Source organism: Pomacea canaliculata, linkage group LG8, assembly GCF_003073045.1.
Source record: "Pomacea canaliculata isolate SZHN2017 linkage group LG8, ASM307304v1, whole genome shotgun sequence".
NCBI lineage: Eukaryota > Metazoa > Mollusca > Gastropoda > Architaenioglossa > Ampullariidae > Pomacea > Pomacea canaliculata.
The window spans coordinates 29351818-29415935 of NC_037597.1; the positions used below are offsets into that span (position 1 = coordinate 29351818).

The following is a 64118-nucleotide window of genomic DNA, read 5'->3' on the forward strand; positions in this document are numbered from 1 at the left end:
GCACCCACAAAAGTAATGTAATACACTGTACACATTTTTTATAGTGTGATACGACAGCATGTTTTTTTCAATTTCAAATTATTCAGCAATAGCAGACGCAAGGTTTGCGAAATGCACGAGTTACACCAAACACAATTCAAACACAATTCAACACAACAAGGAGGTTCGCAAGTACCCAGAAAGAACGAGACAGAGTGGGTGGTTCAGGGTTCTTGAGCGAACTGAAACTTTTTCAAACAACATTTAAATATTTAAAAATAATAAACTAATGAATATATTTATAGTATTAATACATAGGAATTAGGAATTATTAAACTTACTAAATTTTCTCTTAGTGTTCTTAAAATTTTTCCAGTGAACGTGTGTAGGCAACAAATATTTTCATTTAATTATAGTAAGTAAAACCGCGGGAAGGATGACTAGTGACTGCGGAAGTTTATTCATGGGAGATAACTGAGAACAGCAAACGCTAATAGATTACAACTTAGTTAGTTCCCTTCGAACACAGTTCTTTATTTGCAAACACTATCGAAATAAATATTACACAAAAGAGAGGAAAAGATATTAAAAGAAAAAAAAAATCAAAAAGAGGATGATAAATCAGAAATAACAATAATTTAATGTAGACAAGATTGAAGGAACAGGGAGACAAATATGCAGGAATAATAATAACAGTAATAAAACAATAATAATAATAATAATAATAATAATAATAATAATAATAATAATAATAATAATAATAATAATAATAAAGAATTTAATTTATAGAGTTCTACTTGTGGAGACCAGCGTGCATAAAAGACCACAAACGATCCAGCAGGTACACACAATGAAAAAAATCAGGTAGCAGCAGATGAATGAGAGCAGGACAAACACGTGCATGGAGGAAGGTGAGGAACTGAGGAGTGAGTGGAGGAATCTGCTGGATTCGGAAAGATATGATGGGGTTTTCGAACGCACACGCAGAGTTCGAAGAGAAAGGGAAACAACGGTAACACAGTTTGGCCATCTTGTCATCAATGCAAGCTCGGATTGGCAGCCAGAGAAGCTCACGGAGGAAGGTATTAACATCGCCTGCAAAGACTAGAAGCGACATTATTCTCCACTTCTGAAGCTTGTCTAGCAGACGGTTGGGAACATCAAAGAGTAGACAGTTGCAGTAAAAATGCAGAGATGAGATTTTAGGTAACGGAAACTTAACAGGAGCTGGAAGATTAAAGATTAAAGAAGATTTTCTTGCAGACTGTGTTGATGTGAGATTCATGAAATAAAGATTCGCCGATGACAACACCGAAATTATTAACGGTCTGGGAAAGTACGGTTACCCCAGACAAGCAAAAAAAAAAAAAAAAAGAAGAGATAAACCTTAGTTTTGTAATGATGTAGTAGTTGGCTTTTCACAGACTCGTCTGTTAGATGAATGATGTTCTGTGATAAAAAGACGGAGTTTGCTGTAAAGAGATTACGAATCACTACTCACAACAATGCAATGTCCGAGTAAGACTAACAAAATAAGATATTCTAAAAATAATCACTTTGTTGCTGTTGTTGTGTCTCACTAAGTAATGGTTGGCATAAAGTGCATTCTGGCGATTTCTACAGCAGCGTGCCATCAACACAGAATATATTTTGTATCAGGTTATATCAGGGTCAGAGCACTTTGACTTTCTGTGTCGAGCTCCGCCGTTCTTATTGTTTATTACGTAATCTCGCCACCCGCTTCCCTCCCTTCCCGCTAAGATTGCCTCCCCTTGAGACATTTTATCTTCCATTCGCTCTCATGTCGTCTTTCTTTGTCTGATGGCAGAGTTTTTTCTTTTCAATTTCTTTGAACTTTTTGCCTTGTGTGACATAACTTTTATTATTTCTTTCTCTCTTTTTCCTTTTAATAATTTCGTCTTTGACAATCCGCAAAGCATGGAGCAATTTTTGTATGAGCTATGGTGAATACATGATAAGCCTGGCAGGAAACAGGCTTCACAGAAGATTGTTAAACCCGACGGATCTGTCTGCGAAATTAGATTTCTACCGACGGTTATAAAACGTGTCTGTGGTGCAGAATCGCATTCCAGAATTCGATGTCTTGGAAATGCAGTTATTTCTGTTGCCAAACTAAACCTCCAAAAGATTATTTGCTCATAGTTTGGCATTTTGAAGTCCAGGAGCATTCCAGCCTTATTCCGTGCCGAACTGTATACTTAACATGCGAGAAGCAAAGACCAGTCATGACAGCAGAGACGGACCAGATCTCTCTCAAGCCTCACGATGACGTCACGGGAGAAGCCTCTCATCAGATGAATGTTGCCGAGGGCTTACAGTGGAGGTTGCATCTCAAGAATCGGGGGATTCCACGATGGAAAGGCAGCTGAGCACTGGAGAAGTGGCTTCTGCTGTGGACGCGACGCTGTAGATGAACTGTTTCCCTTGTCTGACAAGTCATAGATGTTAATTAAATATAGAGATGAACCTATGCCGACTAAGTCCACAGGTCTAACAAAGAAAGCTAGTGAAGTTGCAAACTTAAAAAGAAAGACCTGAATTCTTTGCGGCAAAGTCCAGGAATTGTTGATCGACATTTTCTTCGATTTCTTCCCACGCATATATCCATCACTTGATATGAGTACATAAAAACAATGGGAAGTCTGATAGCCACTTGAGGTGTAATATTACTGCAGTTTCAGACAAACTAGAGATTGAAGACTGCGCAGATGGTGTCTGCGTTTTTTTTAACATTTGTTTGAAGCGACAAACGAAGTGGAGGAAACACGCCATTCTGGTCAAGTATATTTACATATTTGTACTATTAATTTATCTACAAACCTTTAAATACTAAAACGTTAGGTTTATATATCAGGAAGCAGAAAAGGTGATTTTCAGCCTCAGTTCGACAACGAAAACATCTGAATTAATTGTTGAATATGTTATGATGCTTGACAGTTTGGAGGGGCGGAGGTGATGATGACCCCCTTATGCTAATGTAACTTCGTCATCCACGGTATTAAATATCTTGAGGGTGTCGCACTATATTGGCAGTTATCATCTGGCTTCAGCCACTGAGTGAAGATGATTACAAGCAAGCAGCAATCAGACAGCAAACTGCCGGTGAAAGACTCATATTTCCTGTTAGGGCGCTTAAAAGGGAGAAAACTGTAGGAAGATTACCAATCGTACTTGTTATCTCCCCTTAGACTAAACAAACGCTTTGCACTCGCTTTGGAGAGTGCACACACACACTCAAACGCACAACCCACACACACATTCATGCATCCCTACATACACACTCGCACATCCCCCCCCCCAAAAAAAAACAAAAAAAACCAACCCACACACACACATACACACGCACGCACACGTACACACGTGCCTGCATACACGGATTACCAGAGACAAGTGTACCTCTAAATAAACATCAATAAACGTCAATTCCCGGGCCACAACCTGACTGCACCTCGGGGAAGAGCGAGGAAGAGCGTGAAAAAGGTTAACAGGGGTCAGTCTAAAAGAAAGACGGATGGCATTCTGAGAGAGAATCTTCAACCGAAATCTGTTGACAGTTGTTGCCTCCGTGACCGCTCTGACAAAGGCCTTCACACATCTTGTTTTCGGTTTCCAGGGCAACGGAATTCATGACCGCCACCTTGGTGGCAGCCAGCGATCGCCCCTGGACCTCCAGGCCATGGCAAGGCAGCCCTCGCCAGGACTGGAACCCTCCACAAGCTCTGGGATGCGTACAAATCGCTGCATTCACCCTTTGCTTTCCATGTCATTTGGCTTGCAAATTGATTCCGACAGCCCGCAGCAGCACCGTCTGGCGAGATGGGGGGAGCGGGCTGGTCGTGCTTGATCCGTCTGCGATGCTTGGGAATGCTATCGACCCGCCTCCAGCCTGATTAAAGTTGAAAGGTTAAAGGTTACACCTGCTTTGCTCACGCAGATTGGGATCGACGGGTGCGCACACGTGACGGACCAATTTGTCTGCCAGTCAGTCGACCAGTCGCGTAGGCAGTCAGTTATGCAGTCAGCCAGTTTTAACCTGTCATCGAGTCAGTCAACCTGGTTACCAACCACCCAGCCAACCGAGTCCTCCAGTCAGTAAGTCATTCAGTCATGATCGTCTTGTTTAATCGTTTGCTTTTGCAGCTGCAGCTTAAAAAATAATTAAGTCTCTGTAAATAACAGACTCGAGGAGAATTTTGTTGTTGCTCTGTGACCGACATTTTGTTATTCCTCTATCACCGACCTTTCATCTATGAGTGACCTCTCGTTTGATTCCTTGAGACTGACCTTTCATTTTGCTGAAGGCAAATCTCCGTTATAACTTTCAATTTATCCACGACTTTTTTTTTGAAAGAGTTTAGTACCCATCATAATTTTAAGCAGGTGTTTAACAACGTATACCCATTATGTCGGTCATCATTATGACAAGTTATTCGTGAAATGTCTGCTGACAAATTAATTTTTTTTCTTCTTCATTTTCGCGTCTCACGGGTATCTTTCCAATTCGTTGCACAGGTATGTTTTCAAATAAACTGATTCGCATGCATGAGGAGATGGAGGAAGGAGGATTCAGTTTGCCTTTAAAGCAGGGATTTATAAGTGACAAATGTTGTCAAAGAGGGAACTATTATGTCAACACTGCGCATGGTGGTTATAAAAAGATTTTCCAGACACGGCCAAGTCGTACATTAGAGGACAAGGAGTCGGGGTAAGAAGCCCCTTAGCTTCCAGCCCTCGGCGTGAGTCTGTTCTTCGACAACTTGCTTCCTGCTTGCGTCTGAAGATGAATCCTTTGATCCCAGAACATCTGGAAAAATCCCGAAAGTTCGTGAAGGAAATTTCATGGGGAGAAAGCAGGAGCTAAAACTGGCTTTGTAATCAAGTTTGTGCTTTGTGCAGGAAGGTCCTCTGTACCCCAGTGTACCTCACTCTTCGAATTTGTCTCGCTTTGGAAAGCCGGGCTTGTGGCTGTCTTGTTCCTTGGGCCTGACTATCCCAAGAACGAACTTTCCTGACATCAAAGATAAGCCAGTGCACTGGGTAATTGGACAGCAAGAAAGAAACAGTAAGAGAGACAAAGGACAGAGAGAGATAAAGAGTGAGTGTGGAGGTAGGGAGAGATACAGGAGAAAGATAGGAGAGAAAGAACTGACGCTGGCTCCTGGCTGGATGACTGACAATACCTTTGTCTGATGTGACTTTAGACCAAATTTTGCTGAACATCATCTGATTAAGTCTTGCAGTCTTCTGATCAGATGTTCAGTCGACCCTGGAAGTTGACACTTCGCCGAATGAACATGGCCGCCATTCATCACACTCGAACTTCACACATTCCCTGTCGCACCTTGTCACACCTTGTCACACAGTCCATTGTCACACCTTGTCATACAGTCCATTGTCACACAAAGTCACACAGTTCCTCATCACACAGTCACTACACACACCCTCCAAACACAACAGACTGGACCAAGGGGCAACGGCCTTGCGATGAACCCTCCCTAATCTACGATCTTACCTCACACCAAGTATTACAAAAATAGAATATTTCTTCCCCAGATATTCCACCAAGCAGACCACCTGCGGCGAATCTACCGAGACACAACAAAAAACTAATATTTATTTGTCTCCTTGTTCTCTGGGGCTACATTACATGTCAGCGAAAAAAACTTTTCTTTCCGACAAAGGTAGAAATAGAACTGAAGAGTCAGGGAGCGGACAGTAGACAAAAGAAGCGAGAATAAAACCTAATGAATGCTTTTGTCGAGATTATCGGGGTCGCGGGTCACAGGGGGCTACAGAGAAGTCTGTAACACTGCCTCAGGGGAAGAAGATGAATGGGCAAGAGAGCAAGAGTTTGAGAGATAAAATAATGAATGACGATGAGGGAACAAAAATAAGGGAACTTGTCTATTTGTCGGTCTTTGCGTGCGTGAGTGTGTGCATTTCTGTGTCGATGTGAGTGTGAATATGCGTATGTTTGTGCGTCTGTTAGTGTGCATGTGTGTATTTGTATTTGTGTGTGTGTGTGAGTGAGAGAGAGACTAAGTGAGTAGTTATGAAGTGAATGACGGTAAATGAATTTGTAAGATGTATTTGATGTCTACTCATCAATGTCTGCTTGAGCGACTTCAGGTATGTAAGCACTTAAACTAGTTTTTGTTGGAGAGCTAAGGTGCTCTATAAAAACATGATTATTATTATTATTATTATCATTATCAGTAGTAGTATTAAGAACAGTTGATCTCTATATAGCGTTTAGAGAGACAAAGAAAGAAAACAAAATCACAATTAAATTGGAGAGGCGCATGAAAGACAAAAAAGGAAGAGAGAATGGCGTGAGGTCAGAGTTTTCCCCCAAGTTTCATTTTAGACAAAATTGAAGATTCGAGAAAAAATCTTTGATCAAAGTTCAGAGAGGGCCACTAAAGTAAACATCAATAAATGAAGCAAACAGATGGCAAGTAAACAAACAAATGCAAAGCACGCAAGCAAACAATACTGTTATTAAACAATAGAAGCGTGCGACAATATTTGAGAAAGGCACGAGGCATTGCGAGCATTTGGTTAGAGAGGAGTGAATGAACAGAAAGTAGGATGAACACAAAATTTAATAAACACAAATTAGGATGAACGTCACTCCTTTTCGTTAAAGTCGACAAAAAGAAAAGGAAAGAAGAAAAAAAAAACCAGCATGGCCATTTCGTGTTGATTAAAACAAGACAGAACGGACATGAGAGATTTTCGATGATGCTGAGAACTTTAACATCGATCTACAAGCTTGGACCAGTGCATTGTGGGTCACAGAGGAATAACAGGTTACGCTCCTTGCATCCAAGTCGTGGAGGAGAGTGGAAACGACCATCGACAGGTGGAATTGTCAACGATCGAACTTGAATAGAGCCATCAAAAAAAAAAAAAGTAGGAATCGCCAGCGATCGAACCAGGAGATGTGGAGGCGCAGCGAAGACCAAACCGGCGACAGAAAAACCTTACAGGGGACTCAGGGGGACACCATCACAGAGCTGGGGGAGGGGTTTTGTTGGATTGGTGGATGGGCTTTGTTGTATTCTCCAGCTCAGAGAAGCCATTTTGTGCTGAAGAAGCCTGTAGAGATCTGAGGGAAGTCTTATGTACGATGTGTGTGTGTGTGGGCGCGCGTTTGTGTAAAAGTTGACTTTCTCCATCCTTCGCGCTGAGGTCCCATTTTATTTTATACCTTATTGATTCCAAACTCGGATTTCCCTGAAATTCAGTTGTTTTTGTCTTTTACCCTGCATCCAGTTCAAACTTCTTGCTGCACCCCATGATAATTCTGAATATTTTTTGCTGTGTAATTTTCATTTTACAGGAAGCTGTTCACAAGCGACATTAATAATCTTGTTATATGGCCAACTTTCAAGACCTGAGTTCTAATTCAGGTTACAGAGTTATATACACAGAAAAGTGCAAGGCATTTTGACCCTCAGAGAACAGTCACATCAACGGTTATGGCAGATTCATGTCATCACAAAATGTAGTTGCGATGGAGTCCCTCACTATTTCTCGCTCGAACTGTGCTTATTAATGTTTCATTGACACCACGTTTACAGTTGTAATGACAAGTCCAACCCGTAAGTGACAAAAATAAACAATTGTTCACAAACAGATATCTTGATCTTTTTTAACTGCTGTATAGAAATGAAATCTGGGCTTTTGAATCGCTTGACCTTTGTGTCAGGATGCAAATGAGATTTATGAAAATAAAGCTGAATGTAAAGAATTGCACCAACATGTGCGTGAGAAGATTTTTTCTGTGTCAATCTTCGCAAAATGTAGGTCACTGTGCTTCTGGTATATTTTATATATAGACCATGAACTCTTGAGCACGAACATTGTTTTTACCGCTATCTGACACACTTCTCACACCAGGAGGACACACAAGACACGATGCTGTCCATGGTTGGAATTCACGTCCAGCCCGTCTACTTGCAGGCGGATCACGTGACTCCTGTCATCATATATTTATTCACAGAAATATTAGCATTACTATGCATTATTTTATGTCATCAACGTTATGTCATTAATTCTTTGAGGATGATTTCTCTTTTTGGCGCCACAGTAGTTACGTCCCTTTAGCGGAACATAGAGCAGAGGTTATCGACCGTGGCTGTTGTGAGTAGGTTACAGGGTCGACATAAATTGTGGCTTTGTTGTTTACAACACAAACACTCAGCGACATGGAGTCCAACACAATATGGTTGGGTGAAATATGGTTTGAGTAGGTGTCACGTGTTCACATGAAGGCAAGATGTTTTCTCCACAACTGTGATTAGTCAGTGAAAGTATGGTTTTCTTTAGACATAATATTATTTTCTCTCGTTGTTTGTGAGAGGAACAGGAACAAATGAAGAAATTGTAGACATAGATTCGTGTAGACAGAAGTTAAACACCTCATTCGCTCAGCTTTTTTTCCCCCGACAGTCATCAGCAGAGGAACATCAAACACTGGCAGTTCCAATTTCCCTTCGTCCCAGGAGAGTGTGTCTCGGACATTCACCCGGAGGTGAGAGAACTTCTCACGCGACCACTCCTACGCACACTCACAGATACACACAGGCACAAACTTTCTCTCTCACACTCACACATACACTCTCTCTCACACAAACTCACACATAATTATACATTCCCTTCTCACACACACACACTCACATATATTCTCTCTCTCTCTTACATATATATTTATATACTCTCACACATATTCTCTCACATACACACACTCTCAAAAACATACACTCTTCTATAATACACACTCTTTCACTCTCACATATACAAACTCTCATTCACACACACACACACTCACATATGCGTACACTCACCCACACACACTCTCACTAACACACTCTCTCACACATAGATTCTCACTCTTTCTCTCTCCCACACACAGATAGAGAGAAGGAGGGACAGCCTATACAGTGTCCCGCTTTTTGTTCCCTCGCAATCGATCTGTGATTAATAACCACGCACGGACTGCTCGCCCAGCCCGCGGGCTGTGACGTCATTCACACTTCCCACTGCTCCCCGCGCGAAGTAAGAGACAAAAAAAAAAAAAAAAGGAAGAAAAAATCGATGTGCGGACAGACTTGGGAGCGGAACTGCCTCCGTCCTGCTCGTGGTGTGTAGCTGACTGGCACGCAAGAATAAATGAGCATCCCAGGTAACGGAGCCTTGGGGCTTCTGCAAGGGACGCTACCGTGCTTCCCAGGCGACAAAAGCTTTAGAAATTTCTTGACAACCAACTGCAAAAGCTTGGCTCACTCGTGCACACGCCTGCGCAGCAGCAGCAGCACCAGCGGTACTTGATAAACAAATAAAATGGCAATAATTATCACCAACACAAAACTGCCCTGCTTTATATCTAAAAAAATATGGTAAAGTTCGTCGCCTTTTTCTCAGACTAACTTTATGTGAGTGCGCTGGTCATCTTGTCTTCCTCGCCGACTTAGCTTTCCCATCCTTCCTTGGAGTCGGGTACTCGTTCGCGACAGATGGATCAACTGGGAAAAGTTGCTGCGCTACAAGGGTATCGAACGAGCGCCTCTAAGTGCCTTAACCACTCAGCTAACCGTTTTCCTACGTCTCTCAAAACCCTTAAGGAACAGTTGACCGAGTGGGTAGAGGTTCAACACACACAGACACACAGACTATCTACAGTTTGATGTTCAAGTGTACGGTATTTGTATAGCAAATAACCCTTACAAGACTTACAAAAGAAGAAATACGGACACAATCTAGCCACTCCTTATTATCACCACCTTCTTGTAACGGCTGGTGTTAACGAACCTCACAAAAAAGTGTCAGCGCTGGGATCGTATTTCACATGCCGCATCTGCTGGTATTTGAAGAGAAAAGAATACTTAACGAAATCGCGACAAAGAGAAAGCTTATCAGTGCATTCTTTACTTTTTGTGTCCTTTGTTTACTTTATACTTTATGTTTCTTAATGATTCTTTTCATTTTATACCACTTTTCATTTTATACCACTTCTAAAATATCGTCGCCCGAATTGACAACCGTCTGATTCGCTTCCTGCAACATCTAAACCCTTTTCTACTTAAAAAAAAAATTGTGAAGCAGCTTTCCTCCGTGTTTTCTTTATTGTGACTCAGCTCAGCGCTAAAGGCCTTCAACATGTCGAGTTAATCACATCTTGTGTCGTCAACGAACAGCATGTAAGTGGCTCTGTGGCAAAGACTGCCTGGTGCCTGACAAACTCCCTGTCTTGACGGTAAGCCTACATTTTATTTATTAATTTATTTTTTGTTATTTTTGGCTTTCACATGCTGAACGATTTGCGACGAAAGTTTGACAAGTTTACCTGTGCATCTTCCTTGTTTTATTTTATGTGAGGAGGTTGTCTGTCACTTATCGATAACTGACATCTATTTATCCAAGAATAGGGGAGGCAGCAAGAGGACCCTACCTGGTGACGAAGAGCAGGTAATCAATATCATGAAGCCAACCTCTGAAGACAACCCTGAACGTTGACAGGTGTCTTATTTCGCAGGATGCATGTATACATCACGTTCACAAATCACAGGTTTTCAAAGCAGGCGGAAGTGAAGAGACATTTTATTTGCGTAAGAAAACCTTCTAAGGCCTCCTCCTCATCATCATCGTCATCATCAGCAGCAACAGCTTATGTAGCGCTGTATTGCCTTAGTGGAAACCTCTGCTTTCCTGTCTAGAAGCCGCCAAGCAAGAAGTAGTACCTAATATCAGGATGGTAAAAGGTAGCAGAAGGAGAAGATCGTGTTTTTCCTTCTAGATACAATACAGTAGACACGATGAACCCCTTACATTCATGTCCCTAGAACCAGTAGCAGCTAGTTTGTGTTTAGGTAGACATGCGGCGACTGTGTGCCAGACGCTGATACGGGCAGCAGCTCGGGCAAAAAGTTGCCCAAAAGTGAACACCGATCACGTGGTAAGTGTTACTGGCATGAAAAGTTAATGATCTGCGACCTCTGGGTTAAAGAAGAGCGGCTGTGTTGCATGTTTGACAATGAATACGAAATAAAAATATTGTCCCTGGGGGACTTTAGGATGGCAAAGCCACATCGGTCACAAGAGCTCTAGCCGGAGTGGAACTCTTTGTCTTCGCAAAGTTTTCTAGAAAAAATAGTGCAAAGCAAGAAAAATTTAAAGTGATTTTTCAAAACAAAAAGAGAAAAGTTGTGTTAGTTCGTGGATCCATATTTTCTACAAGAGCAAAACCCTTTAAAAACCCACAAAGCATTTTTGGACAACCACCTGCTTCTGACAGACTTTCGGGCCTGTAACAGCAAAAAAAAAAAAAAAAAAATTAGGACACATTCAGTCAGCGAACTGGATTATTAAAACACCCGAAACATTCTCAGCGAGAGTGCCAGCAGGTCAAGGGTGCATCTGACACCCATCTTCTGTCGCCGGTTGCCCCACGGATGCCACACTCTTCTCGCTGGCAAGAACCTCTCGGCATCAGGAGGGGCGTCTCGAGGGGACAGAGCAATTGCTTCCCTTTGCAAGTTCCTGTACTTGTAAGATGAGCCAACGAAGTCCTGATCATTGGAAAAAGATAAAATGAAAAGATACGAAAGAAAGAAAAAATATAACGTCTATATTTGCTTTTTTGTGGGGACACTTACAGCCTGGTCACTCCGACACTTTGTCGGCTGGCAGCAGACGACACATGATCATGGGAAACAACAAATAGGGGAGGTAAACTAAGCATTGGCTCTCCTGACAAACTAAGGAGGGGTGGGCAATCTTTATCTAGCTCGTGACAAGTTCTTGGAGAAAAGTAATTAGACGATCGACAGCTTATATGGAGGTAAACACCTCACAGGTAAATTATTTTAATGGAGGTAAACACCTCACAGAGAGGCTGTTGTCACAAACACCTTTCAGGTTTACTGTTTACATCTCACCGACCGCCGCTGTTAAAATAAAGATAAACACATCACAAACCGACTTCAAAGATGTAACTGTATTTCCCAAATAATAGATTATGAGGTACATAAATAAGCTAGGTCTTTCCCTCACATCATCAGGGGCCATGTTGATCCACGATGAAAATGGAGGCTTGACCATGCATGAATAATGTCAACACAAAAGGAAACTAGCAATAAATAATGTGCCAAGCATGAAAGGCTCACACATTCAGTCGCTCAACCCCCCCAAATGTCCAGTCAACCCATACATCAACAACACCTTCACACACACACACAGGAGTCTAATCAACCTACACATCGACAACCCCTCAGCGGAGTTTCAAATTTATTTAATGTTTTAAAGTCCTGAGATTAAAAAGCTGTTCTAAGTATCCAAAAGAAAAGGTTAAAGTAATAATATGTAAATAGAAGGAAATTGCCCACGCCGTTAAAGCAAGGTAATTTCCTCTGAAGATTTTAAGAAAAAATTAAAGTTGCCATCGTGGAGATTGGAAAATACTTCATTGCCGACATCGGTGATAGAGAAAATTTTCCACGGCGAGGACAGAACCAACCCAAGAAAGTTCTTTGTCAACAAGAAATAAAAATACTCTGCCACTTAAGCCCCCAGTAGATATGTTGCTGCTAACAGGACATAAAGTGTCTACTGTTTCTTTGCAACATCTGCGAGTTGAAAGATTTATTTTTAGGCAAGCCGCCATTCAATTTTGTCTAAGTGTCTCTCGAGGGACTTCGACATTTCAAAAGGTATTTCATGAAACAAAGTAGGTTGGCTGAAACAACAATGCCGACTCTTTCAAGATAAAAGATTTTTTGTTTCTTAGCCATCCAGGAAATTGGAACCTAAGCTACATTGATTTTCAACCACTCACCTTGTCGCGAAAGGTGAGCTCCAGACGGTGGTGGTGGTGGTGGTGGTGGTGCATTGGCAGGCTGACGTCATCAGCAGCAGGGTTGACCACAGTCCAGACGGCACGTGCAGCGAGCAGTTAATTATTCCCCCTCCTCCTCATCCTCATCATCATCATCATCGTCATCATCATCGGCAGCAGCAGCAGCATCATGCTGCGTTTGGTGTGTACCTATTAATTTCTTCCTCGTGTGGCCATTATAATAGATGGCTCGTAAATCCCATTTAAGGAATACCTAAGCCTGCCGTATTTTGACAGGTATTCCCAGTTTTCTTTCAGACATTACCAAAGCATTGCAGCCAAGTAATTACAGCCAACCGAGGGTTAATTATAAAATACTGGACAAGTGCTTATTAACGACGAAGGGAGAATTTCTACAGAAGAATAAATAACACACATCTTGCCTGGACAAAGAAAGGCTGGCATTAAAGATAGAGAGAAAACTAGACAGCGATAAAGAGGAAGGGTAGAGAGAGATGGGGGAGGGAGAGAGAAAAAAAAAAACCCCCAAAAAAAACAAAGGAAGCCAAAGGGAGGTAACCATGTCCAAGAGCATTAGCACGAGTGAGCGGGCACATTGCAGCGTTTGCCTTTTCTCGTTCACTGTTTATTTATGACTACAAGAATGATAGGGTCCCTTATATCAAACATGCAAACTGGCTTTTATTCACGGACAACTGTCAGCAACACACGCCTGCCGCTGCAGCGAAATGAAAACAGCGACAGGGGAAGACAATTCTGAGTTCTTTCCCTTCTGCACTGCATCGTGGGCACCAGATTATTTATATCAAAATTAAATTAAACATACGACTAACCGGATTATGCCTCCGACAGCCATTTCTCAGCCCTCTGAACGGTCTTTGTGCTCGTATTTGTCGCTTGGTGGCGACAGTTTTAACAACATTAGGTACCCTGTCAACATCCGGGCTTTTCAACAATTACATTACTTGACTCACCGACAAGCCAGGTAGTTCTTTCTTGCTCGAATATGGCACACAGCAAATGTTTGCTACAAGTATAAAAATATTAAAAAAAGACTAAACTAAATTATAACAGCAACAACAACTTAGAAATAGTCTTGTTTTCAAGTTGCGACTTATAAATACAGACTACAGTAAATAAAAATTATTTACAAAAATTTACTGACTACAATGTTTATCCGTTAGTCGATGCATGCATGAAGAATGATGTCAGTACTGGTGAAGGATGTGGTTTGTAGATGTGAAACGGTGACATCAGCCAGGAGGCCATCTGTGTGCGCCTGCTGCTTGCTGGAGAAAGAGACTTTTGTCCTCGTCACCCGGGGTAGTTGCTGTTAACGGGCATTGATGCCAGCCGAACATACAGTTTGGTGCAGCTCCGATTTCCCATTTCTTTTTTATTTAGAGGCCGTGCATGCACTGGCGTGGGCGTGAGTCATCTTGGCACTGTCAGTCGTCAAAGAAAAATACTGCAGCTGCCGGCAATGTGGTGGTGGTGGTAGTGGTGGTGGTGTGGTGGTGGTGGTGGTGGCGGTGGTGGGAGGGATGAAATGGAGAAGGGTTAGCTATTCCGGTTTTTGTTTCAGCAAATGAAGCAAACACGAGGAGGATAAACAACAGATTGATTCTTAAGTGTCGATTTTCATCTAGCTGGTTCAGTTTAATTAAAAAAATTATTTGAGAACATGGCTGAGTATACTAGGTGGATATGTGTTTCAAGTGGTGAAAATGTCTGACATCAGATACTTTGACTGTTGCCGGAGATGACGACAAGCCAGGTAAGTATCTTAGTATTTGAGACCACAGGAAGTTGAAGCAGGGGGCTTGTCAACACTTCACATCACCAGGCAGTCACAAAACCTCTCGCCACGTTTTTGTGTCGTGACAGATGGAGACAGATGGTGGAAACTTGTTGCTGTCACGCGCTGTCACATGATGCTGTCACGCGAGTCTGGCGCCGGCCTGTGACAGCCTCCAGCACCACTCCAACCTTCTCTCTGCTTCCTTCCTTACATCCACATCACAAAGCACGCAGCTGAAGAAGCAATTTAAAATAAAATAAAATTCAAAGTTACAAAACACGATGAAGACACTTTAGGTTTACAAAAAACTGTTGAACTCGCTTCAGATTCACAAAAAATAATAAATATACGTTTTAGATGGACAAATATTTGATGAGGGAACTTCAGATTCACAAAACACGATGAATACATGTCAAGTTTGTGAGAAAAGAGAGAAAGTATTTAAAAGTTTTAGGAGAAATCATAAAGAAATAACAGTAAAATTGTAACGACAACGATGATGTAGCTCGATAAAGCGACATTCTAGAATAAATCGGATTTTCATTTGTTCATTGTTCTAATCAATCAATCAATATGAAGCGTTAGCATGGAATCGCTCTGTTGTCGTCTGTGACGCAGCGTAGGTCAAGGGTCAAGGGTCAAACCATGCTGTCACGCAAGCCTTGCTGGCTCACCTCACCACGTGTTAAATTCTGCCAACTTGATCCCTCGTTCCTCCTCCCCACCTACCCACCTACCCACCTACCCACCCCGCCTACACTGCTTTATGAAGGAGAGAAGATGTTACAAGGCCGAAGGGGATACGATGCAGGGTGGCAACACTGGAGATGGTGAAGGAAGGAGCCAGACAAGGAAGTCCGTGGCACGGAGACATGTTTATGTCGGGGCTAGAGGGCAAAAAAAAAAAAGGGCGTGCGTGTGGAATTTAGAATGTGTCCGCAGCAGCTTGCTGATGGTCCAAAAGGAGGCTGTCTACCCCGAGCTGAAGGTTACATCATGCTACAGACAAAGGAAGCAGTGGGACTACGTCACCAATAACCGTTGTCGTGGTGACGTCATCAAGACTGTTCTCAGTCCCGTCACGGTGAATGTTCCAAGCTGACGATGATATCCAGTGACAGCGCGAGCCAACTGTACAAGTTGTAAATTAACCCTGATGCAAGCTTGGCACACACCCGTGATAATGATGGCCGGTTAATTGCCGGGACCGTCCGCCTTGCAGGCACGAGCGAGGCAGCGATGTGACGTAGCTGTGACGTAGCGGTGACGTAGTGCGGTATTTTTTCAGTGTTTTCATGCATTGTGGGACACTGTCAAAAATGCAATAAATACTAAACAATTACAAATACACACAATAGTGTAGAGTGACAGTTCACTGCTTCCAGATCGTTCCACAGTGCTTTACTACAGACTGTAAACTGTATTCTTTACCCCAGAACTGTAGTACTGTCCCTTAACTTTTTGTGAGCTGTATACTATTTCTTTATTGTGAATGGTATAGTTTCATCATACTTCTGTTACTTCTTTGACCATTGCTGGTAGTACTAGTACTACTTCTTCATATTTTACTACTGCTTCGTCTATTCTGATTTGATGTTAATGACAGAAACGGTGTGGTTTGTTACCTGAGCGGCGTAATAACTTCCCTGCCCATTGAATGGCTACCTGGCTCTGTAGAGAGCTGGAGAATAATAATAAAAAAATTCAGTGATGGAAATAATTGCACCGCCCCCACAAATAACTGGCACATTCTTCCCCAGAGACCTCTTGTTGACTCGCTTTACCATTTTCATGACAAAATATATCGACTGTTAAATCTGTTGGAAGCAGTATGTGGACCAGTATGTTGTCATCCCATTGAATGTCGGAGTGCTGAAAGGTCTCGTGCTATGGAAGGTCAGAGAGTGATAAAAGATGCCAGACAATACCATGTTAGTAAATGCCATGCTGTGGCATATCAGTGCTGAGAGATTGAGAGATGCACGCCTATACTTCTGAGTCCGTGAGTCTGTTGACCTATACACATCCTTTGTCACTCTCTCACACACATGAATTTCTCTCACACACGCACTCACAAACAGGTATACACGTTTCTATCATCATCAATACCATTGGTTCCACCATTATATATTTCATATTGTTCCTGACCGGAGGACAAAGGGAGTAGAGAAAAGAGAGTGGGTTGGAGGAGAGACAGAGAGAGATTCATATCCACGTACACAAAACACAAACATCAACCGCAGTCTGGGAATCTCCCTCGAACAGTCCACGCGGTCTCTTACAACAACGCCTCCGTGACAACCATCACAGCCAGCACCAACAGCAACAATGGCCAAACGTGGCCTGCCCGACAAGATCACGGGAAAGGCACATAGTCATTTGGGTAGCGCCACCCTCCTCGTCCACCCACCCGGCACCGGTCGCCACGATGCGTTGATACAACAGTTCCTGGAACAGTTGACCGAGTAGAGTAGCATTGATACAGCCATATTGATTCTCCCCTCCCCTCCCCACAAAACAAGCATCTAGATCCCTCGCCGACCATTTCTGAGATGTGACGTCAACGCGTCACGTGACCTCCCAACCACCACCCCATCGATCGCGCGCAAGAACAGCGCGTGCTTCTCAGCCTCCGTCATCAAAGCTGGGCGCCAAATAATATTTCATGAGGTTCTTCGACCCAAGCGCTCGCCAGACCTGCCTGCAGAGAACCCAAACTCTTTCTTTCGTCGCCAGCCTGCTCGGCCGTGCCAACCGCCAGTCCTCTGTTGACAGTGCCAGACAACAGGGGAGAGAACAAGGAGAAAGGCAAGGCTAGGGCGAGGAGCGAGGGAAACAGAAGAGAGGAGCTAGCCTTCCGGCTAGGTTCCAACACAACGTGATAGAGAGAGAGAGAACGAACCGACTAGAACTGACAGAGAACGAAACAGTCCTCCTCCGCCACAAAGTCTTTGAGAGAACAAGACAGCATCAAGCACACGACAGGCGAGGCGATTGGTTCCCAGTCTTCGTTGCGCGGGCTCCATTGTTTCCATCCACGGCGACGACAACGGACACCGGGGGACTGAAATTCTGAGCAAGAAGAAACTAAAGCAGCGACAGCAGCAGCAGCAGCAGCAGCAGCATCAACCGATCGCCTGTGTCCCTCCAACTGCCTGCTAGATAGTCGTCCGCTCGAGTTGACCACAAGGGGCGTGTGTCCCTTGCGATGACCGTCCGGCGAACATGGAGAGCTAGGCAGCTGCTTGTAGTCTTGCTGGCCGTCACGGGACTGCTGCCCGACGCGGCCATATGTCGCGAGTTCGACGTGCTGACCAACACCTGGCTGGTGGAGCTCAACCATGACGGGGGGGAGCGCGTGGCGCGGAGTGTGGCTGCTGACACGGGATTCACGTACGTCTCTCCGGTGAGTCCACTCTCCAACCTCTCCCTCCTCCTCCTCCTCCTCCGCCTTCTCTTTATCCACCTCGGCATGTCTATCCACCTGGCTTACACTCGTTACTACACGTTATAGTCAACGGAAGTGATGTAATTATTAATTAGATACTTGCTACTCGACCCCTCTCCCTTCCCCCTGTCTTTAACTTGCCTGTACCTCTACTTTGTACCTCCGTCTCTGTTTCACTCTCTCTCCCCCATTCCATACTATTTTTTTAGTGTTTGGTTTATCACAACAAGAACCCGTTCACCGTCAATACAGTGTTTATTTTAAGAAATATGAACAGTGTTTATTGTTGATATATAGGAGAGGGTTGCGTAACTCTTTGTTTGTTGTTTCCATCATCCATCAACCCACCCACCCACACAATCGCCTGTAGGGTCTCTTGTCCTTTGCTCCATTATGTAGTTATGTACAGCCATGTATCTGGCTGTGATGTTTGTTACAGTATTAAATAATTGTTTACTGCTCTAACACAAGTGTAATGATTGACACGTTGTTAGTCACACGTAACAACAGCGTGTTACAGTTACATGTGGTAACATTGTTGGTTTGTACATCATCACAAAGTATTGCACTTGAAATCTTTTGTGCTTTTTTGCCTGGTCTGCCTCTCTTCCGTTTTATATTTGAAAACAAGTTCTTAACGCTTGAGTCGGTAACTGATTTGGAAACCGATTCCTGTACAAATATCGACTGATCCAGTCATCGAATACTCCTCGTTAACGTTATCGATATTTCGAGGAAAGAGAAGAAATAGGAGGACAGCAATAGTACGGTAGCACGCAGCAGCACACAGTACACAGCACACGTGAGTCACCGCACGCGTCATGTCCCGTTAGTTCACAGCACTCCTTAATTCACTTCAGTAGACAGCACATGTCAATACACAACACAAAACAGGACACTTTAATTCACGTCAGATCACATCACACGTCAGATCACAGCAAACGTCACTACACCCATCCACCCACACACACACAGTGTACTCTCCGAAACTTTTGCTTCTCGCACACATGCACTTACACACACACACACATACAACCACACGCGCACTAGCTCACGCACTGACTACCCGGTACACCCACTCACCACCCGGTTCAACGTGCAAGGAGAAGACGGTATGCTCTGTTTTAATCACATTAGTGTGGCCTTAACAAATATGGACAGCTCAGCGAAATTGATTTGCAGTTAGGACACGTAGGCATAATGAGAGGGGGGTCGTGATATCAGGAGACACCCACACAGACATGCACACTGACACACACGCCAACACACACACACACAACGGCACACGCGCTAACACACACACACACAGGGGGAGGGAGATCGGAGGGAGAAAGCTAATGACGCTAATAACATGCCAATCAGAAGCGCCAGACCTACCTACACCCGTTAAAGGCGAAAAGCGTGTGGGTTGGAAGGGGAGTCAACTCCAACGACAGCTGCAGAGTGAGTGTTCTTGTCCTGCCCTCCATAGAGACACACGACAGATGATGACTTGTATGTGTCTCAGCTACTTCTGTCACTGACAGTTCTCCTACACAACCACAGCTGTCATCACGTGATGACGTGTCTCTGGCTGACCCCCACACGTGTCATAACTAATAACCATGTCTCCTAGACAACCACAGTGACTGGGGTACAGGCTGGTGTTGGGTTACCCGCTGTGTTTAGGTATGGTGGCAGTATGGTGTACACAAGTAGTGAATCTGCCAAGACTGTTTCTATGGCAACCTTGTGAATAAAATCATACTGGAGTATAATCGAGAGAGCAGGCCTGCCCCGGAGATCCCTGGCGGCTATCTCAGAGATCCCAATCTGCCGGACACTTTCAAAACATGAATAGCACCGGATAGTACCTCGTGTAGCAAGTGTATCACACTTATTGCCTCTATTATGGTGTGGATATAAACGGGCGATGTGGGCTGTGAGTGTCTGAAATGTCATCATATCACACAAACAATTTACAATTTATTGTTATCATCATCATCATCATCATCATCATCATAATTTTTATTAGTTCCTTATGTCTGAAAGGCCGTGTCTTGAATATATTTTACCACCAACTCTTGTAGTCTTCCTTCCCGTCATGTTCTTTATAGGACTGTCTTTTCCAAGCTACGTAATCTTACAACTCGATCACGTCACGTAGGTCATCTTGTGACTCGCGCTGTCACGTAGGTCATATCGCTCACGTACGTAATCATTCGACTCGCTCATGTCACCTTTATAATCTTTTTATTGCAACATTCTTCTCTTGGGATTTCTTTGACCGAACTTTGCGAAAAGCTTGTTATTTTTTGACATCTTAACCGCACACATACAGTCAGACATGTGGCTATGTTCGACAAAGCTTGCGTGTAACCGTCATGCAACAACTTTGACATAGTCACACATTCGTCGACATGTGTCCAGTTAAGAAGAGCCCTCAGGTCAAAGACCCTCCTCCTCACACAGCTTCGCCATATTGTGTGTTTTGTCTTGTCTTTTTCTCCCTCTCTCTTGCGTTTAGAATTGCACAGGCACATTAAACTCCGCCAATCAATGCATTAATCACCCACACGTCACCATGACAACGGTGGAGGGTAAGGAGAGGAGGAAGAGTCAGAGGCTACATGTAACGGTCGCAGAGAGGACAGTAGCGCATGTTCACTCACCTGGCTTCATCGGGACATTAATAAGCCTGCGATCGTGTATTTGTCATAAAGTAACAGAAAGTAGTTTGCACCCTGCACTGTGCAAGCCCTAATAACGGTCCCTGAGAGGCTACAGCAACTTGAAAGCATCGCACCGCCTTTACACAATGTCAGCAAATTTACATCGGCTACAAAGGACGCCGGCAACATCGTAAATTTGGTTTATTTGAACTCTGCGAGCGGAGATAAAAGTCTTCAGCTCAGTATTAATGTATTCTGGGCATTTTGTCTTTTTGCCACAGTTTAATAGATTGCTCGGCTCGATTACCTCATCAGTCTAAACATAGCAATCATTTCTTTTTGATGCATTTCCATGGAAGCTGTAAGCAAGGGAGCTTATTGGCCGAACGGTCTGAAAATGGGATGAAAGAGGATTGAAGAGAAGGAAGGGTGGGATGGAGGAGGATAGAAATTCGAAGGTGAAACTTTATTGAAGGTCAGCGGCCGAGTTTTCGGGACTAAAAAAAAATGGCTTCTCAGGGGGATGGAAAGTATGGAAGACAGGGATGGACGGAGAGAGAGAGGGAGCAGATTAGCAACCCGCCTTTTTCGCGGTTGAGAATCCCAGGGGTTGTCCTGCCCTTTTCAGTCTGACACCGATCGTTCTCCGTTTGCGGAGCTGTTCAGCAGCGTTTACTGATGCAAATGACGAGAAATGGCTTGATTTCGTGAATGGCAGTTTGTTCCGTTTAACCAACAGACTCCCTCACTCCCTCTCCTCTCGTATTTCAGCGGTGACGTCTGGAAATGAATCAGGGACCAGGGTGACTGCCATGACAGGCCTTGCTGGAATGATGATCAGAGAGGTTGTTTTTTTTTAAAGCAAAGGGAGAGAGCTTCACTAAACACCAATGACCTCAGAGTTCAACCGGCGCTGACGTCAGTCGAGATAATTGCTTTGACGATGTTCTGCTTGATGTCGCTCTCTTTCTCTTTCATCTTTAAATCTTTTGAAACATTGTGTTTGTGTATTTACCTTCATCTAAGCTTGAAGAGACATAACAAGACTTCGACCTCCACAAACTATGCACCGTTATATTTTTATTTTAATTGCACGCTGCACTCAACTGTCCCTTTGCTATTTACACTTGTCGCTCCTTTGCTATTTGCATGATTTCGCTATATTCGCACTGCATAGTCAATATTTGTATGTTTCCCTCCGCATATAATGAAATGTAAATAATATCGAAACCACATTTTATCACAGCACAGTCTATGTGATAATTTGTTTAATCAGATGAGTTTGACAGCTTTTGTTCCAGACCTAAATAACCAATCAGAAACTGTTTTATGATAGTAATACGTGTTCATTTTCAACCAGTCTCACACGAGGTACTTCAGATAGTTTTGAGAAACGAACAAAAGACATACAAACAACTAATTATCTTTTTTCTCGTTGATTCCACGTATGTGTATCGTATACAGAACACCGTGAGATGTTAGGCTGTCTCCGAGCATGAGAAGTCATATACCGTTCATGATGGTTGTCGTTTAAGACTATCATGTCAAGAGGCTGCTTGTTGCTCTGGGTACAAACTCTGCTAGATGGGCCTAATCGTGCGAGACTGAACCTAAAGGATAGCCGGGGACTGGAAGCCAGACGCACATCATCGTGCTAAACACTGATGCTAGTCAACACTAGACAGCCATGCACTTAGACTAAACATAGCGACTAGGGACGGGCCGTGCGTCCAGCCCCATGTCAGCGACGACTGCGTGACTGTGAGTAGAACTGTTAGACGACGATAAAGGACATTATCTTGTTTCCCTCTCCTGAGAGCTGGCGGGGTCTCCTCGGTATCTTGTCTTCCAAACTCTCGTGTAGAAAGGAACCGAAAACTGGTAGCTCGGCAGATATGTAGAAAGCTGCAAACATTAGCTTCAGCCATTTTCAAGGTGTATTTATTGTCTCCCTCAACATCCCACTGGTAGACTGTATTTTGGATGGATATAAATTTCGAGATGTATTTCTTTCTGCATTTTGTCTATGACCGAGGGATTTTTTTTTTTGTGTTTTTCTATATCTAAAGCTACACGAGGTTTGCCATTTTGTCTAACAAACGTAGACAAAAAAAAAAAAAAAATCCAAAGTAATTTACTTAGTATTTGAACAAGTAGAGAAAGGGAAAAAAAATCATCAAAATTTTGTCTGTTATGTGTAAACTGTAGCAAGAACCAAAAAAAAAAAAAAAAACAGAAACAAAAACAGCAAAAAACCCCCCAAAAACAAAACAAAAACAAAACAAAACAAAACAAAAAAAAAATAAATAAATAAACCCGTACACACAACGAAGCACATACAACACTACACACACACACAAACCATTCCCACACATTCGCATTCGCTCTTCAAATCCTTTTATACCCAAGCCGCTTTAAGAACAAAATGTCAATTAAAATAATTTCTCATCCCCGCAGTTCATTCCCACGGTCACCACAGCGCTGAAGATTAAGTTTTTTTTTTCAATCGCCATTTGCAGCCAGAAATTCCCGCAGTGTAACAGCCGCTGCTTGTCCGCCCACATAAAACCATTAGACGACACAGCTGAAACATCGAGCATCGATCCTCATCAACTACCACTGGCTTTGAACTCCAACCCGCTGACGTCTACCTCAGTCAAAGCATTCAGAGTTATCCCACCTTGAGGTAATCGGCTTTCCCGCCGGATGGCGAAAAGCTGTCAGAGAGGTTTTTATTTTTCTAGTGGCTACCATTAAAGCATCGGCGATGAGTACGATGTCTCCTCGTCGTCCCCGGACTCAATAAATTCTTGCCTGCTCGCGATCTTCACAGAGAATTACGGCGAAGTCGGCCGCGCCCCAGCTTGAGCGTGGCTGGATGATGGCGCACGGGTTTCCATGGAAACCGACCCTTTAGACCGCCATCTGTGTAGAAGGTACACACAGTGCCGGAGAAGGTGTATGTTCTTAGTGCCCAATCGAAGAATCTAATGTTTTTCTCTACTCCGTGTGAAAGAAATGAGCTGTAAGCATCAAGAGCACGATGAGAAGGAAAGCGGAGGAATAAGGGGAGAGAATTAGAAAGAGAAGGGGAGAGAATGATAAAGGTGAAAAAGATAGATACAGGAAGACAGAAGCAGACAGAACAAAAGGACGACCAAGAGAGACAAATAAAGACAGCGAGGAGCCAACGTAGAGACAAGGAATGGAGGTCGGATGGATAGACAGACATACGGTTAGTTATCCAGACAGACAGACAGACATCCGGGCATCAGACAAACAAAAATATCAGGGTAAGTTCCAAATACGAACCCTTCCAAACCAAAAATTATTTTTCTAACCGATGGGTAAGTCCGTATTTGTTTACTATAATACTGACTGACAGAATGTGAATCTTTGGCAAAGAAGAAGAAGAAAAGAAAGAAAGAAGATACAAGAGGTTGAAATACGAACTAGGAGGAGTGTATAAGTATAAAAATTCCAAGCTATCAGGGGGAAAAAATCCCTGGACTGTGCTGCCGAAAAGTAATCTGTGCCTATCGCCCAGAGCATCGCCCATACCCAACATTGATATTCCCGTCTCAAGCCTCTCTGTCTCCCTTGCTTAATTTCCCATTCATCTTTCAGATTTGTGCATACCCCGACATCGATTTTCTCGCTCCTTCATTTGGCTTCTTTCGGTGACCGACTGCTGATGCACACATTTTCTGGCTCCACTGGGCTTTTTGCTCCTTCTTTTCAGGGGCTGGCTTCAAGGAAACATTTTTAATTTAAATATTAAATAAGTAGAAAACAGAGGACGGTGGAAAAAGGAAGTTTTTAAAGCAAAGTAGTTGCCACAGACGCAAGTAAGATGTAAATAATTTGAAATACATCAATAACATGGATATAATGAGTGTACCTAGACTAGATTGTGTTCCAACAAAAGCAAGGTGCTTAACATATTTTTAGTTTTTAGAGAATAATACTACCGGCATAAATTAAAAATTATAATTATATTAAAATATCGGCGTCACCAAAACCCATCACCCATCAGTGCAATCATCTGTCCTAGTGATCACTACTACCTGATGTAAATTATTCACATTGCTAGGATAAATGATTACACATTTCTATGTCAGTGCACGTGCCACTACGCATCGTATCTCGACCTTGACCCACGAGGATTTGTAAGTGGCTAGACGAGAAACTCACCGTTCACCGCCAGCAGGATCTTTCAAAATGGCCTACAGGCCTGTAGGATCTCTGAGACCACGATCCAACTTGTAATCTCTCTTCTGCAGGATCTGTCACGGGGGTCAGCGGCACGCGAAACTGCTGCCGCCGCCTGCATCAAGCCCTTCCGGGTGAGGTCACGCACTCTGTCCTGTATGTCGCGACACGCCGCGAGCCGGATCCTCTGACCGATCCATCTTTTTTTGTCACATTTCGTAGGCTGTCCTAATTCCGCTCCACTCCCCGCACAGATGAACAGAGCAAAAAGATGCTCGGCCTCTAGACGAAGAGAACTTGCGCACAAACCTCTCGCTTTTTTCCCAATTATGCTTCTCAAATGTTTCTTGCTGATCGATTTCCCATGGTGCCGCGTTGCCTGCTTCCCGCTGCTGTAGTCCATGTCGCCAGACCTTACACAACCTTAGGCGTGGGGCTAAAACATGTTTTTAACTCTTGGCTGGTACGACTTTATCTGTCATCATTTCTGCCTAAGCCGGCGAATGGCATCCCAAATATAAAAGCAATAAATTCGCGATAAATACTTAGATCTCGAAAACGCATTTGACTTAACAAAAAAGTTGTACCTTTCTAAAACATGTAACTAAAGTAAAACTTGAAAAGACTGTCTGATACCTCAGCATGAAAACAACTTTCCTTTTTGTGTGCTTGAAAGTATTCTTTAATGATTACTTTTGCCCAAGGAGGTCTGCTAATTCATATGCTGGCTGTTTTTCTGTCAGTATATATATATAAAACATGTAGAAGGAAAATCTTGGCCCTAGCAGCTATTTAACGGCCAGTGAAACGAAACCGTTTGAATATTCATTTTCCCCTGAATGATATAGACAACAGGGTTTACTCGGCTAAGATACACCTGGACAATAGGGACTCGTGTGTGTCCCACAGAAGCCAGCTATGTGATGCAACGAAGCGAAATACCCATTTTTTCCCACTGTACCTCCTCTCCAGCGAAAGGCAAATTGTTAGACTGCCTTGTGGGTAATCTTGGGAAAGATAAAATGAATAAGCTTCATACAGCATGCTAAGATGGCACCACTGGAAAAAGACTTTCCGCGATGAAAGTATCTAAGATGAAACCCATGTTTGCTACCACGTCGACTTTTGGGATGAGATAATTAATTAGTTGTGGTCTCACTTTAAGAAGGGATGGCTGTCATCAAGTGTATCAGCTCAGAAAAAGAACTATGGATGGTAGACGCAGAAGGAACTTCACGCTGGATTGGTCAAAGCCCTGATGAAGAAGCGAGAACTGACAGCCAGATAAGCAACACCACTCACCCAGTAAGGACTGTAGAAAACCGAAATCGAACTCTGCTCTACACATGTAAACCGTGGGCTCTTCTTGTCGATGCTGTGAGGATGATAGACTGGTCTATAATGATGAGACTTGTCCTCTGCGTCTATCCGGTTGTTCCTTCCGATGACCTCTGTCACCTGGTACAAGTCAAGGGATTCATGAATGACAGGAAAAGATAAGCAGATGTGATTTCTCTCTGTGTGTTTGTGTGTGCGCGTGAGAGAGAAAGAGGGAGAAAGAAAGATAGAAAGAAAGCTCAAGTGCTAGCCGTCAAAGCAAGCCATTTTTTAGCATCTCAGGATCGGCTTCTACTGTTTTAATGTGCTTGGTGGAAGGAGCTTAAACCAAAACGATTGGCCAGGAGACTTGATCACACAAACATTGTCAACATGATCGATTCTGTTTCGCAGCCATGTTTGCGCAGTTTCACAATACATCCAAAGTTAGAGCTCAAGTATTTGAGCACTTGCTGTGTGCCTGACAGATTCTCCCTCCCCCTCCCCCCAAATCTCTCTTCTGATCGCGAGGGAGAAATAACAGAGAGAGCGAGGTTTAGGGGGAGTGTATTGACATTTACAGAGAAACGATCGTGATGCTTACATTTTTGCAGAGACAGTGTCTAAAGCACAGTAGGAGAGAGAGAGAGAGCAGAACAACCAACATGACTGAATGATTTTCTGTAAAATGTCTTCTAAAAATTCAGCCAACGATGTTTTTCGGATGGATGTTGTTTACAAGTGGATGATGAAGAAATTACTGGATGCAGGTCATTAGCAGGAGCTATCCACCCTGTTGTCAAAGGAAGAGTAGTCATCTGAGAGACTGACAGCTTCTTTGTACCTCCAGTCTTTTACTTTCTCTCTTTCTTACTCATACACGCACATACATAACATAACATATACACGCACGCGCAGACCACAACGGCAAATTCTTTTCTCTCGATCTGAGTTAGTGCAAAGGGGACAGAACTTTTTCAAAGGTGTGAGTGAGAGAGAGAGAGGCATCGTGAGCATCTTTGAGAGAGAGAGAGGAGATTGAGAGGCGGGTTGCTACACGGAAGCAGCAGACACCCAGACAATTCCTCTATCCAGCCCCTCAAGCTTCCCTGACAACCGCACTAATTAAACGCCTTTAGAGTTGAGGCTGTGCCGAGCATCCTTAGCTACACAAGGAGAGCCCGTGCGTCGTCTGCTGTCCACAGAGGGGCCAGGGCACGAATCTCTTCGCCGCAGAGTCCTCTGACGCAAAGCGTAATCGCCGAACGTGCCCTTTGACATTTGGCGGCTTTGTTCTGTCTGTAACCCCACAGTAGCCCCGCGGTTTCCTGACGATTACCCAACTGATTGCAAGGCGCACGGGACGGGGGGTAGGGTGATGGCGGTGGGGCTGTCGTCACCAGGTCCTTAACTCAGCTTCGATCGCATCGCCAGGAGAGTGACCCGATGCCCTAGTTATTTTTTCGTCTTTTTTATACTGAAAAAATCAACAACTCACGTCCATCGTCCACGAGTCGTCCCACTGTCAAGAGGAGAGAAAAAATATAATGTCGTGAATATTTTATTTGTGACATTTGCTCTTTTAGACTTGCCTCTGGAAATTCGCGGTTGCTGAAGAGGAGTATAGAGTTTTCAGGCTTCAAACAAGGGGCACTAACCGTATGAGAATATATCCGGCCATGAGGTGTTCATGCTCTGTGTTCGCTCAGTGTCATGTCATGGGGTCAAATTCCCCAAATCGCTTTCTTGTGGAAACTAAGTTTGGACTTCCATGTCTTAATGTTCTTCGAGAACAGCAACCCCGTGTGGAGCACTTCTTTCCAGCAATTTAGCAATACTATACAGCGAGACTTCTTGCAATGAGACTCAGGTCTTTGCAACGAGCCCGTCATGCATTGCGACGCCTTCCATCATGACGTCATGCAGTATGGCGCCCTGTAAACAGACACCCACCTAACGAGACGCCTTGTAAAGAGACGACGTGCGAGAAAAGTCTTTTGATGGAAGGGTTAGGAGAGCCCCAGCCCGGGTCACGGGTGAACCGAGGCTCAGTCGACCTCCACACGCGATCGCTAGGTGGTGTGCGGTGTGTCTCGCGAGAAGACGGCTGCGATGCCGGAAGACGAGACAGCATCTGAGTAGAGAGGCTGACCCATAATGAAGGAAGGAGAGACCATTTTCCTCTACTTTACACTAGAACATTGCCAGACTTCCTCCCCGCCCCCTTCGGAGAACCTTGGTGATCACTCCCTACCCCCCGCTACCCCATTTAAGCTCCTGGGACTCGGAGCATTTGCGTTGGCCATTGCTACTCCAGATCGATCCTGGGTACCCGGTGTTATTGCGAGTCCCTGTGACAACCTCCAAATCTTGCTAAGCCTGAACTTACAGCTCGAACTTTAGCTGGAATTTTTCTTCCACTTCATTTCCGTTTGCTCGAAGGTTAGAGACAAATTGGAGTCCCTCCATGTCTGGACAGAACATGCAACATGCATTTGAGGGACTACAGGGATACGGTATAGAGAAGACCTATTCGGCTCTCAGCATTAATGGTTCGGCCTGTAATCGCCTCGGTTTGAATTATGTCCTTCTCTTGGTTCCTAACAACATAGAATGTATCTTGTGGGGATCTCAGCTGGTGTTACGAGACATGCAGAGGCCCGAGGGCTCTAACACCAGGCTCTCTGTGATCCCTCGAGAAATATGGTAAGAATAATCCCCGAGGCAAATGTGTTCCAACTGGGATGATTATACTAAATGTCACCGTGCTCTTCTCGAGACTCATTTTGTTTGTGGACAAATTACATTACAGCATTACATTATTCTCTGTGAATACGGTAATTGTAGCCAGACTATCAGTCTCTGTTAAATTATTTCATTAAAGTCAAGCTATCAGACTCCATGAACTATTTAGTTGTAGCCAGACTATCATTCCCTGGGTTCACATAACTAGATTTTTAAAATCTTTCTCGTCCGTCTGACAACCAGCTCTTCTGTCTTTTAATCTGCTCAGCCGTTTGTCTGTATCTGTATCGACGTCTGTCAGTCTCTTGCAGTTTAACCTTCTCTTGATGCTCAGATTCCCCACTCGGGAGACTAGCTCTGGATTATGGGTCGTGGCAAGCCCACGTGACAGGAGACGTGAATGACTCCACCTACCGTGGTGACGTCAGAGCCAGACAGTTGTGCTCGTTGTAACATTCCGGCAAAAGGTTGCAGGCTGGAGACGGCCTGCTATTTGAGACAGCCTGGAGGAGGACATGGCCTCGCTACCGCTTGACTTCTACTCACCATCAGGCCAGAATCCAATTATGGCTGCCACGTCCTTCGGGGCTCTTAAGAGGCTTCGGATGCGAGATGCCAAAAGAGACAATGATCTGTGGCTGACTTATTTTATTTGCGAATGAGGGAGTGAAGTTCGGTCAGGTCAGAGGAGAGAAGAAGCACCACCAGCAGAGTCCTATCTGGAATTTTTTTTTACTGACATCACGTGCAATGGAGAAAAGAAAGCGAATGCAACATTAAAGTTGTCGTTTAAGCTGTTCAGAAAAAATTTAATGGTATCGTAATCTGATGGTAATCGTATAATCATGAGAAAGCTGGTGTCTGAAGAAACGCACTGCCGCCCACGTGTTCAGTCGTCCAACCTCTGGGACTAAAGGCCAAACAAGAAGAAGACACCGATGAACCACTCTCTATTGAAGCCAAGTCTCTAGTTCCAACTTCATAAGATTATAATCTGTATTAGAGACGGTTAAAACCTTTTATCTGTAGCATCTGAAGTAAGTAATACATGTGGCGGGGGTTGAGTCTGTTTTAATAACACCGAGTTCTTTGATGGCAGATGAATATCGCAGGTCTGAGAGTCAACACTTCCAGCTCATACCTTGTCCTCCGGGACTTGTTTCTAGGCAAGAGCGGATCACACCGTTGCTAGTTCCCGGGGGCTTAGCACCACACCGCATCACCATGGGAATCTTCTTAGAGGCAGATAACTAGAAACCATAAGCATCCCTGACAACGAGCGCGAATGCTGTTAGTTCTATCAGCTTGTCTCCCGTTTCCGTTAATGTTGATGTTGCTGACATTTTGGATGTGACGTCATAGCATTGCCTTTCATGTAAAGTTTTTTTTTTCTCTTCACGTGCCAGTTTGATGTTTATAACATCATTCGAGGGATGTACAAAATCATAAACTTCAATATTAGCCTACTATTTGGTCAGGTCCGTAGTTTCACCGTGTTAACCCCTCGAGCTACACTCCCAACCTAACCTGGCACTGACTCTTTAACTCCTGTCCATCCCGTAATGGACGTTCCTTGCTTGTCCCTAGTAATTTATTTTATTATTATGATTCGTTTATGTTGCTATGAAAAATATTCCCATATTTACCAAATTTCCAGTTCCCCTCCCCTCTGCGGTTGCTTTGGTCAGGGCAGACAAAATGATTTCGCGGGTCTTTTACAGTCCACCTCTGCTCTGAAGCATTGAGTCATAAATGTCACGAAACAGAAATTGTCCCTGGACGTCCATTACGGTTCCATGAGGAATATGTTATCGACTCTGACCATAAATATTTCATTTAAAAAAAACCTAGCTCTGTGACCGTGCACGAGGCAGTTGTCTTGAGCTCAGCCTGGCCTGTCAGCATTATTGATGACAACAATATCTCGGGCACCTTGCACTGAATGAGAGGTTATTAGTCTTGGTCTCCACAGCGATGGCGATAACTTGGGGTGTTTGCTAGAGACTGAGGAAAGGAAAAGGAGGCGGGAAAAAAGACATAAAGATTGAAACAGGGGAAGGACAAGAGGGAAATGAAAGGCGAGAAGAGAAACATAAAGGAAACAGATTAAAATCAGAATGATGTCAATGATGGAATAAAAGAGAAATAAAAGATAGAGAAGATGGACCGTTGGATGGAGCTGCAGACGGACAAAGAGAGACACTTCTAATTCTCTACTAACAACATATAAAGAAAAGTGGTATTCAAGATGAAAAATAAGGTAGCAAACTTTTAAAAAAAAAATCTTTACCAAAGTTATTCCGCTTCTTCCTGCTCCACTCGCAGACAGAAGATCTGACATTTTTATCCCTGGTGACATTATGTATTATAATATGTATTATAATATGAACTGTAGGGAACGGAGATACCGAACGGGAATCAATATGTCGACCCCTTTCTCTGTCCATGCGGATCCACAGAGGCTCCACCTCCCGTCGCCATCGACTAGCAGCAAGGAACGCGCTCGACTTCTGGGTCATGGCGGCCTTCCGGGTCATGGAAAGGTCATGCCATGACTAAGCTGGAAAGTGCCTGAAGGACTGCATCCATCTCATTGCTGTTAGCATGTTTTAGAGTCCCAGCAATGCGCGTGAGTTTTTAGGTGTCACGACAATGTGATAATGCAAAAGAACCAATTCAGTCCGATGACCTATTCCCTGGCTCTGCCTGGCTCCATTGTCATTGTCCTTGTCTGACTCCAGCGCCATCCTTCTGTCACGTGCATCAGCACAGCAGAGCCCTCTAGCGAAGCACTTTACGGGCAGTTCCTTTATTTATTTAATTTTTTTTTGTTTGTGTGCAAGAACCTGAGTGTGAACTGGGGTTCAACAGGGACAGGGAGGCAGTTCTGTTGATAGCTAACGAGCTGCCAAGCAACCGTTAACAGGTTTATCGTTGTCATCACATCGTGTGCAGGTAAAACAAACACGTTTGTCGTTTACGTAAACATTTACAGCTGCCGGCGTTTGGAGACCAGATGCGCGCGCACACACACAAATAAAAATACAGGCAAAAGAACCGAAAGATTAAAAAAAATTATGTCACACATGACATTTCCTTCTTATTTCGATTACTCAGTATTAGTCCCTTGCTTTCAGCAATATGTAGGATATGTAAACTCTGATCGGAGGGAGTCTGAGGGTAATTAGTGCTCAGACACTGAGTGCAGACAAAGTATGGATGGGGAAGAAAAATCATTTTGAGGAGAGTAAGCTTCTAAAGATTTTAGAAAATGTCCGTTGGTGACCTGTAAAGCTATAGAACTAAACATCCTTCGGGGTCGTAAGGTCACCAAACATTTCTGAATGCTTGCAAGGACTGAACTATGGGTATGCAAAGCAGGGTGGAGGTGAGAAAGAATGGGAAAGTGGGGTTTTCCTGCGCCGTGGGTTATAAGATCATAGTGAAAATCTCACTGACAGATCGAACCTTGAAAAAACAATAACCATAACTCCCTTCACATTTGCATATGTTTTTCTCCCTACTTCTCTCCTTTCTCCTTAACATTATTTTATTTCGTTCTTTCACCCATCGTCGTCAGCATGTCTCGTTCTTGTCCCATTCTGTGAAACATGATCAATCAGCTTCAGATCCGTCAGTAAGGACAACTCAGTTTTTAAATGAACATTTTTTTCTTGGTTTGTGAGAGACCTTCAGCTTGCTAGCAGCATCTTTCAAGACAAAGAACTTTCTCGAGAAAGATGTTTGTTTTGTTTTATTACCCATACTTCTTCTTCTAGAGAACGGTTTGGACGTGTCTGGAGATAAAGCTCGATTGCCGGTAGGTTTTTACGGTCGTTCAGCGCTTACACTGAGCTCAGAATATCACTAACGACATCCATTCACCCAAGCTTCCACTAAGTGGCAGAGCTGATAGGACATTACTTCCAACGAAATTAATGAAAAAAAACTAAGGAGACGAAAAGCTTGGATTTGCTTGACAGTCATTGTTGGATCCTGGCCTTCGTTGCCAAGGAACGGGGATTAAAAAAACAAACAAACTAGAAATAACAGATTGGGAAGGCGTTTAGGACTTTAATTTGCTTCTCTCTTTTGTTATTTATTTATTTTGGAAGTTTATTTATTTGATAACAACCAAAAAAAAAAAGAAATCTGTGTAAAAGGACAATGGGTGCAATGAGCTCATTGTGCGTGTGTATGTGTGTGGTGGGATGTGCACACGCATGTGTGTGTCTGTAATCTCGTAGTTGAACACGCATGCGCGGGATCACCAGCACTTCCGGTTGGGCATCAGCAGCGAAGCATTTATAACTAAAGAACAACAAACAGTGGCAAGCACTTGAGTTCGCTCCGCGGGGTTTGAAGCGATCACGTGACAAGCGACGTCACTTGGGAGAAGGAACGGGTCGATGGGCTGTGAAATCGAGAGGAGTGTATTTTCATCACCCCCCTCTCTCCCCTATCGATACTCTGCCAACGACCTCATAAACCGATGGGAACTATTGCTGGGATTTCTGTTAGCTCTCCGCGGATTAATCAACTCAAACGGTCGCTACTCTCCCGCAGATCGCCAGCGTCCTCTGAACACGTCAGCTTATAGTTTGGCTGAAACCTTCACGTGGAAAGATTCTCACAGCCTCTCTCTCATACATTTACCAAGTCTCTTTCTCATTTTCTCTTCATGACTGATCTTCTTTTGAGACACCGTTTCTTTGCACGCTCGAAAGTAATGAGAGGCGAGTACTTAAAATTATGTCCTTGCTTCTGTAACACAATGGTCGAGTGCCGAAATGGAATTCTTTCAAATATATTTGTCAAAGATCGGAACGCTCGAGCACAGATCAGTTTGATTACCAAGGTACCCATTGTATTTACAAGTACCCCGGATGTTATCAGACCTTCGGCATAACGAATACAAGGGACTTGTCGTGCACGCGAACCTGACACCAGCTCAGCATCCGAGCGAATTATTCCCTCATCCAATCCGGACACCAGTGTATCCTCTTGGTTGCCCTATCTCATTGAAACGGCCGGAAGTGAGTGGAACGATGGCTGCCATCATGGAAAGCCAAGGAACTGGCCACTGGGGTTCCATTGCTGGAGAGTGCAGTCGCACATCAGCGCCCGCCCGTCACAGACGTGCCGTCAGCATAATTCCATCTGTGGCAAGTGCTTTAGCCTGAATGCGGGGTTAATGCAAGGCCACGAAAGCGGAGTGCCCCGGGGAGAGCTCGTGGCTAAAATTCACTTAGTCCACCCGCCACGTGCGCGCGCCGCCCCAGCAGCTTCCCTTCACGCTTCGCGGAGAGCCAGACGGAGTGGCAGTGATAACCCCGGTTCCAGACCAGTCCACTCCTCGCAGATCTCTCGCTCAGCCTTAATTTCCACGGGAATCGCAGTCTAGTATACCTCCCCACTATACTTCTCCCATCCCCCTTTTGTACTTAGTCCACTTGCTGAGAGTGTCCACATATACGGGTGCTTTGATCAACAAGCTAAGAGTCCTTACCTTCTTGTGGAATACGTGGACATATTTGGAAAAAATAGATGTTAATATTTGATTACATCTTAGAATTTACTTCACATGAAAGTTCAAAAGATTATAATAAGCTGAACAAGAACTTTACACAATAGCAGCTTTTCTGTCACAAATCTTGTTTACAACAACAAAGGTCTAAATTGTCTTTTTTATTCTTGTTCTCGTCTTAGCAGATAGACAACAATGCCAATAGACACGAATATGTCAGTCTCCTATTTATAAATCTCTGTGTATCCATGACTACAGAGTCCACAAACAATATTTATTTTTCATGTCCACGACACAAATTCTGTCAATCCTCCAACTCTGCTTGCAAAACATTTTTTTCGTCTCCCTAAAATGTATTAATACAGCGAACTGTCTCTTTGAATCTCTTACCCAGTATTTATCCAGTAGCTTATAAATCGTTTAATCTTGAGTACAAACATTTTTCATCCTTTACTCCTTTCACGGCTCCTACTTTAACTTGTCATCAAATATGGATTATTAGCAGACTTAATGTCCAAGCAGGAAGTCTTCTCCCTTCCATCTCCTACAATGGCCTTTTGATGGTGCAAGTCTGTGCATCCAGACAGCCATTAGTCTCTGGAAATGAAAGTGCACCTCCCCCTCCCCCTCAGACAGGCAGCAACTGTCATCTTTAGTCGATCAAAACGTAGATAAAATATTATTAGGAAATTTTGCCTCTGGCGATTATTTTCTCTCAAGTAATTTCCAGAACGAGGGCAGAAGAAGGACTTGACTCGATGTCAGTGTGTCATTACTGGGTCTGGGGAGAAAAACAAGTGTGAACTGTGGAGTGTTCTCACGAAATCTCACTAAATCTCGCGAAATTTCATTTAATCTCACTGAATGCGGAGAGAACTCCGAGGAGAGGTTTACGTGCAGGGGACAGAGAAATCTCACCTCCTTCTGATTGCAGCAGTTATTCTAGACATTGTCCAACCCCTTGATGAAGCCTTGATTGAGCCAAGATGTCGAAAACTTCTTGGCAATGAAATAAAAACATAAAATGTGATTATTAACAGACTTAAAAAAATCATTGAATAGGAAAGAAGTTAGAAACGATAAAGGTCAACCTCAAGTTTTTTCAGTGATTGCCAACAGAATATTTCCTTACTAGCTTAGCAATCATTTAAAGATTGTTTGGAGTCATGTTCAGAAAAAATACCCAACAAAGAAGTTTAAAAATAATGAGACAAGAAGGATGGAGTAGCTATTACTCTAAAAAATGACAAAATATAAAAAAGAAGAAATGCAGCAACGAAATCTGCGAAACAAGCTAATAAACAACTTTCTTTTTTTCACTGGCAGAAGAAAGTTGCCAGTGAAGGATCGGTCTTTCGTGCCATCAACTGGAGACATAGGCCTTCTGCACGCAACAGTCGAGTCGATTCCTGTAAAATCTCGGCAAAAACAAATGTAGGGGCAGACAGACACAGTGTTGTTGTAAATGGATTTTAATCTGTCTGGACGATAATTCCGAGCTCAAAGAAAATGAGGGGGAAGAGGTGTACAGTTTGTCAAACGTGTGGCAAAAGAGGGAGGATTCACATTTGGTGTTTGTCCTTATCATTGGTCTGTGGTCAACTGTCGAAGTGTTGCTGTAGTATCAGCAGTGAATGAATGGACATGTCAAAGAACCTTAAGGACCACCAAAAGTAAAACATTAGCAGCCGGAAATACTCATCATACACAAAAATAGACACAAATATCTCGGTAAATTGCATTTTATGACCAGCATGCAAGAGGAGAACCACCTTGGGGTTCGAGTTCGCTGCCTGTCGTATGACGGGGCAAACTTTGTGGTCTTCCTTCAACAGTCTTTATTCGTTCTTTTCTTCCTGTGTTGCGTGTCTGTGTACCTATCCGTGTCTTCACTATCTACCGGCTTCTGTACTTCTCCATTCTGTCTGTCCTTTTTCCTTCAGCATGTTTTAGAGCAAGGGGATGAGAAGAGAGATTGGAGAAGCCAACACAGACGACCTGTAACCCTCGCCTTGACCATCCCATCAACCTTGACGCAAGCATAAATAAATAAATAAGCCAGGAATGCTGTAACTGGTATTTTAGAAGCTGCAATTGTCTGGTAATCGCCAAATAATGATGTTGTTGCAGATCCTGGGGTCAGACTCCACCTTCCACTTCCAGCACTATGGGGTCCCGCACGCCCGAGTGCGGCGAAGCATCTCACACACACGTGTCCTGAGGTCTCACCCTCACGTGAGTACGCGCCCTCCTCCCTTCTGTCTCTCAGCTTTCTTGATCTTGTGTTTGTTGGCTTACTTGTTGCCCTCTTTCTTCAGCGGTTTTTTTTTGTGCATTAGTGTTTTTTGTTTACCTTTTTTAATTTGTGGGCTTGTTTATTTGTTCTGTAGTTTTCTCTTTTTGTTTGTTTATTTGGGTGTTTAGCTAATTTTTGATTGGATGTTTGGTTATTTGTTTGCTTGTTTAGTTGATTTGTTGTTTAAATTTTTATTTGGCTATTAGGTTATTTGTGTTTGTTTGGTTGATTGGTTGTTTGATTTTTTTTGTTTGGCTGTTTGGTTATTTGTGTGTGTTTTGTTTGTTGACTGGTTGTTTGAGATTTTTGTTTGGCTGTTTGATTATTTGTTTTTGTTTGGTTGTTTGATTGTTTGTTTGATTTTTTTGTTTAGCTGTTGGATTATTTGTGTTTGTTTGGTTGCTTTTTTATTTTTTTGTTATGTTGTTTGGTTATTTGTCTTTTTTTGTTTGTTTTGTTGATTGATTGTTTGATAATTTTTTGCTTGGCTGTTTGATTATTTGTCTTTGTTTGGTTGTTTGTTTGTTTGATTTTTTTGTTTAGCTGTTTGATTATTTGTGTTTGTTTGGTTGATTGGTTCTCTGATTTTTTTGTTTAGCTGTTTAATTATTTGTGTTTGTTTGGTTGTTTTTTTTATTTTTTTGTTTTGCTGTTTGATTATTGGTGTTTTTTTCTTTGTTTTGTTGGCTGATTGTTTGATATTTTTTGTTTGGGTGTTTGATTATTTGTGTTTGTTTGGTTGATTGGGGATTTTTTTTTTGTTTGGCTGTTTGGTTGGTTATTTTGTGGTTTGTTTGGTTGATGTCTTTTATAAATCTCGATAATCTCTAAGATGGTTACGAGGATTAAACGGAGACGTGATGACCCCGTGTACCACTTATATATTTATGTATGTACTTATCTATGTTTTTATATATGTAATTATGTATGCTTTTGTATGTATATCTGTGCTTTGTGTTTGTGCATTGTAGTATATATATATATATGGATTTGTGTCTGTGTTCATGTACATATCTGTGCATCTGTCCGTGTACAAGCGTGTGTGTGTGTGTTTGTGCGCGTGTCTGTGCATCTGTGTCTGTCCACACGCATGTGTGTTTGCGTGAGTGGCGTGAGTGTTCTCACTTGCCGCTGCTTGTGGCCGGATGTCGGGCGCTGTCACAAATAGTCCATTATTTCCCCCCGAACCTCATCCATCTTGCTGCCACCACACTTCCTGCCCACGGCCGGCCTTGAATGCCGCCAGTCCTTGCGGTGTGTGATCCCTACTCTGGCCCTGGGTCTCCCTGCTCGCCTTCATGTTGACAGCACTCCGCAAAGAAACTATCGATTCATCGGGCTTATCGTCGCTCTTTGTTATTCGTTATCAGTCGTGTTCATATTCGTCAATGTATGCTGAATAGTATAGTATAGGAACCGAGAATACTCTCTTGATAATCTCTCTCCTTCCTTCGCCATTCTTTCAATCCCTGTCTTTGGTATACGTCACTTCAGTATCCTAGTGGTGTCTGACTGGCAACACTTCCGGTTTAATGTTGCCAGAGGTTTTGTTTTTTCTCAAGTTCACGTAAATTTTTCACAGATTTCACACTGTTATAGTCTTTGGTAGTGCAACGGTTATCGCATACATACTGATTGATCTGATGTTCTGGGTTCGGATCTCGTCTCGGGCACGCTGTTTACAGGGCTGACTGCCTCGCCGTGATATATCCTTAGTTGCTGGTTCGGCATGAAACACCAATTCTCCTCGGTAGAACTCGTATAAGTAGTGTAAATGGACCCCTTTGACACATTTTCATGTTGCATTCTATTTTTGTTTAAAGCATAATGTGCCAATTAGCCATCGTAATGTGTGCCATATTTTATTGCTAATTGTTGACAATCGATTTCTGTATCAGGGTTATTTCAGGACATAATTTATTGTGTGGAAAGAAGCCCGTGCACCCTGTGTTACAGTTTTTCAAATAAACTATGCTTCTGGCTACATCTCTGTTATCTCATATGGCAATGAACCAGTCCATAGAACCGTGATATGGCTCTATATAAATTCACTGTATTATTATTATTCTTTTTGACTAAGCGTCAGATGTGGTCTAATGCAGGTGAAAAGTGCTGTTCAGCAGACAGGGTTCATACGACAGAAACGAGGCTACAAGCCGCTGATAGACGCACTGAGTAAAGGAGTAGACCAGAAGCTTGCCTCCATCGCCGTCAACGACAAAGCCACGCAGACAGCAGAAGTCAAACTCCCAACGGACCCCGACTTTGGCAAGGAGTGGTACCTGGTGAGCAGAACTCACTGAACTTGTAGTCTTTAGTACTTTCATTTACATCTGGACTCCACAAAGAGCTGAGATGACCAATTTAGTAGAGCAGCATTCACTTAGGTATATATATATATACAGGGGTTTACTATAATAATATCTCATATCATTGAGACAAAACCGTCGTCACTGAAAAGAAAACCCTTCGCTAACCTTAACAGCCCCATGAGCCCCATCAAATGATATTTAATATCTTCTCCCCTTTTTTACTCGAAGAATCGAAAATGTCAAGACAACGGTTCTTCGTGTAAACCTTTAGGTGTAGAGACACCATCTCTCCTGTAAAGTCGCAACAAAACGCTTCTCTAACCTCAACAGAGCCCCATTATATTAGATTCACGCACCCTTACAGAGCCTCAGTGTGCTGCTGATGAAAGCTATTGATCTTGCCTCTGCCTCCGACACCAGGTCTGACGACCACCAGCGACAACCTCCAGTCGTAGTGCACGTCAAGGATGGAAACCCAACCCGACTGGGGGAAGGATGGGCGAAGGAAAACTTTTCTGTAAAGTCTCGTTCTCTCATCTCTCGGCGAATTGTCATACAAATTTTGTCTTGAAAAATGTGAAAAATTATAATATCTACAATCACCCCAGTGCGCTTGCACACACGCTCTGTCTTCACAGTCCATCATTATTACTGGACCAAAGAAAAAAAAAGTCTTTATTCCATGTTTATTTCGTTGTTTACTCCTTGCATGTAAATCACCAGACAAGATTAAAATTATAATTTTGATATTTTCCTCTACTCGTCGTTCTTTCGAAACTTCCTCTCAGCATTCTTTATCCGAGGTTCATGCATTATTAACGACCATTCTTGACATTCATCGTCCTAACCTTCAGACCGAGGTCAGCAAAATCGTTTGACAAGTCGCCGGAGTATGGTCCGCACAGCGCGCGTCATTATCGGTGACGTCACACGGGGACCCTGTGTATCCTCTTTTAAATAAGCTGACGTCATCAAGCAAACGGCTTTTGTGCATAAAGATTGTAAAAAAGGTAAAATTATTCTGCTCACCACCGAGAACTCGATATTTATTCATATTTTGTACATCGTGATGGACAGTTGGAGATCCCCTGTGATTTACACCAATGGGTGTTAGGAAAAGAAATAATTTTTGTAAAAGTTTGATCGTGAATGCTAGATGATAATCATGACAAACACACACAGACACACGCACTCACACACACTCACACGCACACAAGAAAATCTAGAAGCAGTGTGCATGGCGAGGACAGCAAGCTGTTTGCCGTGGTCTTGCTGTCGGAGGACGAGCTCATTGACAGCGCGGACAAGATCAATTCACTTTGTCGGCCATGGCACCGGGTGGTGATCGTGGTAATCAGTAGGCGGGATGGAGGTAGACTGACGTGCCCTTCTGCCCCGGGGTAGCTACAGACGTCATCACCAGCAGCGTTGTCAAGGGCTGTGACGTCATTAGGGGACAAGCAGCCTGATTGGTTGTAAAGGCTTCTCACCGTTAGTGGCGGCGCTGTCAATGGCGGTACAAAATCAAAAGCCCATTACGAGTGCCGCAAACACAACATACAGTCGCCAATGGCTGCTGGAAAAGCGCTGCAGGATGACGAAGCTTTGTCAACACCACAAAGCACGTGTGGGAACCGCCATTAGCTGATCACCCGCTGATTTCTATTTTTATGACATGAAAGCCATTGATTGTTCTAGGTGCGAACTTAAAAAAACAACCCCAGACAGAGGATATGATGACTTGAGTTTGCTTATTTGCATGTGTATATAACTCGTGTTTTATGGTAATAACTGTCATCATCCTTTTATGATAGTTACAGCCAACAGACATGAAGGTTCAATAGAAATTGAGATGTATGAACGGCAGCAGACTCAACGGAGATTGAGATATATGTACTGGAGCAGGCTCAATAAAGATTGAGATGTATGTACGGGAGAGAGGTACAGAACAAGGTTCAGAAGAGATCATATATTCAGATCATCAGAGACCCATGACCCTCGTTTACATCCCCTCGGAAATAACATTCAGCCAGTCCCTATGTATGGTACACGCAGGCAGACACACATGCCTCGTCTCTTTAACCGTCAGGTTCGCTTACTCACTAGCGACTGTGATCAATGTCTATGATCAGTGTCTGTGATCATCCTTCAGTCAGCGAAAAAGACGAGAAAGCCTCGATCTGACTTGACCTTTGACATTTATGGTTCCATGTCTATCTGTATGTTTAACAGCGCAACACTGGACAGTCCAAGGGCGTGCCGGGGCTGGACCTCAACGTTGTGGCGGCCTGGAGCATGGGCTACACTGGCAAAGGCATCACCACAGCCATCATGGATGATGGTGAGTAGTCCACGTGACCAGATGACCAGACACGTGTGTCACACTACAAGAAATCGACTTACAAGTACAGCGATATATACATTCACTGATGCAGCATTTACAAGTTGTTTTGTTGTTGTTGTCCTTATTCTTTAACCGACTTACCTCTGTGATACCTAGATGACTTCATAGGTCTCGTGATAGTTCTTCATTATCGATTCCAAATGAAGTTGTTTTTTTTTTCTTTCTCAGGCATCGACTATCTTCACGAGGACCTCAAGTACAATTATGTAAGTATAAATTATATTCTGACACCAATCGAAATGTGTCTTTGTGTACACGAGTTGTTTTCTCCTTGTGTAAACCAGCTTCGTTTATCATAATAAATATTCAGCTTTTCCTCTGCAAGTGTCTCCGTGTTTGTCTGCTCCAACGTGTAAAGAAATGGATGCCCCAAAATAGACTGGTAATGTTAGATGCCAGCAAACAAAATTTTAATAAGCAAAGAAACAGCGTTAATCAATCAACTAAGATTGCACTTTGAAGTCTGTTTGCCAATATTTTTTGTTCGCTTTCCTAGTGGAGTGCACAGGAGAGCAAAGAAAAAAGATAGAAACTGTTAGACTAAGCAGAAACAAAGACGGGAATGAATCACATGGGAAATAGGAGAGACATTGGCAACCGGAGACACCATACATTAAAGACAGAGAGAGAGAGAAGAACGAAGCACAAACGAAAGAAAGAAGGAAGAAAACAAAATCCTTAAAGGGACCGAAGTAAAAAGACAGAGGATAAATACAGAAGCATCGATTAGGAAACTTGGGAAAGACAATATTATTTCCTGTCATGACTAAGTGGTTTGTGCTCAGCGCTGACAACACGTCCCGTGACCTTTCGTAACCTTTGGTTTCTCGTCCTGAAGATTATTGTCAATAGTGAAAACCCTTCTGCATCTTTCTTAACCAGCACAGTGAGTGGTACCTGTAAATATGCTGCTTACTGTGGCCTTCTTAGATGAACGATTATTCTGTGGTGGTGGTGGTAATCGTGATGGAGATGATGGTGGTGGTGACGACCACGAAGATTTTAAGTAGTTAAACTACCTGCTGCAGAAGTCTAAAGTGTTTTTTCCCCATCAAATTCCTATTTTATCTGTTTTATCAAGGTTATATTGTTCATCATGACCTGCTGTAAAGTGCCTGGTAAACGTTTGGCCGATGGTCTGCGTCTAGATGAGGGCAACAGACCATCGATCAGCACAATTTTCCAAACCGATTTCATTTACTGATGCTCAAAGCTGGCATGACAGGCAAACCTCTGCCTCTACATGTGGTTTTTCTGGGTCACAATTTAGTCTAGAATGAGTGAAGGGACTCATTCCCATTTCCGAATTAGACTAGAATTTTGTAACCAGCTTTTCTACATTTATTTTTAAGTGCGAGCGAGGCGGGTCTCGAAGGATGCCATTTTCTGAAAATGTAGGTTTACCCAACTACAAGGTTATCTCATTTGAAAGAGGCATAAGAGAGGAGAAATAAATTTCGTTCATAAATTTCGGAGAGAAAAGTGTTCTATCGTGAGACAGGAAGTTGCATATTTGCTAATAATGAATCAGAATGCATTCAATATTTCTTCAAAAAAGCCTGTAATAACCAGAATAAATACTGGACACGCGCTGACATGATGGACTGGCAAAAATTAAGTAGAATAATTGTGTTTTATCTTTAATGTAAGCAGAACGACTACAGGCAGTAACAGTGACATCATGTTCTCTAGAGACCCAGGGTTAGGACAGGGTGGTGCGTTACATGAACATCGGTTTGTCCAAAAGTGCAGAAGTGATTTTTTTCTCTTCCCTGGCCTAACGCCTGAACGTGTTGCCCAGTCATCTGTTTCGTGGACGACACGTGGCAAACAATGGCAGACTGTGACTGATGTGTGACAACATGGCTGTCTTTGAAGTCATGCGGAAATCATAACACGTGACGCACATGGCCACGTCCGCGCGCGCGCACGCTCTCTCTCTCTCACACCCACACACACATTATAGAGATACACACATATATTTTTATATTGAGTCTATATATGTATACGAATGGATTATCATGTAAATAAAGTGTATATGATATATACATGGGAAAGAGAGAGCGAAATATAGTAACACCACGAAGAGGTAGAAACTATCTGTAGACAAATAAACCTCGAAAAACGAATAATGGCGGTCCTACAAATGTTTGTGTTAATCTAAAGAAAAAACACCTTGATGCTGTTAATGACTGTAGATTGCGATAGTGGCCGGAGAAGTGTGCAGCTGATAATGAAGAAAAAACAAGAAGTCAAAGAAAAAAAAAAAGTATGTGTCATCGAGGGGGGGAATCGTGTGATGAAGTGTTCTCTAGCCAAGATTTCGCCAATATGGCCTTGAAGGGTCTGACAAGGCCAACTTGATTTAGTGGCCGCTAGGTGTCAGGTTCCCATTTGCAGGCCCGCAAAACCTAAAGTTTGGTTCGTCAACATATTATTCTTTTTCTCCTAGAGAAAGAAGATGCAAGTTTAAAAGAACTTGAACAAGACTGATGAAGATGAATGTCTTCTCTGACTGAGATTCGTGCTTCTCTGAATAATAAAGCTGTTTACGCCTGAAATGAAAAATATTAAGTTAAAGCCTTTGACTGCCTTGCCAAGAGTTTGTCGAACTCCTAAATACACAGATATGCGTATGCAAATATAAATATGCAAATACTGAGATGTGTGTAAGTATATTGTCAGATATCTTGATTTTCGTAAATGTATATTGCCATATATCATGATATATGTATATGTGTATTGTTTCTCTTTCTGTTCAGAACGCGGACGCGAGCTACGACTTCAGTAGCAACGACCCCTACCCGTACCCGCGCTACACAGACACCTGGTTCAACAGGTAAGGTCTAGAAGAGAGAGTAGTCCACAGCTCCACTCGTTTTTTTCTTTTATAGACCCGATAAGAGTTGCTGTTCTGTAGATGTGGGTGTGGATATTTGAAATATGTGGAAAGCGGTGTACCCAGGAAAACTGGAGAGGGTCAGACCTGTAAACAACGGAAGTGTTTGTACCCGAAACCTGAACCCATGAAGAACTTCACTTGCCGCTGTGGAGTGGATGAAGTGCTTCTACCTGAAGGAGCTGTTGCCTCACTGTAGTAGTGAGCAGTGTGTAGTACCACAGCGGCATCTTTATGTCCTGGTGCTCCAGACACGGGTGGTTGAGGGCTGCGTGGGTATATGTAATAACTGACAGCGTTGTCGTGACATAAGGGTATTACAATACAATTTTATTATTAGTATTACAATACAATTTTATTATTAGTATTACAATACAATTTTATTATTAGTATTACAATACAATTTTATTATTAGTATTACAATACAATTTTATTATTAGTATTACAATACAATTTTATTATTAGTATTACAATACAATTTTATTATTAGTATTACAATGCAATTTTATTAATCCACCAGGTCAATCCCAGATAGTGCTCCCATTAGCAATATATAGAGATAAATACATATACATGTTGAAATGATTTCTCTTACACACACTGTATATATATATTCGTACTTCCATCAACTGTAGACTGTTGTTGACCTTAGGTCACCTCAGGCTAGTTCCAGATCACGGTCAGAAGAGTTGATGAATAAATGGCACGTGGAAATCAATAACAAAATTAATTAAGAGACGAAGAAGATGGAAGAGAAGATGAGAACAGCTCACTTTGTGACGTATTTGGGACGTTACATAACGTGAGTGTAAGCAGCAATCTACTTCAGTTCAGCTTTGCAAAGCGTTAGTGGTCACTGTAACCTGTGCCCAGTCTATCTCACGTGACTCAACGCCTTGTGACGTTGTTCACTCAATTTCACATCACTCATCACCTTGTTAACGTGAATCTAGTCAATGCCACGTCACTGAATGCTCTGTGACGCACCTTCAGTCTATTTCACATCACTTAACGTTGGTCCAGTCACTTTGTTATCACGTAACACCTTGTGACGTATGTGACGTCGCTCAACCTGTGTTTCAGTCACGGCACGCGCTGTGCAGGTGAAGTGGCGGCCGCACGGGACAACAACGTTTGCGGCGTGGGTGTGGCCTACGGTTCGATGGTTGCAGGTAAACAAACACCGCAGTTCTCGATAACCTCTCATCTTCTCAGCAGCCATTGCATGCATGTCGACCGCGTGTTGACACGATGTTGACACCATGTTGACAGTGTAAAACATTTACAGAGGAGTAAGTGCACGCAAAGATCGAGCGACTTCGTCAACAATCTCTGCTACATGCACCGCTGACTTCATTGAGTTCATCCTACTCCACACGCCTGAGTGGAGCCACTCATTCGAGCCTGTTTAAAACCTGTTTAAAACCTACTAAAACACGGTTTCAGCGTTTTAAATATGCAAAAACACGATGTTAGTATAATTAAAGATCAGCGACAACATCCACTTTGACATGCAGGTTTTAACTTAAAAAAAATAATTTCCTGTAAAACTTAAAAATAAAACTCGGCTGCCATTAGTTTACAGTTAATGGACCTACACCAACATCTTTCACACGCAAAGACCTTAGCAGGAAAATTGCATAATGGAATGAAATCTGTTCCGCAGGACTGCGCATGCTCGACCAGCCGTTTATGACGGATCTCATCGAAGCCAATGCCATGGGCCACATGCCCAACGTCATCGACATCTACTCCGCCAGCTGGGGGCCCACCGACGACGGCAAGACTGTGGACGGGCCCCGCAACCTGACCATGAGGGCCATCGTCAACGGCGTCAACAACGTAAGCTTTGCCTACCCCTTCCTGCTCCACCCGTCAACTAACTTCCCATTTCTTACTCAAAGTAAGCTTTCTAGAAGTCTCCCAGCTCCAGAAAAATAAATCAAGCTGCAGCTGTGTTGTAGTTCTCTCACACCCCCCAAAGACCACGAGCGGCACTTGTTTCCAGTCCCTCGTTCCCTAAAATGGAAGAAAGACCTGAACCTCGTCGAACTTGAGGATCTATGGTCGTGATACGATTAGTGTAGGACGACAGGCGCGGGGCCCCAGACAGATGTCTGAACTCTGATGCGGATGTAATTCAATAAACAAAAAAAGTTTCTAAAATTTAACATGATTTGTGGACGAGTGAGGTCAAAGATGTTGTTTTGCCACAGGGTCGTAACGGTAAAGGTAACATCTACGTCTGGGCCTCAGGCGACGGCGGTCCCAACGACGACTGCAACTGCGACGGCTACGCCGCCAGCATGTGGACAGTGTCCATCAACTCCGCCACCAACGACGGCCGCACTGCCGGCTACGACGAGTCCTGCTCGTCCACCTTGGCCTCCACCTTCAGCAACGGCAAGAGTTCGTCACATGACGCGGGGGTGGTGAGTGCTCCTCCTTTTACCTTCATACCTACGGTTAGGACTAGATCGTGGACCAGAAGGTCGCAGCTTCAATTCCTGCTCGAGCCTGTGACTGAAAGACACCCCTTCCCCCCAACATACCCGGCAGTTTTCCAGAAGAACTGGGTGGTTGATGTATCCACGGTGTAATAAAATATAAATTGAACTTATTCCGCATGCCATGGTCTGTTCACGGTGAACTTATTTACGATCAGTGCTCATGTGTCCATTTTTCTGAACATTTCTTTTTTTTATATAAATATATACCCGTTTTTAAGTGATGTGTGTGTGAGCGCGCATGCGCGTGCGTGTCGCAGGAAGCTGCTCTAGAATTTCTCATTAGTTCATTTTTAAGTCGACCGATGGATTGTAAATCAGACTTTTAGGCAGCAGCTTCCCTGTTTCCACTGGGCAGTGCACGTAAGGTATCGACCAGATAACTCTGCTCTCAAAGAGGAGATAATTGCACCTGATTTATAACTGACATCTGGCTGCTTCATGAAACTTTCATTAGCCGTCACGTGACCGGGAATAATGTCGACCACTCGCTTGCAGCAGCTCCAAATATTTTCGCCTGTGGAATTTTATGGGACATGAAATGTCCTTGTTATGTAACAAAGTTCACGAATGCGTATAAAGGAAATATTTAAAACGTATTTATTGTAACTATTTGGATATCTGTATTGGTTTATCAAATTTGATTATTGTCAAACTTACTTTTATGCATGTATTTAATGTTTGGCTTTTAACATCGTCAAGGCATTCATATCATTCTAACCTCCCCAGGAGGGCATCCATCACTAAAGATTGCTGTAGATGTGAGCTAAATATAGATACTGTTTAACCCCGTGGACATGACAGCCCGCGGACACCGGGGGTAAGGCTGCAGGGCTAATGCAACACTTTGGTTACGAAAGGACACTGCTACTTCCACAATCATGGGATCGATGGTGTCTGCTGCGAAAAAAAAAGAATAGTGACAACAAAGTTTGATCATCTATCATCTCAACCCACTAACACTTGCGAGGGCACAGCGACGGCAGATGCATCCTCCGTGTGTCTGTCCTCCTCCGTCTGTCCCTGCTTTCTAACTGTTGACCAGCATCGGTGGTTGTAATTTAAATTTGAACGTAGTTTTGTAAAAGATATTTGTCAATGAAATTTTCAAAACCCTAAAGTTAATTGATCCTGAGAGTAGTTATTTTGGGGATGCTAAATAAATAAGCGAAAAATACGGTTCGGAGGGGGAAGGAGGGTGAATTCCATTTTAGAATTGTTGGATGCTGGGTATAATTGATAAGTTTGATATTTAGAGAACTTTCAAAACACCAAATGAAGAAATAAATAGACCCTGAGAGTTATTTTAAGACTCCGGTGGAGTGGAGGGGAAGAGGGAGCGTCCATGACTGACTTAATACTATTGTATAATCGATAGGTTTTATTGGAAGAACGCCATTAATGGACACGAAGACAGAAATTTTATCGAGAAACTTCAAAGGGTTTTCAGACTCAATTAAAATGCTGGTGGTCGTGTCTTCTCCGGGATACAAATATTGTACATCTTGTAACCCGGATGTTGTAGTAGCGCGTCCTCATTGCATGCAAGAAAGAGGAAGAAAGAACGAATAAGGATAGACGAGAAAGAGATTGTGTGTGTGTTTGTTTGCGCGCGTGGGAGGCACGTTTTTTGACTGTACGTGAGTTGGATTCTTCTACGTGATTTGGAGTTATCTCGCGTGATTTATGCATGTTCCAAGAAGTCTCGCCAAGAGGCTGGTTGTTTCAACGGAAGTGATTTTTTTTTTCTAATCGTGCTTCTCTCCTGCCTCTCCCATAGCCACCTCCGAGCTGGCACAGAAGTCGGGTCTGGCCTAGAACAAGTCAAACACTGTCCCCCAGGGGGACCCTACAGATGGATCAAAAGGTCTGGGTTCCCCAGCCGACGGCATGCAGACGGTTCTTCTTCCTTCCTTTCCTTTGGTCACGCTCCTTCAATCCCAGGCATTTAAGCGGCTGCATGCCGAGCTGCTCTTTTCTCTCGTTACGTCCGTGCGACGTTGAACTACGTGCAGCCCCTCCAGCCCCTCGACACTCAGTCCCTCCACGACCCTCGTTTCTTGGCCGTCATACCCTCGCCATCCTGCTCGTCTGCCGTGAAAGCGATTACCTGTAATACTACGCTCTCCCCGTGGGCTGTGAACGGCTTTTTCACGTAATTTTACCGTAGCCTTGGGATCGCCGGCGTAAAATAAGCACGAAGGGACGTGTGGGAGCCTTCAGAGCAGTTCACAGCCATGTTGTTTTTGTCCAATGATCACTTGAAACATCCCGAGGAAAGAAGATGACAAAGGGAAGGAGAGCGCGAAAAAAGAGGAGATGGGGAGAAAAAAAAATGTTTGTGGGACAGACAAATAAATCGACTGACAGACATACAAACGAACAAAAAAAAAAAAGTAATAATAATGTTATTATTCTTCTGCGTGATTTATAGAGCACATACTCAAGCTTGTGATGAACGAGCTGTTAGCGCTTGGAACAAGAACGAGACATGGAGAACATATAAAGGAAGGAAGGATAAACAATAGTACTGGTAGTGATGACTAATAATGACAAATATAGAAAAGAATCGGGTAACAGGAAATGGGATTGGAAGCTGTGGTTTACAGGGGTCAAATGTAGGAAGCAGAAGAGTGACCAAGTCCAGGTCCAATGTCTCTGATGGGAAGCGGGCGTTGTTGTTTCTTCTCTAGTCTCGGACAGAGACTGCATGGTGTAAACAAACTTCTTTAGTGACATCAGGCTTTCGTGTACAGTCCTGGACCTTGTCATTCACCGGCTTTATATATTTGACCCCTGGATATTTCTGATTATGATAAAAGCAAGAATGTTGCCATGCCTTATCAGCCATCAACGTTGGAGTCAAACTTTCAGTGTGCACTGGACCGAGGACTGTGATTAGAGAGTTGATGACTGGAACAGAAATGATGCATTACCACATGCACACACAGCTCCACACATTTACAGATGCCAAGCCCCAAGATGCAGGAACCCGGAAGCAGACATACTCGAGTGCACACGGACAGCGGTCCTTTGATTTCATTTCGTTTATCCTGCGGTCTTCACCTGAATGAAACCATTTGCTCGTTGAGGCCTGTCTAAATTTTTTTAATTTAAGTAAATTATGTTTTAGCAATTGAAATCTACTAAACACAATGCCAATATAACAAAAGATCCTTAATTGGATTGCTAAATGTTTGGCTGCCATTGAGAAGCAGGTAAAGAGACGGGAGGGGAGGGTAAGGGGAATGTCCAGCCTCGTTTGTTGTTGAATTGAAAGGCTGTCTGACTTCAGCATCTGTGATTCCTTTGAACTGATTTCTTGTCCCGACATTTTCCATACACACATAATAATCTCTCGCATTAAATACCAGCCAGTCAGACAGCCCCAGGTCACCCTTGACCATCTCACAGTGTCATGAATAAAGGACAGAAGGAACGAACGGACAATACAGGAGCTGAAAGAAAGATAGAAAGGACGAGTAAAATATTCACAAACACGTCCACGTTGTAGCCTGTCGCTGCGGGAAGAACTGTCCTTTGTACCTTGTTTGCTGTTGTCTGTTTGTAGCTCCGTAATGGTTTCGCGAAAATCGATGGAAGCACAGAGAAGAAGACGAGGAGGAAACCTTGGCAGCACTTTACAGTGCCCTTAAAATTCTCCTCCAGGACTTCAGCAACGAAATAAAACTTCCAGGTCATTTCTTCTTTAGCGGGAGAATTATATTGGCAGTTTACTTTTACAGGAACACCGAGAAGGATTTTTTTTAAAGAGGAGACAATTAGATTGGTGGTGCTGCATTCTTGGTGATGGAGCAGACGACGATAAATAAGCCGAACGACGAGCGAGTCAACACAGACAAGAGAGTAAACACTTGGCGAAGAAAGGCGCCCTTGGAAACCGTCGTTAATATCTCAGTGTCTCCGGGGTGGACCATGGGGCAAGGAGCAAACCCTGCTCCACTAGAAGTGTCTCCTGCCATCTTAGCTATTTATATTTTGGAATTTTATCCCGCAAGTTTTGGAGGTTGCCAAATACTTATTCTGAGTTGTCGATATCTGAAGTGGGAAGAGGAAGCTGATAATTATAAATAACAAATAAAGATGGAATCTCTAGCAAAGGAATGGATAGAAAAGGGAAAGAATTTGTCTGGAGCAGGGGAGAATGTCTTCAAAGCTTTAGTAGAGTAAATATTAATTAATTGCAAAGTGTACATAATCCACATCATCATGCCTAACCAAACCCCTTATGATGTGTGTGTTGACTGTAAAAAAAGTATTTTTTTTTTCAAATTTTTCTTTGCAGTTCTCTTTTCTGTTTATTATCAACATCTCGTTTTCTCGTGGATACTTCCCGTTTCAATCCCACGAATCTCTGTAAAAAGGTATTTTTTTCCCCACAGTGTGTCTGGAAAGGCCAGCAATCACAATGCACCCGAGTAGGTCATCACTAACTTACGTGTGTCTTCTCTTGGTAAACAAAAGCACCCGCTCGGCCTGTTTGCCATTTGAACATTACGGCCGCTTTATTGAATTCCAGCAAAGGTCATAGAGCGATCAGGCATTCAGTCCCTTGCGAATGCATGTCACTAGTTACATCTGCCAGATAAAGCACGTTACTGTGACGTTACATATACCGGGAGGAAGAGAGAGAGAGATCAATACACCTGGTGTGTATAGAGAGGGCCAAGCCAGAATTACTACAACTCACTGAAGTGGAATACAATTCACTGAACTGAGAAAAACATTCAGGGGCTGGCGGGGAGGCAATCAAATGTTATCACGTGACATTTCTCTTTGCGCTGACCAGAGCGGTAAAAAGTACTTCACAACGGTAATGTAACGCCAGAAGATAAAAAAAAAATCTTCTTTTGGTTGTTGAAGAGTAAGTGAGTGAGTGAGTGGATGAGTAAAAACTCGCCTATGTCGCTAATTGCTCTGTCTTTTTGTCCCAGAATTCTGTTCACAACAATAGACGGTGACAATAAACGCGGTTTTATATTTCAGGCAACTACAGACCTCTACAACAACTGCACCGCCAGCCATTCTGGAACTTCTGCCGCAGCACCTGAAGCAGCTGGAGTTTTTGCCCTTGCTCTGGAAGCAAAGTACTTTTCTCTCCTTCATTCACTCTGTTTCCTCCATCCGTCTTTTTCTATCTCTATTTCTTATTGCTCTTCATGTAGAAGATAGGTCCTGGGCTTCTGAAGCTGGAACTGTAACCTAGTCGTTCGTCACACAATCAGAATTCGATTCAGATCAGAGATGTGATGTCACAGGGAACAAAGGGGCCAATAAACATTAAAGAACGAACCGCTTTCTGTGTCTGTAAAGATTCCGGGACATGTAACTTGGCAGTAGTTAAGGCATCTAGCTGTGGAATCATAGTCTAGCTATGGCATCATAATCTAAGTATGGAATCATAATCTAGCTATGGAATCAAAATGTAGCTATAGAATTACAATCTAGCTATGGAATCATAATGTAGCTATGGAATCATAATGTAGCTGTGGAATCATAGTCTAGCTATGGCATCATAATCTAACTATGGAATTATAATGTAGCTATGGAATCATAATATAACTATGGAATCACAACCTAATTATGGAATCATAATCCAGATATGGAATTATCACGGAAGGAAAGTTCCAATGACTCCCTAACCTTGTAAGTTACTCGTGTGTTCCTCTAGCAAGAATCTCACCTGGCGAGATATACAACACCTGACTGTACTCACCTCCAAGCGCAATTCTCTCTACGACTCCAACGGCGTCCACAAGTGGCAACTGAACGGGGCTCGCCTGGAGTTCAACCACCTCTTCGGCTATGGTGTGATGGACGCCGCAGCCATGGCTGACCTGGCCAGACAGTGGGCCAGCCTGCCAGAGAGGTTCCACTGTACTGCCGGTACCATCACACAGGAAAGGTGTGTATAGGAAGATAAATAACAGAAGGTGACAGAGACATCGTATAGACAGACATCAGAGACAGAGACACTGTATAGACAGACATCAGAGACAGAGAGACACAAAGACAGAGGCAGTGACACTGGAAGGAAGTTGTCACGATGTTTGTGTTTACTTTTAAACTGTTTATCTCCCTTGCAGAGAGTTCTCCTTCGGGAAGAACATCCGCTTCACCATTGACTCCAATGGATGCGCGGGCACGGAGAACGAAGTCAACTACCTGGAACACGTGCAAGCTTACATCACTCTACGTGCCTCATACCGCGGCTGCGTCACAATGTACTTGACGTCACCCATGAACACTACGTGAGTGTTACGTTGATATTCTTCCTTTGATATTCCGACACCAAGTGGTTTTCTTTTCACTCTGTGTTCCTCTAAAAGAGTTAAGGTAAAGTAAAGAGTTAAGGTAATGCTATGGTTGGCATATCCTCCTCCTCCTCCTCCTCCTCCTCAACTGTTGCTCCGTGCACTTTCCATCGGCGCGTGTGTCGTTTTGTTGGTTCACAGCTCCATGATCCTCAGCCAGCGGCCCAACGACGACGACGACAAGAACGGCTTCACGCGCTGGCCCTTCATGACGACACACACCTGGGCCGAGGTGTCTCGCGGTACCTGGACGCTGGACGTCGTCATGGAACCCATCCTGGGTCTCAAAAACAACCTGGAGACCGGCATTTTCAAGGAGTGGAGCCTGGTGCTGCACGGCACCAGGACACCGCCCTACACTGACCAGCCCCGCATGCCGGCCGGCGTCCACGAGAAACTGGAGATGGTGCGCCGTGCGCATGAGAGCGGGGTGTTCATGGTGTAGAGAGACAGAGAGTGTGCGAGCAGGCGAAGGGCCCAGAGTCATGGCAGCAGCAGCCCCAGCAAGACAACAACAACAACAACAACATCAGCAGCAGCGGCAACAGCAACAAAACCAAGATGCCAGATACCATAAGGTGGGATGACAGTTGTACGAGGGGTCCATCACCTACTCCCTGCGCTTGCTTTGAATGATGAAGACTACACGCGCCATCAAGAACATTTTGGAGGTCAAGCCTCACGCATGCGCGCAAGACAAGGGCTGCTGGCTCTCTTGACTCTTCCGTAAAGGTGGATCCCTCGTTTTTTGTTTTTTTTTAATGTAGAGGATGAAGGTCTGGAGAGGTCAGTTCTGCTTTTGGTTTTGTTTCGTTGTGACCCCGAAGATGACCCATTCCTTTCCTCCGTCTTGTTAACTTTCACACTTTCTGACACGAACCTTTATTTTAAATACCAGACCGTTGCTGTTTTACTTGTCACCAGCGGGGGAAGGTGAATAAAAATTCTATATACCCGCTATTATCTTCTCTTTATAAGTTTCACTGTGAAAACAATGGATACCGTACAGTGTCCATCTTTAATTTAGTTTCGATTAATGGTAAATGCCAGAAAATAAATTAACGAATGTAAATATATCAACAGCAATATCACATCCATGAACATGACCAATCCCAATGACCTCTCCAGACTGATAGCACATAGAATTGTCGCGGCTAGAATTTTGTGCCCTGGGGAAGAAGAGCGTGTAGAACCAATCAGTGTATATAGTCAACCCTCCTTGTCCAGTCTTAACACACTAGCCGCCAACACAATGTCCAGCTGGGGACAGCACCATACCTACAGGTCATGGTTTGAGGTTGCAACCACGATGTTATCAAAATACAAGAGACAGAGACTGTCAAGTGCCCACATTTGTTACTGGGTGATATTTTGATAGGTATTCTCATGCCCACAGCAGCTGGACATACAGAGGGGGGAACTGTTTTACAGGAGGAACTAATGAAAGAATTCTTATCAACCGTTGATCTCTATGTATCATACTAGCAGCAGGCATTTATTTGTATTGATACCCCGCTATAAGTTGTTTAAAACATTAGAATGTGAATGGTTTGCCACATGCAGAAAGTTTCCGAGGAAACTTCTTTGTTGTATGCTCAAGTAACGACTACAGAAATGAGTTAATGATACAAAGATACATCATGTTGTTTGTTTATTAAAGCAATTCTCTTGAGTATCGGATCTTATATCTGATTGCTTATTTTCGATGGATAAAATTATCAGTAATGATGGAAGATATTTTCACAATTTGGATTATAGAGGGAGGGCTGGATGTCGTATATATATATATAGTTATATGAGGTGTTGAGGTGTGGCGTTGTTTCGTTCTGTCAATACAAAATGTCTTTCTTGGATGAACCCGACCTACCATTGGCAAACACAGTCCCATGCCTTTCAGCTTTTATTTTCAGACTGGCTTCAGTTTTGTTTTTTCTGCGCAACCGAAAAGAAAAGTGGAACTATGTAAAATGTACAACTTCACAAACGAAATCAGCTAATTAATTCGAGTTTAATGAGGTGAGCATTGCCGTGTAAATTATTTAGAACAGACCTTGTATCAGTCCATGGGTAGGGAACCCTAGCCATCCTGTGTATTGAAATCCCTCATTCAGTGTATCCTTGCAAGCAATATGATTAACTTTCCGGTTACCACAAAGCATTTTGTTTTACTTAGAAAGAAAGGAAGAATTAGGGAAGGGGAGTGGGCTGTAGGGAGGAAGGGGAGGAGGGTGGATGGCTGATGCGTTTCACCATTACATTGGTTTGGAGGATTATAAGTTGACATTATATATATATGTTAATTTTATGTATAACCATGTGTCTCTGGTCAACGCCAAACCTAACAATGTAACACTGGTGCAACAAAGAGAAGGAAAAGTAGGTGAAATAGAGGAAAGATGGACAAAAAAAAAAAAAAAAGAAATTAAAGAAGCAGCTCGAGAGAGAAAGAAAGATAAAGACAATGAATGCGACATCTATTTTACTTTCAATTTTATTTTAGCCTTCTTAAATGAGTCAAATGAAAACTCAGTGGATTATTTATGTTAGAAAATCATCAGGAGGCAATATTTTACTAGACAGCAGAGTTTGTTGCAGTCTAAGCTTGATGAACCAGAATATTCCTCCTAAATAAACTCAGATATTGTCCTTCATAAATCCTTATGAGTGTCTAAAGGTGTGTGACAAATGAACCCCCAGCACAAACCGTTTGCATGATGATGTCTACCAGTGTTTCCTTTGGTTGTTACTAGATTCACCTGACCAGTTTGCCTGTTTGCACACGTGTATCTTGCAATATGCTGGGTAGGGAACATGGTTTTCTGTCTCGCACATTGTAACTGTGCTCCAAGACTGAAGTGAACAGAAACTGTTGCCTGACCCCAGGGTCATGTGATGAACAGGGGCAGACTCCAGTCACAGAGGTCCTGTCTTCTCAGACTGAGATGTGAAATAAAGGATGCAGACCTGTAATCAGTAGAACCTCTGGCAGCAAACCACTAGTCGGCTTTTTAGTTGATTTGTCAAACAGCGGACTGTGTGGGTTGTTCAGATGTCTCTGGAAGATTTACATCCTGACAATAGAAGACAATAGAAGTGACAGGAATGTTGAGTATACTAAGGACAGGTCAGGTTTATTCGACAAATACTTCTGGAAGGAAACATCTCATTGAATTCAGGCTTTGCTATTTTGATGCTCTTCTTTCATATCTAGACTTAAACACTATTATCAAATTTATTTATTTCAAAACAGCGTTTAGTATAGTGGTCCGATAGTGAACTTAAAAGAAAAAAAAACCCACCATCGTTCGATGTCAACACATTGTAATAAGTCATAAAAATTAACACTTTTTTCTGCAGTTTGTTGCTTCACAGTTGACGGACATTCCACTCATTAACTGTATCCCATTAATCATCAATGTTATTGCTTGTGTCCAGTCCTATAGCTTCCACCTGACATTGCATTTTGTGAGCTATATTTCAGTAACAATAACTGTATGAAGGCTTGCCCCTTAAAGATAGGTATTTAATAGACATAAATATTGCTTCTTTGACCTCAGTGAATGTGATATATTTAGCGCATGACCTCAATAGCTTAATGTGTGAGTTAACTGATGATAGTGAGAAAATAATGCATGTTACAAACAACAGTTTTAAACAACCCGTTGAGCTCAATTTGCAATAAATAAATAAAAAATTGATAAATAAATAAAATCACTGAACGATAAATATATCGTGGCTATTTATAGAGCAGGACCTGACTCATGCTTCCTAATGTTTCCAAAGATGTGAAGAATTTCAGAGTAGAATTGTGGAAAGACTTTGTGTTTGTCGTTTAACAACAGTAATAACAATGGCCATAAAAACTACTCCTTTTATTATTTTAAATTAGGTCTCTTTCTAAAAAATAATTGTGTATTTCAAATTAGTACACATAAATCATCCTCCTGCTCCTCCTCCTGCTCCTCCTCCTGCTCCTCCTCCTGCTCCTCCTCCTGCTCCTCCTCCTCATCATCATCATCATTATCATCATCTTCATCATCATTATTGTTGATGTTTTGACGGAAAGGCAAAGCTGCGTAAAACTGTTTTACTGAGAGGAAGATGGCCCTCAGACCGACCTATGACCCCGCCCTTATTGACTCACCGATCGCCGTGTTTAGCTTGCCCTCTGCTACTGCAGCAGGACATTTCAAAGATGCATCAAGATGCAGATGACGACCTGTAACACTGAGTGTCACCTCTCACCTTTTCATCAACTCTTTTCGGAGGTGTAACAAAGACGAGCGCCGAAGCTTGATGGTGTTAGTCCTGTTGGAGTCACTGTTAGTCCTGTTGGAATCACCGTTAGCCCTGTTGGAATCAATGTTAGCTCTGTTGGAATCACTGTTAGCCCTGTTAGCTCGAGCGAAATTGATTCTTTTTACTGTCTCATAAACAGGCCAACTGTCTCATTTTTCTTCTCTGTGCAAAACACACTGACATTGTTATTGATAGCATAGTTGGTGTATTTTAAGTTTTGCCTTGTGTCTTTTTTTTTCTTATTTCAGTGTGGTACAAAATAAACTAATCGTTATCAAGCAAACTGCAGTTAACTGCCATTTTGTTTGCTTTATGAAATGAAACTGGAGTCGGTGAACACGTTTTTAATGAGGAAAGTCTTCTTCCTTCTCTTAATTTGACTTTTTTTCTCCAACTGCTCTTCGTGGTTGAAAGCTAGTCTTCGTTTATTTACCAAATGTGTTTATTGCCCATATTTACTTAGAGAATAATTCTAAGGAAAAGGCTCTTCACAACTGGAATAGTTCATTAGTGATGCAAAGACTCCATGTGAATAGCAAGTCCAAAAAAAAAATGATTTAAGTTAGCAAGAAGGACAAGGAGAGCAAATACTCGGGGGAAGGTCAGACCTTGTTCATGAAAGTGCGTGTTCACAAATTGTCGGTAGGGACCAAACTGCCTCTCCATCATGCATCTTTGTGAGGCAAATGAACTTGAAGGCCTTACAGCCAAGGAAGGAACAAGTCCAGTAAAGACAGTATAATTTAAAGTACACTGCCTTCGACTCTGCAAGGCTTATCTAGTCGGGAGTTGTCCTTTACGATGCTGACCAGAAAAAAAAGACAACTATACCACAAAAGCATCTACAGGCTATTGTAGATTGCATCTGTAATGTCAAAATTTTATCCTATACTAAGCCTAAAATATTAATGTAATGTCCATCAAAAAATACTAAATAGCATTTTCTTTCATTTAGTTTTTAATGCCGAGACAACCAATGACTAAGCTGACAATGTCCAGGCTCTTGCCTGCAGCCCTGTAAGTACAAATTGTCATAAATGGGTTTAAACAATCTGTTATCATGAAGTCCTTCACATTTTGCATGCCAAATACACTTTTGGACAAGTTAACCAAGCTGCAATGTGTGCTGAGAATCGAATGTGATTGATAGGCAAAGGTTTTTATGATCTTCCTTTTTGTGGAACTCTTGTTCTGGAGGCAAGTGACTTCACGAACCTTATGCCGTTACAGGGGAACGTGGGAAGGGAGGGAAGAATGGAGTGGAGGAAAGCAACGGTCAAATTCACTTGATTGTTTTAAAATAATTGCACAAAATTGTGTAGGAGATTTTACTAATTATAATTATCGCTCTCGGACAGCAATATTTTGTTGCAGCTGATATGCTCCGATTCTTGCTGTGTATCGTGTTGACTGTTTTCAACCAGAATTGTTAAACCTGGAAAACTTGAGCAAGTGATACTGTTTTTAAAATGACTCAAATCATTACCAACCTCTTGATGATAAGTCTACGGTGTTTGTGATTCATTACAAAAAGCTGTCGAACAGTTGCGATGCATTATGCCAATCTCAGATTGTTTGAAAACGTGAAAGAACAAAGTTTGACACCAAACGATATTTCTGTTGATTTCAGATGGTTAATATATTTTTTTTTCGGGAGGAGGGTTAGTATCAATCTATCAAACACACTATTAGACAGTGTGGTATTTAATCCAAACCCCATACTTTTTAGTTTATGTTGTTATTGATGCTCATCGTTGAACCTGTAAGAGACGTCCTCCTGAATTCCCTCGGGGTGAGAGGTCATTCAGGAGGCAGAGACACTGCAGGACCTATCATCCGGCAGGCTAGATGGAAAATGACATTTTTCTCATGCATCCTTGTGGAACTCTTCATCATGTCTGCTCCATTGGTAAGATAAAACTTGCAGACATGTAGATGATTCAAGTCAGAAGCTCACCACACACACCTATCTCCTTCTTGCCGAACTCACTGAAAGATTAATGTTCTCTCCATCTATTGCTAAACGGTAGCTCGCTTTCCATAGCCTCACTCAAAGTTGTGAGTTTATCCTATATATATATATATTTTTGTTGCTTGTTTGCCGTAATAAATATACCAGTCGAAATAATGAACCTGTTTCAAAGTTGTGAAGTCAAGCAGTGGCACGAGTAACTTGTTTCATGTTTCATGTCAATAAAGACCACAATCCTCGGCAAAAATGGCGTCTGTGCGTTGTTTACAAATAAAGATGAGTGAAGCTATCGTGTTTAATTGAATGTAAAAATTATCTAGTGATGTATATTTATAGGTGCGGGAACTACCTTATGCATTTAACTGTATCAAAGAGAAAGTTGCACAGGTGGAACAGGAGAACAGGAGAGCATACATGATGGTGTGCTAGTTATCACATTGAGCATCATTTTCAGAAATCTCAGTTTTCAATCAAATTTCAACAGGTTAGAGTAGATAGGCCAGTAAGTGAGAATACTGTTCCTTACCCCTACCAACTCTCCTTGAATTTCGCCGGTGAGTCTGTCTCCTGTCGGGTGTCTCCTGTTGTCTGTGAGTTTGTCGCCCCGTTTACTTCATTTGTAGACTGTTCCTCTATGTTTGCGCCTGCAGACCTCTTCGTCCACTAAGGGTTCAGACCCTGCAATCTTCACATTTTCTGCTCTACAGACCATGTACCTCCTCACTACATTTTTCACTCATTTGATTTCGGATTTGTGTCTGTCAACTAGCCGACTGACTTCCTGATAAGAGTTCTTTGTGGCCTCCTGCCTCCTGTCCCAGGCTCTGATTTCAAACCTCGACCCTGGAAGTTCATGCCAAACACAATTTCAAACAAGTCTTTGAACATAACCTTCCCCCATCTCTCCATCTCCCCTTGACTTCGATATCTTGCTCCTATAATTTGAAGCTGTGGTGTCGTGTCTCTGTGTATTCGTTGTGCATGTGTTTTAATCTAGTGTGTGTATGTTAATTTTGAATAATTATATAATTGTATGTTTTAGTTTGGTTTTCTTTTCGTAACACAAATTGTGCCTCTGCGTACACTTGAGGAAATGAGCTATAAAAATATTTCTTTTTCTTCCTTTCTTGTTTCTTTTCCTTCTTTTTTCTTTCTTTTATTTTTCTTGTTTATTTTTATTTTTTCTCTTTCTTTCCTCGTTTTTCTTACTTCTTCCAGAGAATGACAAAGAACTGATGTACATGATAAGGAAGTATCGTAAGATTTTTCCAGGATGTCTCCAAAAGGATTTAGGGACTGATGATGAATAGCCTTACAATGCTAAGTGCAGATTGTTGTGTTGATCTCCTAGTTGTATTGTCAGATCATGATTATGATGACAAGTAAAGAGACAGACAAGACAGGTAGAATCGATCAAAAGCGACAAGAATATTCGCCGCGTTCTCTCGGTCATCATTCAAGCTTCACCACCATCACCACACCAGACCGCCACCACCACCACCACCACCACTACCGGATCTGTCTTTCTTCACACAGTCCAGTACTGGTAGAATTTCCTTCAAAACAAGAAGCTTACCACTCTCTGAAGCAGACGACAAACAGTAAAATTGCAGCAGTCATCCTACTTTGTGCAAAGGTCATGCCAAATGGATGAATATTTCTCTACATGTCCACGGTTTTCTTTTCATTAGAAAGAAGGAAGGAACGCCATGGAGACGAAGAAACATACCCCGGTACACGATGGTCAGGACCAGGTGTAGTTATAAAGCTTTTAAGGGAGACCATTCAAAGCAGACGACAGCAAACATGCTTTCGTGATTTTAGAAAGCAATTTTTCAGAGAGGAGAAAACCGAGTCTTGTTAGTCTTGTGGGTCTTAAAAACACAAACACGTGACTCGTAATGACATTCTATGTAAGAATTTTATTTCTAACATTCATTACTAACTTCCTTTAGCAGAATTATTGATATTTTAAACATTTTTAGCCGAAGAAGCCCCCCACGCCCACGGGTGAGCTATGAGACTTCAAAGAGATGTAATTATAACAAAACCTGATTATAAAACTTGTTACTTATTCAGACCCTGCATTACTAATCAATGTTGTCATGTTAAATTAGATAAAGTAACTTAGTGAAGAGAAAGCAAATTAAATTTTATCTTATCACCGAAAAGCTTCTCTCAGCCAAACATTATCGTAATCAAATGGGAAGCATTATCAAATTAATGTTGTTATTTGATTTAGAGAATTTATTGAAGAAATGCCTTGTGTGTGTGAGAGAGAGAAAGGACACGCACATTACTAAAAGTGCTGAAAAATGTGAACTTCGTTAATTAACTTAATCCTTCATATATAAATACGATTTTTACCTTTTAATGCTCTAAAACATCTTCTCTTAAATCAACCATACAGTACATGTACATCAGAATCTCGTTACTGGTCCCTGAGTACACAAGTTCTCTTCAACGAAAATAAAATTTTTTCTCTTTTTTAAAAAAAAGAATTTATTTCACTTTGATTTGAAACATTATCGTCTCTTCAACAGACGGCAGAAGATAAGCTGCTGATATATTAAAGGACTAGGAGGGTATACATTTGTTTCTAATGTATAAAATGTATGTAAAGACAGTATTTCCCTAAATCTTTGCCTTGAGATATTCTTAGTTACTGCAAACTGAAACTCAACCCTCCCACAATCTGGGTGAGTAGCTTTCCTCCGTTCTCAAAATACATTCCAGCACACATCACTAATCACCGGTCCAGGTCAACAAGACTGACGGCAGGACTGTACATGGATGTACAATGGATGCTTTGAAGGCCTTGATTAGAAAGATATGTGAACTAGGTATATGTGTGTATTAAGGGGACATCACAATTTTGTTGGCATTTTTTTAGGTCTGTGTCTCGAGAACAGAAAATAATTTTTTTACAGTCATTAGAAAAAATTCACTGCACTGACTCTTTAAGGTAAACAAATAGAGAGAAAGGGTGTGAGGCACACAGAGCCACCTAGCGAGACAATTCGGAAATATTATTGACTGCATGATGTCACCGAGGAGCAGGAGCAGAACGTTACCTCCTTCAGGAAGAGTAACGATTCCAACAGCCTCTTCCTTTTTTTCCCCCACAGAGAAACCCATTTCCGGTGTCCATATTTTCAAACTACAACAGCAAAGACAAATAACAGCGCATCTTAGAATTGCAAGCTTGCAAAGAAAAGAAACAAACAACATCATGGAAACATTTCGTTTGATCAAAGGACATTGTAGAGGATCAGTCACTCTTCATTAAAGTCAGACAGTGACAAGAACAGAGGCAAGGTGCTCCCATCAGAGTAGGAGAGAACCGGAAGTCCATGTCCGTGGGAGAGAGGGGGTGATGACGTATGTAAGCCATCTAGTGGATGCTGGGTGATCAAATATTTTAGAACCTTCGAGAACAAAAAACTTGAAGAACTAACGAGATGTTTTGAAAAAAAAAAAACGTTTGAACAGCATTGGGAGAGATAAAATCAGTGCCATGAAAATAAAATAAAAAATCCAACAGAACTTAACATCTTTTTTCTTGTCTCTCCATTCTTCTGTCACTCGATTGCTTTTAGTGATATTCTAAATATTCAAAAATATTTTAATTCTGGATAAACAGTCAAATATAGCCCCCGTATAGAAAGCTATCAATCCCTTTCCTAGTTTGGTTCGTTTAAGATTGTTAATTCAAGTGAAGTGACTAGTGAATCCAATGCCTTTGAACCAGTTTTTTTGTAGAGGAATATTCTCATCTGTCTTTTAAATACAGTTTGTTCATACAGCCAGTCCCAACAAATCAGCATGTGTACAGTGTCATGCGTCTCAAGTCAGACCTTTACCCAAACTACAGCCCAAGAGGTTAAAAACAAAAATAAAAACCAAGCCCAGAAAAAGATTTTTTCTGCAGAAGACATTTAAAAAAATCCGTTGCAAAATTGGCTTTGCCACTCGATTTGTTTCGAATAGCTAGTGACGTCAGAACCGTTGAGGCCGCAAGTGGCTGTGTCATGGAGCTACATGCACACCATCAGAGGAGAAAAAGTATTGCAGTCTCGGAACCTCCGGCCGTTGCTTCAGCAACCTCCAGTAGCACTAACATCTGTCACTCCTTAACACGTGCCTAGCTGCAGTTAGGGGAGGGGGAGGGTAAAGGCTGGCAGGGGGAGGAGCCGGAACTAAGAACGGAAAGGTTCTGGAGAAAATCACAACCACCATTCTGTCTTGTCGGAGCAGACAGCATGAAGATGTCGTACAGTTGTACGAGAAGCTGCTGGTTCTTTCTGTCTTCCTCTCTCTCTGTTATGCTTTCCCAATGCGTGTGCTTGTGTGTTTTTGTGTGTTTTCGATTGTTTGTATGTTCATATACATGCGTTCTTTTATGTGTGTTCATGTTTTCTTTCATATCTTTCATATTTCATATTTCTTTCATGGATGGTCCAGACACTGTGCGTCTTCTGTAATCAGTTGCGTTTCGTGAAGCTTCAAAAAGACATTTTTTTTCTTTTGTCAC

At 42.7% G+C, this 64118-nt stretch overlaps 1 protein-coding gene across 1 annotated transcript; it reads left to right on the top strand.

Moving 5' to 3' along the window:
• The first annotated feature begins 17238 nt into the window (after positions 1-17238).
• LOC112570448 (neuroendocrine convertase 2-like) lies at positions 17239-59831 on the top strand. Its single transcript, XM_025248867.1, has 13 exons — positions 17239-18066; positions 36691-36795; positions 38959-39141; positions 41401-41509; positions 41741-41778; positions 44335-44411; positions 45555-45643; positions 46138-46313; positions 46688-46903; positions 51986-52086; positions 52671-52904; positions 53086-53250; positions 53455-59831. Exons 1-13 carry the CDS (start codon positions 17869-17871, stop codon positions 53756-53758), a joined length of 1995 nt encoding a protein of 664 aa, XP_025104652.1. The 5' UTR covers positions 17239-17868; the 3' UTR covers positions 53759-59831.
• Positions 59832-64118: the final 4287 nt, after the last annotated feature.

What these genes read in the sequence shown, in the direction of transcription:
- LOC112570448 (XM_025248867.1), top strand. Translation starts at nt 17,869, where the DNA reads ATGACCGTCCGGCGAACATGGAGAGCTAGGCAGCTGCTTGTAGTCTTG. An exon ending in AGGACCTCAAGTACAATTAT is followed by an intron (nt 41,779 to 44,334) that starts GTAAGTATAAAT and finishes CTTTCTGTTCAG; the next exon opens with AACGCGGACGCGAGCTACGA. An exon ending in CTACGGTTCGATGGTTGCAG is followed by an intron (nt 45,644 to 46,137) that starts GTAAACAAACAC and finishes TCTGTTCCGCAG; the next exon opens with GACTGCGCATGCTCGACCAG.